General features: G+C 42.9%; 2 protein-coding genes and 3 pseudogenes across 2 annotated transcripts; 1 reads left to right on the top strand and 4 right to left on the bottom strand.

The window, feature by feature from the left end:
• Window positions 1-4,382: 4,382 nt before the first annotated feature.
• On the bottom strand, window positions 4,383-5,332 carry LOC141997080 (olfactory receptor 11A1-like; annotated as a pseudogene).
• Window positions 5,333-13,308: 7,976 nt separating this feature from the next.
• On the bottom strand, window positions 13,309-14,259 carry LOC141997079 (olfactory receptor 11A1-like). Its single transcript, XM_074969397.1, has one exon. It carries the CDS (start codon window positions 14,254-14,256, stop codon window positions 13,309-13,311), a length of 948 nt encoding a protein of 315 aa, XP_074825498.1. The 5' UTR covers window positions 14,257-14,259.
• A 28,324-nt stretch (window positions 14,260-42,583) lies between these two features.
• On the top strand, window positions 42,584-43,548 carry LOC141997768 (olfactory receptor 6N1-like; annotated as a pseudogene).
• A 4,188-nt stretch (window positions 43,549-47,736) lies between these two features.
• LOC141997521 (olfactory receptor 6N1-like) lies at window positions 47,737-48,696 on the bottom strand. Its single transcript, XM_074969896.1, has one exon. It carries the CDS (start codon window positions 48,691-48,693, stop codon window positions 47,737-47,739), a length of 957 nt encoding a protein of 318 aa, XP_074825997.1. The 5' UTR covers window positions 48,694-48,696.
• Window positions 48,697-65,505: 16,809 nt separating this feature from the next.
• On the bottom strand, window positions 65,506-68,799 carry LOC141997767 (olfactory receptor 6C4-like; annotated as a pseudogene).
• Between the last annotated feature and the right edge of the window lie 3,290 nt (window positions 68,800-72,089).

The raw sequence follows: 72,089 nt of genomic DNA, 5'->3' as shown, positions 1-72,089 counted from the left end.
AACTGTTTCTCACTGTGAAACATTTTCTCCAGCCCTGGCATAATTTTTGTGTCTCTTTGATTTACGATCATCTGTGATCTTGGAACATTCTTAAAATGTGGACCCCAGAACTGGATGCAGTATTCCATTGCCTGTCTCACCAGTGCTGTATAGAGAGGTGATTACACTTTCCTGCTCATTATTCCTCTGTTTATCCATCCAAGGATCACATTTGATCTTTTAACCATGGCATCACAGGGGGAGCTTATTCTGAGTTGCTCCTCCACCTATGACTCCTAAATTTATTTGATGGGAGATAGGGCCATACAGACAGACGCTACAGGACATGAATGTAATTGTATCTAGCTAGTGCCTTACATGAGGGTGGGATACTGATCAGCAGCACAGAAGCAAGAGACTGTATAGAGGTTCCTGCCCAATGCACAAAGGAAATCCCCCAATCAGTCACACATGCAGATTCCTCTCATTCTTATTGCCTTAGTGACCGATCAAGGAAAACTAAACCCTCTTATTATTGGTCATGAATTGTGAACTATTGATCAACTATTAAAGGCTACTGATTAATTCCTGGCTATATGTGTTCATGATGATCCCATGGGATTAGGTCCTTCTAGGAGCTGTAAAAACATATAACCAATTAATAGCTCTCAGCAGTTCCTTGACTGTCATGACTCTGTTGGGGTGTAACTACAGATCAGCTCTGAGTAGCAAAAAGAGCAATACTAACTTAGTACACCGGGCCACACTCTCTGTTCAGTAACATCAGGAGCTCTAAAGGGATATAGCAGGGGGAAGAAAGCAAAGTGTACCCTTGTGAGGTTCTTACATAACCCCATTACAGCAGCACACCTTATAATATCTCTGTGAGGTACAGCAATGCTGTTATCCACATTTTATGGGTGGAGAGCTGAAGCAGAGACAGAAAAAGCCAGATTTTTAAAGGCATTTTGTGCCTAGTGCCATTTTCAAAAGCAGTTAGTGCCTAGCTCCCAACTCACTAAGCACCCAAATACCTTTAAAAATCAGGCCCAGAGTGACTTGACTGGACTACACATTGATGCGGTGGCAGAGCAGAAAACATAAGTCAGGTCTCCCAAACATCACCATAGTGCGCCAATCATTGGACTATCCTTGCTCTTGAGTGCAAGGTTGGAGCAGCAAATGGCCAGGCAAAGTTCGTTATGCAGATGTCACTGCTTCCCAAGCTGTAAGGAATGCCAGTGCATTTCTAACGTGCACCCCACAAGAAATGCTGAGGGGCTTCAACTCCCATTGTAATCCATGGAGAAGATTCTCAACAAGAGACATATAGCATCTCCCTGGACTGGGTGGGGCAGGTGAACCCTGAGAAAACAATGGGCTGCCAGCAGAAAGAGAGAGAGACAGACAGAGAGAAGGTAAAAGAAGGCTATATAGATAGAGGGATGTGTAAGGAGAAGGGTGGATAGAGCGAGGTTTTGGTCACAGAGACAGATACTTGTTTAAAGGTTAGATAGATCTGTAAAGAACTCAACAGAGAGATGAACCGATAAATAAGTAGACAGAGAGCGATGAGTAATTTTCCTAGATAGATAGATAGATAGATAGATAGATAGATAGATAGATAGATAGATAGATAAGGGGCTTAACACATAGAGCTTCTTTGTGTTTCATCCATTTCTCTCGCAGTATCATGATGAGATGCTTAAGTCCTTATTCAGGCGAAGCTGCCAGGAAGTGAGGACCCTGTCTAATAGGAGTGTTCTTCTAAGTGAGGTAAAGTCTGAGGAAGAGTTTGATGCTGGTAACACTCGCCTTTAATCCTCAGCATGAAGGAGTGACTTCTCCATCGACGGTGACTGGGTTTGGTCTTAGAGTGAGATTTGTCCTCTGCTCGGGAGATACCTATATGTGGCTGGGGGATGTCTCTCTCTCCTGTAGCCCAGCATGATTGTTTGCATCACACAAATTGTTATATGACTAGATCCTTGCAGGGTTTATCATGTACAGCAGCCTCCCCCTGGCCCTTCCTGCTTCTGGGATATTCCTTGGGCCCTGCTGCCAGTTATCTTTTACAATTACCTTCATAGGGGAATTAACACTGTATTGTTAGTTAAACCAGTGTCACACCAAAGCTGATGCCATGAGTATTCTAATTCCAGAGGAAATCTCCCCTTTCCCCCCATGTGCTGTATCTGTCCCAAGAGCCCCAGAGAATGGCAAATAATTTTCCATATCTTTACTAATAACATATGGCTATCCATAGATCTCAAAGCACTTTATACCACATGGCAGTATCTTAATCCCCATTATACAGATCTGGAAACTGAAGCAAGGGGAAAGGAAGTGATTCCCAAAGGGTTGTGAAACATGACATTGGCATAGCTGGGTGTAGCTTACAGGCTGCCACAGTCAAAGTGTATCACCATGGCTGCTGGACCACACAGACTGGGAGCCTTTGTCTGTTAACATTCGAAGTTTTCTGTATGTGTCACAGGGATTTGTGTTGCTGCCCATTCCTGTAGCATCTGAGCAAATTCAGCATAAAATCAACAGTAATAGCAAAATCCCGTCTTGATTTAATGCAGACTCTGGCTCTTTCCTCTTTTTTGGTGGGGTGGGGATGAAACCCTCTGCTTTGGGGTGGAGTTTTTCGTATTGATTTTTTCTATTATATTCATTCTCTTTTTCTGGGTGGGGATTTGGTTGGGTTTTGGGAGTAGAAGGCGGAGTCATTTTACATTGTTAAATACTATAGAATCATGGAAGATTAGAGCTGGAAGAGAACTCAGGAGGTTATCTAGTCCAACTCCCTGCTCAAAGCAGGAACTACCACAACTAAATCATCCCAGCCAGGTCTTTGTCAAGCCAGGCCTTAAAAACCTCTAAGAATGGAGATTCCACCACCTCCCTAGGTAATGTCCTGGTCAGCCCCTGTAGCAATCACCAAAAGCACAAGGGGTGTTATAATTGACTATGGTGACTCCTTAAGGACTCAAATAGTGTTGGGATCCCCATTGCGCTGCATGCTACACACACACGGGGAGAGAAACTCCCTGATCCAAAACATTTCCAATTGAAATAGACAAAAGTGGTGTTGAGAAAAGAGAGGCCAATGGCTTGGCTGAGACCCCACCTGAGATCAGAATAAATAACAGAAAACAGGTGTTCTTATTTCTAGCCCAGTGCTTTACTCGCTGGAGCCCAGTGTAAGACATGAGGGGTCACATACACTCTCCATAGCTCAAGTATTAGAGCACTGGGGCTTGTAAACCAAGGGTATCTCAACAATATGGGATATTTTGCAAAGATTAATGGAGAATCCAAGGAACACAGACAACAGGCTGTCACAAATGCAATAGGCTTCTGACAAGGTCAAAAGATTTAGAAATATTATTTAAAATACATGGGGGAAAAAGTGAGAAGGGGAAAAACAACCCCAATCTATTATATAATAACTGAATACATAGCTGTATTTTTACTGGGCTGGTTGGTCACTTGTAAGCTGGTTTGATTTTCTTCAGGAAAAGTAGATTCTGAAGAGATTACACACAGTGAATGAGTAGTTTGAACCAGAGCTCACTTAAAGCCAGCATTTTTCAGACTGAAGGTTTTCAGTTTTTTGGAAAAAATCCTGTTTTTTTTTTTAATTTTCTATTAGCAATATATATTGTATATATACTTATGGGGATTGAAGATGATGGATATATATATCATCCATTACTTCTCCTAAACAGACCCCTGCCTTTGTTTAATGTGAGACTTTCAGAACATTTTCAAAAGGTTGGAAGAATTAATGGGGAAATCTAATAAATCCAGAACAGAACGGTTCTTATTATTATATCTCAAATCACCTTACAAGTATTCAGAAAATGTTTGAAGAATTATTTAAAAACACTCAAGGGGAAAACAGAAAGAAACCACCACATTTATTGCCACTTAATACTGAACAGTTCCCGGTCACGCCAGCTGGTAATTCTTTAGTTCGTTTGTTTTGTTGTGGGAAAGGCTGTGATGCCCTGATGCAGAGCCCTTTAAGGTCAATGGGAATCTTTCCCTTGATTTCAGTGGGAGTTGGACTTGTCCCTCAAATCTTCTTTGAAAACTCTGAAACTCAACTGAGGGCTAATGTAAACAAATCCATAAAGACAGAGGCAGGGATTTTCAAAGCAGCATAGGAAAAGTAGGAACCAAATCCCAGTGCAGCTGAACAGCTGTTTCCTGGCAGGCAGGAGGTGCTGGGAGAGAGGGGAGGGAGTTGATAAGTGGGGCCTGCAGACCCCCTGGGGTACCCTCATGGACCCCCAAGGGTCCGTGGATCACAGTTTGAAAAAGCCTGACTTAGATGGTTCCTTTCAGACTAATTAAATGATTTATTCCCATTTCAATCAATTTCTCTGAATTCATAAGAATACCAGACATTTCTGCAGAGCTCTCCTCAGGGCCTCCTTGACCTCTTTGTTTCTCAGGCTGTAGATGAGGGGATTGATCACGGGTGTCAAGACTGTGTAGAAGAATGAAAACACTTTATTTGGGGCTCTCAGGGCCCCAGTGTTTGGTAACATGTAGACAGTTATTAGGGTCCCATAGAAAAATGTAACCACAATAAGATGGGAGGAGCAGGTAGAAAAGGCCTTTTGTTTCCCAGTGGTGGAAGGGATTCTCAGGATGGTGGAGATGACATAAACATAAGATGCCAGGGTCAAAAAATATGGAAAACCAATGTTTATGGAAGAGAAGATGAGGGTCGCCAGGGTAACCAGACAAGTGTCACTGCAGGAGAGATTAGTCACTGGGGTGAGATCACAAAAGAAATGATCGATTTCATTAGGGCCACAGAAGGCTAATTGTGACATAAAAGATATTAATATGGATAGAAGGATGAGTGAATTTAGCCAAGATCCAGCTGCTAGCTGCATACAGAACCTGCCATTCATAAGTGTTGCATACGCAGGGGTTTACATGTAGCTAACTACCAATCATAAGACATAATGGCTAACATATAACATTCAGCAGTTGCTAGGAAACCAAACCAATAAAATTGAACCACGCAGCCCATAACAGAAATGGTTCTGTCCCCAGTCAGGAAAGTGGCCAGCATCCTGGGCAGGATGGTGGAGGTGTAGCAGGTCTCCAACCAGGGCAGGTTCCCCAGGAAGAAGTACATGGGGGTGTGAAGGTGCTGATCAGCCACAACTAGCACTACAATGAGCATGTTCACAGCCATGGTGACTATATAGATCCCTAGAAACAGCAAGAAGAACAGAATTTGCAGTCCAGGGAGATTCCCGAATCCCAGCAGGATGAATTCTGTGATAGATGTTTGATTTCCCCCTTCTCCTTTCTCCATGTGATGCAACTAAGGATTGAGAAAAAGTACTGATTTGTTAAGGAGTTTGCTGTACAATGCTGTGGTTTCCCTCTATCTGATTAACTATAAATTCAGGGTGCCAATGAAGATCAGGGTTTATATTCCCTCCCAGCTGAGGAACGGCTTCTCACCCAGGTGTTGCACAGAGCTAGGAATAGAATTTCCCCACTATCCCAGCCAAAGAGCAGCAACACAGTGAATTTCTCATTTTTTCTACACCAGTTCTCAACTTTTTTCATTCATCAATTCATGGAATTATAGGCCAAAAGGGACTATTAGCTCATCTCATCTGATATCCCCTATAACACACACCAAAGAATGTCCCCGGTTAGTTCTGCATTGAGCTCAATTAATTGTGTTTGGCAAAAAACACATTTTCAGAAAAAGCAGCCAGAGCCATATACCTAAAGGTATTTCAGGATCTAGTGGGATTTACAAAGGCATCCAGGCAACTAAAACTCATTGATCTGAATGGGTGTTAGGCAGGTAGCTACTTTTGAAAATCCAAGTAGGCACCGAAATACCTTTAAAATTCTGGCCCGGGGTAACTTGCTCAAGGCTATACAGGAAGGTGGTGGTAGAGCAGAGAATAGAACCCAAGTCTAGTCTAGAAACCAAAGGACAACATAGTGCCCTAACCATTGGACTACCCTTCCTCTTGAAAGCTAAGATGGAGCATTAAATGGCCAGAGAAAGTTTGTCCCACTGGTGCCACTACTTAATCTGTAAGGATTTCCAGTCTCCATGCATTTCAAATGTAGAGCCCTTTCCTGTGTGGTGCTCAGACCCTTCCAGGAAGTGCTGCAGGCCCTCTGCTCCCTCTGAAATCCATGCCGAAGACACTCAACAGAAGATACGTAGAATCTCACAGGTCTGGGGTGGGCAGGCGCATAGGAATCTGCACTGCAGGAAGGGCTGGGTAGGCAGCTGAGAAACAGTTGAGAAACTGAGGAGAAAGGAGGAGAAAGGTCTTTGAGAAAGTGAAGTGATGTCCAGGATAGGGAAACAGACAGATAGAAGGATGTGTAAGGTGATTGATGGATAGATGGAGGAGTTTGTATGGGAACAGTCAGAAATTTAAGGAGATAGGTAGATAAATGTGTAAGGGACTCAACAGAGATTTAGAGTTGTCTAAATAGAAAGATAGAGGGATGTGAAAGGGGTTTGGTAGAGGGAGAGATAAAAAGACAAAGAGACTGTAGAAGAGGCTTGATATAGGGATAAATATAAGGGCTTAGAAGGATGCATAATGGCTTATTAGAGAGAGAGATGGGGGTGGGGAGGTGGTAGGCAGATCTCCTTTGTCTTTCATCAATTTCTCTAGCAATAAATCACCATCACATTCTAAAGTCCTTATCAGGCAAAGATCCAGTGAGCAAAGACACTGACCAAGAGGAGTGTCCTCTGAGGAAGAGATTGAGGGTTTGCCCTGAGACTGATCTCACTCACCTTTAATCCTCAGCATGAAGCAACAACCTCTCCATTGACGGTGCCTGGGTCTAGCCTCACAGTCAGTCTTGTCCTTTCGGTTCTTGGAGAGATAGCTGCTTGTTGCTGTTGGGATGGGTCTCTCTCCTGCTGCTCAGCGTGGCAGTCTGCATGACACAAATCCTTAATGTCTCCTGCTCTGGATTCTTGCATCCTTTATTGGGGAAAGTAGCCCCCCCATCCACCTCTGCTGCTGGGAGCTCCTTTGGGCCTCCTGCTGGTGATCACTTAGAATTACCTTCATAGGGAAAGTATTAACAATGTGCTGTTTTGTTAAAACAGTGTAACACCAAACCTGACGCCTCCGGCATTCTCATTCCAAAGGAAATTTTCCTTTTCCCCCATGTGCTCTGTGTATGTCAAGAACTCAAGAGAATGGGGAATAAGTTTCCATGCCTTTAATAATAATATCTAGTTCTAACAGGCTGTTTTCCATCCATGGATCTCAAAGCACACAAAACAGTATGGCCAGCATACTTATACCCAATTGACTGATGAGGAAACTGAGGCACAGAGAATGGACACAATTTCCAAAGAGTCATGAAGCAGCCACTGGCATAGATGAAAATAGCTTCCAGGGTTCCTGCACCAATATGTCGGCCCTGGCTGCTGGGCCACAAAGATTGAGAGCTTTTGTCTATTACCATTCAAAGATTTCAGTGTGTATCTGAAGGATTTGTATCACTGCCCATCACTGTAGTTATTCTCCACCCATGAACTTATTCTCTACACCAGTCCTGACTCGTACTCCTAATACATGCCATGAGTGGCGTACCCAAGCCCATTTATCCACTGACACTTTAAAAACTCCCACACCCCAATCTGGATCTATGCTGGAGTTATGTGATATGTATGTACCTCGTGAACCTTGTAACCGATACTTGCAATCCCCCATAACCCAAGCCCGACCCCAGATGTACAGTACCTTCCCTCTTAACTTGTGTAAATTTGATTTTAAACATTAACTTTAATAAAAAAATTAAATCTGGGTAACTTCAACATCAAATCAATAAGCATAGCAAAGTTCCTTGTAGATTTAATGGAGTCTCTGTCTCGTGTTACTTTTTGGTGTGAAAACAAAACCGTCTGCTTTGGTTTGAAATTTTTCATTTTTGATTTTTTAGACCGTATTCATTCCTTTTTCCCTGAGTTGGGATTTGGTTGTGGGTTTCGGGATAGAGAGGGGAGTGATTTTATATTGCCCAGCAGAAATCACCAAAAACACAAGGGCTGTGATTATTTTATGCTGGTGACTCCTTAAGGACTCAAATAGAGATGGGGGGCCCCATTGTAATGGGTGCTACACACACAAAGAGGAAGTGTCTGTCCCTGTCCCAAAAACTTGCACTTGACATAGACCAAGGGGAGTGGGAAGGGACAGATACAATGGTTTGTCCAAGACCCCACTTCAGGTCAGAGCAGCAAACAGAATCCAGATCTCTTGATTCACTGTCCAGTGCCTTACCCAATGGAGCACTGTGTAAGATTCAAGACATTTAAAAAGTCTTCAAAACTCAGGCATTGGAGGCCAGCACTTGTAAATCCCAGGTTATGTGTGCTAATCTCACTGAAGTTTCTTGCCTTTTTTTAGAAGGCCTTGTGCCCTCACCGAGGGTTGAAATGCCCAAGGACTGTGGTTGGGGGAGTGAAAGATGTGAAGGTAATTAAACACTGGAAAAATTTACCAAAGTCATGATGGATTCTCTATCACTGGAAATTTTTAAATCAAGATTGGATTATTTTCTAAAAGACCTGCTCTAGGAACTCTTTGAGGGACTATGTCTACACTACAAACTTTGGTTGATGCAAGTTACTTCGTCATAAATCCTTTACAGATACTATGTCACTTGTGTGCATGCATGCTTGGCTCCTTGCGTACACACCAGGATTGCTTGCGTCAATCCACAATGCAGTACACCATGAGTAGGTATCCTGGTGTTCAACTCACCATCATCCAGCTCACTGTCTTTTGGGAAGTTTTGGCAATGCATTATGGGGCAGAAATGAGTCAGGCAGGGGTGACTGGGAGCAAGAGTCGACTTCCCACCATGCAATTTCTCCATCCCATAATGCCCTCCATATCCCATCATTTTTGCACCTTTCTTAGAAATACAACAATCTCGCATGACCCTTCTCTCTCTCTGACAGAAGCGTGGAAACTGCACAGCTCTGCACTGTTGTCAAGACTGTTGCAAACAGAGGATGCACGTGTGATGGGTTGGATCACAGAAACCCCTTTGGGACTGCCACCTGATGTGCTTAGACTACCTCTGAGCCTGTTTTCCCTGCCAGCTTGGGACTTCAGTGCCCTGCCTGGTTTGAGCCAGACACACTGGCCTGCTACAAACACAGACCCAGGTCTGAACTATGTCCCACAAAAGCTGCAGGCTTAACCGAAAACAGCTTAAGAAGTGTTCCTGTCTCCAGCACTCAGATATCCAACTCCCAATGGGGTCCAAACCCCAAATAAATCCATGTTACCCTGTATGAAGCTTATACAATTTATAAGTTTACCCTATATAAGCTTTATACAGGGTAAACTCATAAATTGTTCGCCCTCTAGAACACTGATAGAGAGATATGTACAGCTGTCCCACCCAGCTGTCCCGCCCACACCCCTGGTATTAATACATAATCTGGGTTAATTAATAAGTAAAAAGTTATTTTATTAAATACGAAAAAGTAGGCTTTAAATGATTCAAAGTGTAAGCAGAGTCAGAATGAGCTCTACCCTGACAGCTGGTGGTGAGCTGTGTAAAAGGACTTCAGGTGCTGATCTCGTTTGCATGGGCACACCCACCCTGCCTAGCATGATGGACTGCTTGCCCAAATGGTCAGTTTGGCTTCTGTGGGATCCCCAGTCTCTTTGTTGTTGGGGAAGGAGTAATAAAGTTGTTATCCTGGTTATGTGAATCAAGGACAGTAGAACTGTACTTGGCATTTTATGACGGAGGGACTCACCCTCAACTAAGTAGCACTTGCTAGGCAAGGACATGGGTTCCAAAGTCTAGGGAATTTAGAGAACCTGGGGGTAGGTATATGTACCTTGTAGTGTGGGCCCCTTCTGAGGGTCCTAAGCACCACTTTGACTCCCTCTTCCTCCATAGTGTAATAACAGAGCTAATTTTGACTCCATTGGGAGTCTTGTTATAATCTGCAGAGCTGAAATCACTGACATCTCGGTCTAAGCATTAGACCTACTTTGGGCTCGTGGTTCTGAGTGCACCAGCACTGAGGCTCCCCTCACCCTCAGAGATGTTCCAATAAACTTCTTTTACAGACTAGCCTTCTTCTAGTCTAGGTCCAGAAATCGCTCACACCCCTGTGATTACTGTCCTTTGTTCCACTTTCTTTCATGTATCCTTTGGGGGTGGAGAGGCTTCCTCTTGAGCCAGCAGAAGACAAAATGGAGGGGTCTCCCAGGGCTTTATATAGTTTTTCTCTTGTGGGTGGAAATCCCTCCCTGTCCCTGTGTAGAATCCCCTCTACAAGATGGAGTTTTGGAATCATCTGGGCAAGTCACATGTCCATGCATGACTTAGTTCTCTACAGGAACATTCCCAGGAATGCTCAGATGTGGACTGGCATCTATCAAAGTCTATTGTCAGCTTAAGTGTTTCTTGATTGGGCACTTACTGAGAATAGTCTTTTTTCAAGAAGCTGACCAAATACTTCACTGAGGCTACTTAAAATCAAACAAGTACACAGCCAATATTCATAATTTTGAATACAAAAATGATACATGCATACAAATGGGATGAATATATCCAGTAGATCATAACCTTTTCAGAGATATGTTACATGGCATATGTAGCATAAAACATATTCCAGTTATGTCATATTTACATTCATAAGCATATTTCGATAAAGCATTATAGGGTGCAACATCACAGCATGATCCTCCAATATTTGGAGAGCTGCAAGAAGAAACGCAGCAGCAGGGAAATGTAACAATTTCATGGAGGACAGATTGCTGTGGGACAGAGTGCAAATCAATTCAACGTTGTTGGTAGCAGTCACAGAGCAGTGGTAGATGGTGGAGCGCAGCTTCTGGACCCAAGAAATGAGCACTGACTGGTGGGATCTGTAGCCTTTTATTTTATTTCAAGTGAATTTGGTTAATTACATTAATTTACTATTAAGTAATTTTGTATTATATTACCATGGTTCCGTCTCTGTTGGCTACAGTTTCAAGCTCACATTGAAAGGTAAAAAGAAAAGGAGTACTTGTGGCACCTTAGAGACTAACCAATTTATTTGAGCATGACCTTTTGTGAGCTACAGCTCACTTCATCGGATGCATCCGATGAAGTGAGCTGTAGCTCACGAAAGCTCATGCTCAAATAAATTGGTTAGTCTCTAAGGAGCCACAAGTACTCCTTTTCTTTTTGCGAATACAGACTAACACGGCTGTTACTCTGAAACCTGTCATTGAAAGGTAACTCTGTCATTTGTCTCAGATCTAGTCTCCAAGAACACACAAAGACCAAGGAAAGTAACATAAGCCATTCACAAGAACAATGTCTAGTCTGCCTTATCCATTTTACTAAAGTTATCAGCAAGGTTATGATTATCTAAGCATATAAAATTCCTAAAAATACCCATGCATACATCATGCTCACATCTGCCTAGAAAATCCTAGGGTCTGAGGGGTTCCTCAATAATTGATCATCAATAGAGAGATGGTTCCTGCTGGAGTTTCCCTGAAGTTAACACATTTTTCCCATTCAGATCACCCTCTTTTAATTCAATCTCTTTGGTCATTCGATTACAGACCTAAAAGTTGCAATTCTTCAACAAGAAAACTTCAAAACCAGACTCCAAGGAGAAACTGCTGAATTGGAATTAATTTGCAAACTGGATACAATTAACTTAGGCTTGAATAGAGACTGGGAGTGGATGGGTCATTACACAGCATAAAACTATTTCCCCATGTTTGTTCCCCCCCTCCACCCCCTACTGTTCCTCAGACATTCTTGTCAACTGCTGGAAATGGCCCACCTTGATTATCACTACAAATGGTTCCCCCCACCCCCGCTCTCCTGATGGTAATAGCTCACCTTAAGTGATCACTCTGGTTACAGTGTGTATGGTAACACCCATTGTTTCATGTTCTCTATGGATATAAATCTCCCCATTGTATTTTCCACTGAATGCATCCAATGAAGTGAGCTGTAGCTCATGAAAGCTTATGTTCAAATAAATTTGTTAGTCTCTAAGGTGCCACAAGTCCTCCTTTTCTTTTTGTGAATACAGACTAACACGGCTGCTACTCTGAAACCATCTTTTGACTGGACCAGCTGGTCGCTTGTTAACTGGCTTGTTTTTCTTAGGAAAAGTAGATTTCTGAAGATATTAAACATAGTGGATGAATAATCGGAACTAGAGCCCATTTAAAATCAACAGTTTTCACACTGAGGGTTTTCAGTCTTTTGAACAAATCCTGAAAGAAAAAGAACATTTTCATAGGGGAAAAAATTATCTACCATCTCTATTAAACAGATCCCACCTTTGTTTCATTGGAGACATTCAAAACATTTGTCTGAGTGAAATAATAAATGGGAAATATAATAAATATAGATTAGGAAGTTCTCATAGTTATAGCTCAAACAACCTAAGAAGTGTTCGGAAAATGTATGAACAAGTACTTAAAAAATTCAAGAGGAAAACAGAAAATAAAATGTATTATCACATAATACTCAACAGTATATGATCAAGCCAACTGGTAAATTTCTACTCTATATTTATTTTGCAGTTGGAAAGGTGATGATGAACTGAAGATGAATAGCCTGATTTAGACCTGTGGAGACAAATGGGAACCATTCTGTTGACTTCAGTAGGTGTTGGCTTTGTTTCTTATATCTTCTTTGAAAGTCCTCAAACTTAACTGATGATTAATGTCTACAAATCTATGAAGATATAGGCTGGAGTTTTCAAGACATCTTAACAAATTTAGGAGCTCAACTCCCACTGACTTTCAACAAAGATTGGATGCTGAGCTGCCAACCCCACCTTTGAACATCTCTCCCATTCACACTAGGGTTATACACTTTCCTCACTCTTCCTGTATCTCCTTGCAAAACAAGAACCCTGGGCAGCCAGAAGTAGAGACTGAAACAATACTGGGAATAAAAAAAGAATGCTTTAATCTCCCATCATGCACTTGAACTGTATTTTTTATTTAGGCAAAGCTAGTTTGAGCTCAGGATGAGATTTTTAAAAATATATTTAGAGGAAGATCATTGTCTGGTTTAAATGGCATCGCACTGTAGAAATGAATGTCCCTCTAGACATTGACACCGGTTGAGGATCTGCTATTGTTTACCTAAATAAATACAACTCTAAAAAAATCCTCTGTATCTTCTTCCTAAAACTCAGGATGATTTAACTGATAAGAACTTGGACCATGTAGATGGTTTCTTTCTGACTAATGATTTGATATAATCCCATTTCAATCAATTTATCTGAATTCATGGGAACATCCTATACTTCTGCAGAAATTTCCTCAGGGACTCCTTGACCTCTTTGTTTCTCAAGCTGTAGATGAGAGGATTGATCAGGGGTGTCAAGATCGTGTAGAAGACAGAAAACACTTTGTTTGGGGCTCTGAGTGCACCAATGTTTGGTGACATGTAGACAATCATTAAGGTCCCATAGAAGATTGTAACCACAATAAGGTGGGAGGAGCAGGTGGAAAAGGCCTTTTGCCTCCCAGAGGTGGAAGGGATTCTCAGGATGGTGCAGATGATATAAACATAGGATGTCAGGGTCAACATAAATGGGGGAACAGTGTCTATGGAGGACAATATGAGGGTCGCCAGGGTCACCAGACTGGTGTCGCTGCAGGAGAGATTGATCACTGGGGTGAGGTCACAAAAGAAATGATCAATTTCATTAGGGCCACAGAAGGCTAATTGTGACACCAAACACATTAATATGTTAAGAACTATGAATGAACTTAGCCACGATCCAGCTGCTAGTTGGATACAGAACCTGCCATTCATACGAGTGACATAGTGCAGAGGTTTACATATCGCTAAGTATCGATCATAAGACATCGCAGCTAGCAGATAACACTCAGTGGTCACTAGGAAACCAAACAAATAAAACTGCACAATGCAGCCTGTAACAGAAAGGGTCCTGTCCCCAGTCAGGAAACTGGCCAGCATCCTGGGAAGGATGGTTGAGTTGCAACAGATCTCCAAGCAGGACAAATTTCCCAGGAAGAAGTACATGGGGGTGTGAAGGTGCTGATCAAACACAACTAGCGCTACAATGAGAGTGTTTGCAGCCATGGTGACTATATAGATTACTAGAAACAGCAGGAAGAAAAGAATTTGCATTCCAGGAAGATTCCCAAATCCCATCAGGATGAATTCTGTGACAGACGTTTTATTTCCCCCTTCTCCTTTCTCCATGAGGTGTGTGTAGGTTTCCACTTTCGCCATTATCTGTGTAATGTAACTGGTGATTGAGAAAAAGCAAGTGATCTAGATATTTGCCTAGCTTTACAACAGGCTAAATAAGAAACTAGTGAAGTCAGTGCAAACTACAATTTCAAACAAACAAAATGAGAAAGTCAGCAATTTTTCAGAAATAGTGTGCTGTGACACTTTTGTATTTTTATGTCTGATTTTGCAAGCAAGTAGTTTTTAGTGAGGTGAAACTTGGGGTATGCAAGACAAATCAGACTCTTGAAAGTGTTACAGTAGTCTGGAAAGATTGAGAACCACTGGCATAGGGTATTAGGATATAGATTCCCCTCCAGCACACCCAAATAGCTGCAAAACTGTTAATTTATCACTTTTCTACTAGGGCTGTCAATTAATCACAGTTAACTCAAAAAAAATTAATCATGATTAATCGCCGTTTTAATCGCAATGTTAAACAATAGAATACCAGTTAAAATGTTTTAAAAGTTTTGGATGTTTTTCTACATTTTCAAATATATTGATTTCAATGACAACACAAAATACAAAGTGTACAGTGCTCACTTTATATTATTAGTTTTATTCCAAATATTTACACTATAAAATGATAAACAAAAGAAACAGTATTTTTCAATTCACCTCGCACAAGTAGCATAGTGCAATCTCTTTACTGTAAATGTGCAACTTACAAATGTAGAATTTTTTTGTTACATAACTGAACTCAAAAACAAAATGATGCAAAACTTTAGAGCCTACAAGTCCACTCAGTCCTACTTATTGTTCAGCCAATTGCTAAGACAAACAAGTTTGTTTACATTTATGGGAGACAATACTCCCCACTTATTTACAATGTCACCAGAAAGTGAGAACAGCCATTTGCATGAGACTTTTGTAGCTGGCGTTGCAAGGTATTTACATGCCAGATATGCTAAACATCTGTATACCCCTTAATGCTTTGGCCACCATTCCAGAGGACATACTTCCATGCTGATGACACTTGTTAAAAAAAATAACGTGTTAATTAAATTTGTGACTGAACTCCCTGGGGGAGAATTGTTTGTCTCCAGTTCTATTTTACCTGCATTCTACCATAGATTTCATGTTATGGCAGTCTCAGAAGATGACCCAGCACATGTTCATTTTAAGAACACTTTCTCGCAGATTTCACAAAATGCAAAGCAGGTACCAGTGTGAGATTTCTAAGGATAGATACAGCACTAGACCCAATGTTTAAGAGTCTGAAGTGCCTTCCAAAATCTGAGAGGGACAAGGTGTGGAACATGCTTTCAGAAGTCTTAAAAGAGCAACATTCCAATGTGGAAACTACAGACCCAAACCATCAAAAAAGAAAATCAACCTTCTGCTGGTGGCATCTGACTCAGATGATGAAAATGAACATGCGTCGGTCCGCACTGCTTTGGATCATAATTGAGCAGAACTTGTCAGCAGAATGGATGAATGTCCTCTCGAATGGTGGTTGAAGCATGAAGGGACATATGAATCTTTAGCGCATCTGGCATGTAAATATCTTGTGATACAGGCTACAACAGTGCCAGGAGAACACTTGTTCTCAGTTTCAGATGACATGATCAAGAAGCAAGCAGCATTATCTCCTGCAAATGTAAACAAACTTGTTTGTCTGAGCAATTAACTAAACAAGAAGTAGGACTGAATGGGCTTGTAGATTCTAAAGTTTTATATTGTTTTATTTTTAATACAGTTATTTTTTGTACATAATTCTACATTTGTAAGTTGATCTTTCATGATAAAGAGATTGCACTACAGTACTTGTATTAGGTGAATTGAAAAATACTATTTATTTTGTTTTTTACAGTGTAAATATTTGTAATAAAAATAAATGTAAGTAAGCACTGTACACTCATAGGATTAAAGGCCAAAAGGGATCATTATATCATCATGTCTGATGTTCATTAGGACACATGGCAAAGAATGTCCCCAGTTAGCCCTGCACTGAGCTCAACTTATTGTGTATGGTTAAAACATATTTTCCAGAAAAGCTTCTGAGGCCAGATTTCAAACATATTTATGTGAGTTGTGGGAGTTTCAAAAGCCTCTGGGAAACTTGATTTAAATTCATTAATTTATTTATATTTATTATTAATTAATAAGTTACATTAAATTAAATGGATTTAAATGGGTTTTAGGCAGCTAAATGTTCTCAAAATCCCATTAGGTGACTAAATACCTTTGAAAATCTGGCCCAGACTGATGTGCTCAAGGCTATACAGGAAGTCCGTGGTAGATCAGAGAAGAGAAACCAAGGGCTAGTCTACACTAAAATCGCTACAGCAACGCTGCTGTACCGATGCAGTTGCACCGCTGTTGCGTTGCTAGAGTGCAGATGCTCTATACCACCTCCCCAGGCAGTGGGAGCTATGTCGGCAGAAGAGCTTCTCCTGCTGACATAGCGTTGTCCACATCGGTGCTTAGGCATGGGTGCCCATGACCCCCCCCTTTTGAGGAGGCTAGCCCCCTGCCCTGCCCCTTCCACCTAGGACCCACCCCCACCACTCTCACTCACAGGGGCCAGAGGAGCCCCAACCCCCGCCCCCCACCCACAGCCAGAGGAGCTCCAGCACACCTGCCCAAGCCACCCCAAGTCCCGGCCCACCCAAGCTGTGCTGAGCCCCAGCCCACCTGCCCACCTCAGCCGTCCCCAGCGCCGGCCCGCCCAAGCCTCCCTGAGCCCCAGCCACCTGGAGGCTATGAACCCTGCTGTGGCTCAGCCCTGGCAGGGAGCATTAGTGGAGGTTTAGGGAGGCTTAGCCTCCCGTAGCTCCCATTATGTGCTGCCCATGCACTTAGGTTGGTGTAACTTACAATGCTCAGGGGGGTAGCTTATTCACATCCCTGAGCGACATAAATTATACCAAAGTAAGCACTAGTGTGTACAAGCCCCAAGTCACCCATTGACAGGCGAGTGCCGTAATCACAGGAGACCCAATGCTTCTTAATCTGTAAGGATTTCCAGTTGCTATTCAATGCAATGCCAATTTCCTTGGTGGTCTATAGAAATTATGCTTGTTTATGTTCTACAAAAATACACTGAAATGTAAGCAGATCCAAAACTCTTTCCTAAAAAAAACAGGCATGACAATAGCCAAGGAAGGCTTCCTAAAATATGAATAAAGTGAAGGGAGACAATTCAGAGGTATGTTAGAAACATCTTAGGGTGGAACCCCTGGTCATGGTGTAAGCAGGTTTTGATCCTAATTGGCTTTTACAAGTCTTTTAAATTAATGCTGGTATTTTTGAAAATGCTATCAATATTGGTAGCTCTTCATATGGCTATTACACAGATGTTAATTAAGGCAATGTTTAACATTAAAAAGCCAATGAGAAACTAGGAAATATTTAATTATGGTAGCAGAAATACAGATATGGCAATAGGCAGACTGAAAGTTAGTTAATCAAGGGGCATGATTATAAGTGATTACATGAAGAGTAGTAGGCTAATTTTAAATTAGACATGCCCATTGTCCATCAAGATACGGTGAAAGAAAGCATCACCTCGGAATGGCGTCATTTCATCTTAGTGGGTGCGTGTAAAATACAGTGTGTGGCTACACTGAAATACCTGCTCGCTTTAGCTAACCCGTTTATTCTAAATAAAGCTTTAAATTTTTTCACTCATTGTGCCATTCCCAGTGCTCCAGTAAACTCAATAATCCATCACCACCCTGGAGGCTCAAACTTTAAAGAATTCAGGCTGGTTTTATTCCTTATTGTTGTATTACTAACTGGGAATAGATAAATCTAAGGTAACAACACCCCATTCCTGTGTGGTGCTCAGTATATCCTAAGAAATGCTGTATGTCCTCAACTGCCTCTGCAATCCAGGCTGAAGATACTCAGTGGCTGACTTGTGTCATCTCCCAAGATTGGTCTGAGGAAGTGCATAGGAATTGGCCCCACAAGAAAGTCGGGAGAGGCCACTGAGAAACTGAGGTGGAAAATTCCCTGAGAACAAGATGAGATGTTAGGGAGAGAGAGAGAGATGGCTAAAGAGCAGGAGAGTGAAGGACAGATAGACAGAGGGATATGTAAGATGATGGGGTGGACAGATGATGATGATGATGGCTAGACAGACAGAGGGGTGTTTATGGGGTAGATAGATGTTTAAGGAGAGAGAGAGAGAGAGAGAGAGAGAGAGAGAGAGAGAGATGTGTAAGGGGTAGATAGATAGAGGGATTATAAGGGATTAGAGACAGGGATATATAGGGGGATTGTTTAAGAGGTTCAATAGAGGGATAGATGGATGTGTAAGGCTAGAGATATAGATGGCTGTGTAAAGGGCTTGATAAAGAGATAGATAGGTAGGTGTGTCTGTGGATAGAGAGATCTCTTTTAAGTTTCATCAGTTTCCCAAGTAGTACATCAAGGTGAAATGCTAAAGTCCTCACTCAGGCAAAGCTCCCAGGGAGTGAGGACACTGCCCAAGAAGAGTGTCTTTCAGATTAAGGACTCTATCCAAGGAAGAGATTGGGGGTTTGCCCTGAGACTGATAACACTCACTTTTAATCCTCAGCATAAAGCAGTGACCTCTTCATCAACGATGCCAGGGTCTGGTCTCGCTGTCAGATTTGCCCTCTCAGTTCCTCCAGAGACTCTTACACGTTGCTGTTGGGTTGGGTCTCTCCTGCGCCCAGCATGATTCTTTGCACCGCACAAACCCTTATACGACTCCTGCTCTGGATTCTTGCAGGGTTTATCAGGTACAGCAGCCTCCGCTGGCCCTTCCTGCTGCTGGGATCTCCCCTGAGCCTTCCTGCTGATGAGCACTTAGAGTTTCCTTCACAAGGGAATTAGCCCTGTGGTGTTTGCTAGAACAGTGTAGCTCCAAAGCCAATGCCAGCAGCATTCAAATCCCAGAAGAAATCTCCCTTTTCCCACATGTGATATGCATGCATCAAGAGACCAAGAAAATGGGAAATAAGTTGCCATGCCTTTAATTATAATGTCTATCTCTAAGAGACCATTTGCCATCCATAGATCTCAAAGCACATTACACCGCGTAGCCAGTATCATTAGCCCCATTATACAAAGGCCCAGCGAAGGGGTGTGTTTCCCATAGTGTCATGAAACAGGAAATTGGCATAGCTGGGAGTAGCCCCCAGGCTTCCTCCGTCAAAATGTAGCACTCTGGCTGTGGGACCACACCGACTGAGAACCTTGTCTCTTGATTTGCAAAGATTTCAGTGTGTATCACAGGGATTTATATTACAGCCCCTCACCGTAGTATCTGGGCAACTTTGACATAAAATGTACAGGAATAGCTAAGTCCCTCATAGATTTAATTGAGTATCTGGCTCTTCTCCCTTTTTGGGTTAAAAACAAAACCAGCTCTTTGTTTTGGGGGAGGGATACTGGTTTTGAATTTTTTAGATTGGATTTATTTCCTTTTTTGGGGTGTAGATTTGGTTGGGGGAGACATAGAGTCATAGACTTTAAGGTCAGAAGGGACCATTATGATTGTCTAGTCTGACCTCCTGCACAATGCAGGCCACAGAATCTCACCCACCCACTCCTGTAATAAACCCCTAACTTATGTCTGAGCTATTGAAGTCCTCAAATCATGGTTTAAAGACTTCAAGATGCAGAGAATCCTCCAGCAAGTGATCTGTACCCCACGCTGCAGAGGAAGGAAAAAAAACCCCAGGGCCTCTGCCAATCTGCCCAGGATGAAAATTCCTTCCCGACCCCGAATATGGCAATCAGCTAAACCCTGAGCGTGTGGGCAAGACTCACCAGCCAGACACCAAGGAAAAAATTCTCTGTAGTAATTCAGATACCACCCCATCTAACATCCCATCACAGGCCAATGGGTATATTTACCGCTAATAGTCAAAGATCAATTAATTGCCAAAAATTAGGCTATCCCATCATACCATCCCCTCCATAAATGTATCAAGCTTAGTCTTGAAGCCAGATATGTCTTTTGCCCCCACAGCTCCCCTTGGAAGGATGTTCCAGAACTTCACTCCTCTGATGGTTAGAAACCTTCATCTAATTTCAAGTCTAAACTTCCTGATGGCCAGTTTATATCCATTTGTTCTTGTGTCCACATTGATACTGAGCTTAAATAATTCCTCTCCCTCCCTGGTATTTATCCCTCTGATATATTTATAGAGCGCAATCATATCTCCCCTCAGCCTTCTTTTGGTTAGGCTAAACAAGCCAGGCTCTTTGAGTCTCCTTTCATAAGACAGGTTTTCCATTCCTCGGATCATCCTAGTTTGCCTTTCTCTGTACCTGTTCCAGTTTGAATTCATCCTTCTTAAACATGGGAGACCAGAACTGCACACAGTATTCCAGATGAGGTCTCACCAGTACCTTGTATAATGGTACTAACACCTCCTTATTTCTACTGGAAATACCTCGCCTAATGCATCCCAAGACCGCATTAGCTTTTTTCACGGCCATATCACATTGGCAGTTCATAGTCATCCTGTGATCAACCAATACCCCAAGGTCCTTCTCCTCCTCTGTTACTTCCAACGGATTAGTCCCCATCTTATAACAAAAATTCTTGTTATTAATCCCTAAATGCATGACCTTGCACTTCTCACTATTAAATTTCAACCTATTACTATTACTCCAGTTTACAAGGTCATCCAGATCTTCCTGTATGATATCCCGGTCCTTCTATGTATTGGCAATACCTCCCAGCTTTGTGTCATCTGCAAACTTTATTAGCACACCCACTTTTTGTGCCGAGGTCAGTAATAAAAAGATTAAATAAGATTGATCCCAAAACCGATCCCGGAGGAACTCCACTAGTAACCTCCCTCCAACCTGACAGTTCACCTTTCAGTATGACCCATTGTAGTCTCCCCTTTAACCAGTTCCTTATCCACATTTCAATTTTCATATTGATCCCCATATTTTCCAATTTAACTAATAATTCCCCATGTGGAACCATATCAAATGCCTTACCGAAATCTAGGTAAATTAGATCCACTGTGTTTCCTTTGTCTAAAAAATCTGTTCCCTTCTCAAAGAAGGAGATCAGGTTGGTTTGGCATGATCTACCTTTTGTAAAACCGTGTTGTATTTTGTCCCAAATTCCATTGACCTCAATGTCCTTAACTACTTTCTCCTTCAATTTTTTTCCAAGACCTTGCATACTACAGGTGTCAAACTAACAGGCCTGTAGTTACCCGGATCACCTTTTTTTCCTTTCTTGAAAATAGGAACTATTTTAGCAATTCTCCAGTCATATGGTACAACCCCTGAGTTTACAGATTCATTAAAAATTCTTGCTAATGGGCTTGCAATTTCATGTGCCAGTTCCTTTAATATTCTTGGATGAAGATTATTTGGGCCCCCTGATTTAGTCCCATTAAGCTATTCGAGTTTGGCTTCTACCTTGGATGTGGTAATATCTACCTCCATATCCTCATTCCCATTTGTCATCCTGCCATTATCCCTAAACTCCTCATTAGCCTCATTAAAGACTGAGGCAAAGTATTTGTTTAGATATTGGGCCATGCCTAGATTATCTTTAACCTCCACTCCATCCTCAGAGTTTAAAGCAGTCCACTTCTTCTTTCTTTGTTTTCTTCTTATTTATATGGCTATAGAACCTTTCAGTATTGTTTTTAATTCCCTTTGCAAGGTCCAACTCCACCCAGCTTTTGGCCTTTCTCACTTTTTCCCTACATGTTCTGAACTCAAAAAGGTAGCTTTCCTTCCTGATCCCTCCCATCTTCCATTCCTTGTATGCTTTCTGCTTTTTCTCAATCACCTCTCTGAGATGCTTGCTCATCCAGCTTGGTCTACAACTCCTGCCTATGAATTTTCCCCCCTTTCTTGGGATGCAGGCTTCTGATAGTCAGGAGAGAAGGGGGAGTCATCTGACACTGTTACATAATATCCAGGTCAGCACCAGAAGAAAGGACAAAAAGCAGAAGGGCTGTTAATAGTTGACTGTGGTGATGCTTTAAGGCCACAAATGACCTAGGAATTATTTTAGGGCAGCTGTCTGGCCTGTGTTCTACAAGAGGTCAAACTAGATAATCAGAATGCTCCTTTCTGGCCTTGCCTTCTATGAATCTGTGAAATAGAGACTGGGGGTGGCACTGTGTGGGGCACTGCACACACACACACACACACACAGGGAGAGATTGTCCCTGCCCCCAAAACTTACAACAGAAATAGAGAAATAGTGGGTGGTAAAAGCCAAGCAACAGAACCCAGGTCTCCTGGTTTTGCATCTAGTACCTCGCCCCTTGAAACATCATGTAAAACTTATGGTGCTATGCAAAGTTTCCATAGCTCAGGCATTAGAGAACTGGCTTGTAAACCCAGGGTGAAATTTCACTCAGCCCTGTTAAATCATTTTTTGTTGGTTCTCTAGAATAGCAGTCTGTCCTTCCACTTGTGGTGTTAGAGGACATGGGTTGAAATGTCCAGAGGGTATAGCTGGGGGAGTGAAATTTTTTTTACCTTTTTGCTAGTGAGGGTAGTTAACTATTGGTACAATTTACAAGGAATCATGGCAGACTCTTCATCCCTGGCCATTTTAAAATCAAGATTGGATGTTTTCCTGAAAGGTATGCTCTAGTTCAAAGAGGAATTATTTCAGGCAAGGCATATATTCTGTGTTATACAGGAAGTCAGACCAGATTATAACAATTGTCCCTTAAGGCCTTAGAATTTACGACTCTATGATTAACACAATCATGTGACAAGTGGGCTTGGCAGGACTCCTAGGAGGAGCTAGAGCTAAAATCACAGTTCTGTTTCTCCTGCTTGCCTCTGACAACTTCCTGGAGCTCAAACAAACTTGCCTGTTCTGCAACTGTCATAAATATAAAGGGAAGGGTAAACCCCTTTAAAATCCCTCCTGGCCAGAGGAAAAATCCTCTCACCTGTAAAGGGTTAAGAAGCTAGGATAACCTCGCTGACACCTGACCAAAATGACCAATGAGGAGATAAGATACTTTCAAAAGCTGAGGGGAGGGAAAAACAAAGGGTCTGTCTGTGTGATGCTTTTGCCGGGGACAGAACAGGAATGGAGTCTTAGAATTTAGTAAGTAATCTAGCTAGAGATGTGTTAGATTATGATTTCTTTAAATGGCTGAGAAATTAAGTTGTGCTGAATAGAATGGATATTCCTGTCTGTGTGTCTTTTTGTAACTTAAGGTTTTGCCTAGAGGGATTCTCTATGTTTTGAATCTAATTACCCTGTAAGGTATTTACCATCCTGATTTTACAGAGGTGATTCTTTTTATTGTTACTTCTTTTTTATTGTTACTTCTATTAAAATTCTTCTTTTCAAGAATGGAATGCTTTTTTCATTGTTCTTAAGCTCCAAGGGTTTGGGTCTGTGTTTACCTATGCAAATTGGTGAGGATTTTTACCAAACCTTCCCCAGGAAGTGGGGTGCAAGGGTTGGGAGGATTCTGGGGGAAAGATTTCCAAACAACGCTTTCCTAATAAAAGAACCCAAATAAACGTTTGGTGGTGGCAGTGGCAGTCCAAGGGCAAAGGGTAAAATAGTTTGTACCTTGGGGAAGTTTTAACCTCAGCTGGTAAAAGTAAGCTTAGGAGGTTTTCATGCAGGTCCCCACATCTGTACCCTAGAGTTCAGAGTGGGGAAGGAACCGTGACAGCAACAGTATCAGCAAACTTCTGCTTTCTGAATTTGGAACTAATTCCTGTCTATCTCTCTGGTAGCATACTCCATAGCACCCACCACTGCAGTGCCAAAGTCATTTCAATGTCTGAAATGCGGTGCATTCATATCATGGACTCTACTTGCATGCCAAAGTGTGGGAGAAGGGGATGGATAGTCTGATAGAGTCATCTTTCCCAATACAAATTATTGTAATCCAATTTTCTTATCTCAGCCTCCCTCAAATGCTCCTCCCAAACATCACCTCTCAGCATAAGATACTAATGTTATCCCAATAGAACAAGCAATGTCTCAGCCCTCTCATCTCAATGCTCCTTAAACAGCTGGCTAAACAAAGTGGCCTTTGAGAGCACCCTAGATGTTGATATATCATGGGGTTATTTCAGACCAGGAGTGGAGGACATTCCATAGTTTCCACGCTTTTGCGGAGAGCCCCCTCCAGCCTCCTCCTCCCTGCTACACTCAGGGATATCTAGCATGAGAATTTCTGTTGTTCACAGCTATTGCAGTTGGTCATGGGGGGAGAGGTGGCCTCTCAGATAGGCTGATCCCACGTCACATAGTGCTAAAGAGGTCAAAAGCAGTATCTTACAATGCAACTAGGTGCCAGGGTCTATCTACAAGACACACAAACTATGGAGTGGGTATCCATCTGTTAGGATATAGATATTCAGGCCTGTCTGTAAAGGCCTATACTCTAAGCATGTAGGTATATTTTTATCATTTAGCTAGTAATAGAGGTATACAGGAAATAATCTGTGTAAGGGCCTTCTCTCACTGTGACAGTCTGAGGCCCTGTTCTTAGGCCAATGCCTTTGGCTAAGCAGCAGAGGCAGCCATAAGATGGGAAGCGACCGGTCACATCCTCACATTCCAAACTAGTCAATATGGGGCTGTTAGGAAGGTGATCCAATCTATCACCACCAGAGAAAGGGAAGAGCCTAGAAGATGTAAAAGGAAATTTAGGTTGATAGTTTTCTGTCTGGTAAGAACTCACTTATCAATAGACACAGCTGGGAAACCCTTATGTCTTTATAGATGTAGTTGTGAAATCCTCACTTCTGTATTGTTTTGTCATTATAGTTCCCACTTTGCTATTGTTTATTGGCATGGTCTCTGTCTGGTTCTGTGATTGTTTCTGTCTGCAGTATAATTCATTTTGCTGGGTGTAAACTAATCCAGGTGGTGGGATATAATTGGTTAGCTAATCATGTTACAATATGTTAGGATTGGTTAGTTAAATTTCAGTAGAATGATTGGTTAAGGTATAGCTAAGAATATTACTATATAAATTAGGGGCAAACAGGAAGTAAGTTGGGATTCGAAAATAAGGAAAAAGGAACTTGGATTTAAGCTTGCTGGAAGTTCACCCCAATAAACATCAAATTGTTTGCACCTTCGGACTTCGGGTATTGTTGCTCTCTGTTCATGCGAGAAGGACCAGGGAAGTGGGAGAATGAAGGAATAAGCTCTCTAACACCATCTTGTACACCAGCTCCAGCTTCCAATGGGCTCTAAGATGAGGCCCCATTGTGGAGAGTCAGCGGGGATTTTCAAAGAGGTCTAAAGGGCCCAAACCCCACTGAATTTCAATGCCTTAAAAATAATCCGGTAAACAAAGGATGATACAGGGAAAAAGGTTTATTGTAAGTGTAAATACCCAGAGGGTAGTGGGAGGAAGGGAGATAGGACCAGGTTTTAAATCCTTGGAAACCAAACACTTTTCATGAACAAAATTTAATTCAGGCAAAAGCCCAATTTTCATTCAACAAACAGTAAAGTAGCAACATTTTCAACCAGCCCTACTTCAGTGACCTTTGGATGAGGCCTCATTTTCCAGGAAGCCTGCCCTCTTGGGCCCCTTGGAAAATCCCAGTGACAGTGACTTGCCAAAGGTCATACAAGAAATTGGTGGCAGAGGAAGGAAATGAAAAGAGGTCCCAGTCTCCCATAGGCTTCTTGGAAATCCCAGTCCTGGCATCCAAATGACAAAGGCTTGGATTCCTAGATTTTGGGTCTGTGTTCACTTTGTAACCAATTGGTTAGGATATTATTCTCAAGCCTCCCCAGGAAAGGGGATGTAAGGGCTTGGGGGAATATTTTGGGGGAACAGGAACTTCAAGTAGTCCTTTCCCTGATTCTTTGTCTAAATCACTTCGTGGTAGCAGCATACTGTTCCAGGACAAGGCGGAATTTGTGCCTTGGGAAAGTTTTTAACCTAATCTGGTAAAAATAAGTTTCGGGGGTCTTGCATGCGGGTCCCCACATCTGTAGCCCAGAGTTCAGAGTGGGGAAGGAACCCTGACAGTCCCCAAAGTCCATTCTTGTACAGCCCATTGTTCAATACAGTCCTTTGAACCACCAGGGCTCACATCTGTCACATCTCCCCTCCACCCCCCAAGAGGTTAGAAACAAGCCCAGCCCACAAGAATATATAATTTATTCATTTCATACAATGGACTCCAAAGATACTTAAACTTAATTCAATATGGTCTCCCAAAGACATGGCAGGAAATAGCCATATCTTTTCACAGGAGTCTTAGATGGAGGATCGCCCAGGCCGGGACAGTGCCAAGGCTTTGTCCAGACCCACGAAGCTTAAAATTCCCAGAGATCCATTGATGGGGTTCCTTCACAGCAATTTTTTTCCCCTCATGTAGTTAATTGTTGGCCTGTTTCATGTAGCAGAGAAGCTGATCTCTCTTGTACATTGGTAACTTCTCTAGTGTAACTGTGTGTATTTATTCATTTTTATATGGCCCTCACAACTGTAGTTCTGACCACCTGCCACAGATATGGTCAGGCACCCTCTGCCAGCTGCCCACCAGCCTGCTTTGAGGGGAATCCAAGCCCCTGGACCTGACTGGAGTTCAGCCACCATCCCAGCTTTGGGGGTCCCTCGGCCAACTCTCAGAGTGCAGATCATGTAACTTGCCTTTCTGAATGGTGGCACCTCCTGTCCAGCCGCTAAGCTCCCTACTGACCCTTCAAGATTCCCTCAGCGCTTGAATAACCCTCTCCCATAAGTCCACACCAGAGCATGAGCCTTCTGGTTTACCATTCAGCGCTCTCAGGGGGCACATGGCCATTGTGAAGCAAATAACACTCATAGGTATCGACATGCTGTGCTGTTCTTTTATACTTAGTACATATAAAGGGTTTGAACAGAGGGATTCCCACCTCTAAGGAGAGTGCCCTAATTGCTTGATTACGGGAAAGAGACAAAGCGTGGCTTCCCTGCTTCCTAATTTTTAAAGTTTTCAACTCATCATTACAGTGCGCTGGTCCTAGGAGTGCCTGGATGCCCACCTGAATGGTGTTCAGAGCCCTCAGCAATCACAGAGGTGAGAACAGGAGACAACCCAGACCTTACGTGGCTGGGCTCAGGAGAGCATGAAAAATCTTAGCTCCTCCATTTGGGACGGTCTGGAGACAGGCCTGAGAAAGAGCTGAGAAAGTGAGGGAAGATGCCTGAGAAATGTCAGAGAGAGAGAGAGAGAGAGAGAGAGAGAGAGAGAGGGCCTTGCTGAGGTGAGGAAAGGGGAAAGAGATAAAATGGGAACACAATCCACCGCCAAACTACAGCCCAGTGAATGCGTGTTACTGTGGGACTGCAGGTGAATTCTGTGCTAGGTCCTTGCTCCAAAGTGAGCTGTTGTAACTCAATATTCCCAGCCAGCCTCTACAAGGCTTCAGCTCAGGGGAGAATGGGCTGTGATACCGAAAGGTGACTGCCCCTGCAAATTGCATTCCTGCGGGGCAGATCAGGTTGCTCTTCTTCCCAATAGGTCAAGTTTTCCTTCATAAAATTTCCAGGGCTTTGCCTAGAAATGATCCAACTTACTTTTAATCCTCAACACGAAGCAACAATCTCTCCATTGATAGAGACTGGGAGTAGAGAATGGGAGCTGATTTCCATCATCACTCTGCTACCTTAGACAATCTCATTCACTCTGCAGAGATAACTACATTGCAGGGATAGGATGGGCTGCTCTTGGCTGATTCATACCCCTGCTCCACTTTTACAGGGTTTATAGGGGAAAGCAGCCTCTGGCTGGCTCTTACTGCTGCCCAGATCTCCCTGGAGGCAGTTGATAATGATCACTTTTCAATTCATGGAAGAATTAACACCATGCTCTTTGTCAAAACAGTGTAAACATCAAGGCCATTGAAAAAAACAAATTAAAAATTACTTAGATAAGTTAGATGTCTTCAAGTTGCCAGGGCCTGATGAAATATATCTTAGAATACTCGAGCTGACTGAGCAGGTATCTGACCCATTAGTGATTACCTTTGAAAAGTCACTGAACATGGGAGAGATTCCAAAGGAGTGGAAAAGGGCAAATATAGTGCCCATCTATAAAAAGGGAAATAAGGACAACCCAGGGAATTACAGATCAGTCTGTTTAACTTCAATACTCAGAAAGATAAAGGGGTGAATAACCAAGAAAACATTTAGACGATAATAAGGTGATGAGTAACAGTCAACATGGATTTCTCAAGAAAAAATTTTATCAAACCAACCTAATAGCTTTCTTTAACAGGGTAACAAGCCTTCTGGATTGTGGGAAGTTGTAGATGTGGTGCATCTTGACTTTAGTAAGGCTTTTGATACAGTCATGCATGACTTTCTCATAAACGAACTAGGGAAATACAACTTAGACAGAACTACTATAAGGTGAGTGCATAACTGATTGGAATACTGTTCCCAGAATCATCAGTGGTTCACAGTCAAGATGGAAGAGCATATCAAGTGGGGTCCCAGAGGGATCGGTCCTGGGTCCGATTCTGTTAAATAGCCTTCATCAATGATTTAGATAATGGCCTAGAGAGTACACTTATAAAGTTTGCGGACGATACCAAGCTGGGAGGGGTTGCAAGTGCTTTGGAGGATAGGATTAAAATTCAAAATGATATGGACAAAATGGAGAAATGGTCTGAAGTAAATAGGATGAAATTCAATAAGGAGAAATGTAAAGTACTCCACTTAGGAAGGAACAATCAGGTGCACACATACAAAATGGAAAATGACTGCCTAGGAAGGAGTACTGTGGAAAGGGATCTGGGGGTCATAGTGGACCACAAGCTAAATATGAGTCAACAGTGTAACGCTATTGCAAAAAAGCAAACATAATTCTGGGATGTATGAGCAGGAGTGGGTCTCTGGGGGGACTCTGGGCAGTGAGGAGTGGCCTCTCCGCTGAAGGTGACTGGGTCTGGGGAGTGGGATCTAACTCCTCCTTTTAGTCTCTTCACATGCCCTCATTCACTCTGCAGGATGTCTCCAGGCTCCCAGTGGAGCTTGACTCTGTGCATTAAGTGAAATGCCTCCAGCTCTGGGTTCTTGTAGGGCTCATAAGAGAAAACAGCCTCCCCCCAGGTCTTTCTGCTTCAGGGTCCCCCTTGATAGTTAACAATTCCTTTGAAATTGCAGGGATTTGGGGAGTTAATTATACATGCCCTGATAAATCAGTGTAAACATCAGGGCTGAAGCCATTGACTGGCATACTGATCTCCAGGGGAATTTCCTTTCGGCACTGGTCTCTATGGGGGAATGAGGCATCATAGAATCATAGAATATCAGGGGTGGAAGGGACCTCAAGAGGTCATCAAGTCCAACCCCCTGCTCAAAGCAGGACCAATCCCCAACTAAATCATCCCAGCCAGGGCTTTGTCAAGCCTGACCTTAAAAATATCTAAGGAAGGAGATTCCACCACCTCCCTAGGTAACGCATTCCAGTGTTTCACCACCCTCCTAGTGAAAAAGTTTTTCCTAATATCCAACCTAAACCTCCCCCACTGCAACTTGAGACCATTACTCCTTCTTCTGTCATCTGCTACCACTGAGAACAGTCTAGATCCATCCTCTTTGGAACCCCCTTTCAGGTAGTTGAAAGCAGCTATCAAATCCCCCCTCATTCTTCTCTTCCGCAGACTAAACAATCCCAGTTCCCTCAGCCTCTCCTCATAAGTCATGTGTTCCAGTCCCCTAATCATTTTTGTTGCCCTCCGCTGGACTCTTTCCAATTTTTCCACATCCTTCTTGTAGTGTGGGGCCCAAAACTGGACACAGTACTCCAGATGAGGCCTCACCAATGTCGAATAGAGGGGAACGATCACGTCCCTCGATCTGCTGGCAATGCCCCTACTTATATAGCCCAAAATGCCATTGGCCTTCTTGGCAACAAGGGCACACTGTTGACTCATATCCAGCTTCTCATCCACTGTAACCCCTAGGTCCTTTTCTGCAGAACTGCTACCGAGTCATTCGGTCCCTAGTCTGTAGCAGTGCATGGGATTCTTCCGTCCTAAGTGCAGAATTCTGCACTTGTCCTTGTTGAACCTCATCAGATTTCTTTTGGCCCAATCCTCTAATTTGTCTAGGGCCTTCTGTATCCTATCCCTACCCTCCAGCGTATCTACCTCTCCTCCCAGTTTAGTGTCATCTGCAGACTTGCTGAGAGTGCAATCCACACCATCCTCCAGATCATTTATGAAGATATTGAACAAAACTGGCCCCAGGACCGACCCTTGGGGCACTCCACTTGATACCAGCTGCCAACTAGACATGGAGCCATTGATCACTACCCATTGAGCCCGACGATCTAGCCAACTTTCTATCCACCTTATAGTCCATTCATCCAGCCCATACTTCTTTAACTTGCTGGCAAGAGTACTGTGGGAGACCATGTCAAAAGCTTTGCTAAAGTCAAGGAACAGCACGTCCACCACTTTCCCCTCATCCACAGAGCCAGTTATCTCATCATAGAAGGCAATTAGATTAGTCTGGCATGACTTACCCTTGGTGAATCCATGCTGACTGTTCCTGATCACTTTCCTCTCCTCTAAGTGCTTCAGAATCGATTCCTTGAGGACCTTCTCCATGATTTTTCCAGGGACTGAGGTGAGGCTGACTGGCCTGAATAAGAGTATCCACACAGGGAGTGGTACCAGTATAAGTATATTGGTTTAACTATACGAGTATAATTATCCCAGTGTAACTGGTAAAACTTTCTTATGCAGACAAGCCCTTATTATTCAAAATAATGTTATTTTTTTCTTTGTTTTTTTCAGTTTTTCTTTCTCCCGGCCCTGTTCCCCAATTCAGTCTTGTGTTTCCTTTTCCTGTTTTGCTACTGAATTCTGTTGAAAATCTATGATTTTGGAAAGTTTGTTTGTTTTGAAGAAGGTACATCACCAACAGGAATTCACTAAGAGTGTCAATAAAGCAGTCAGACATGGGTTAAGGAGAGAGAATACATTTTGGCTTTAAGAACAAAACAAAAGAGATTGAGAAGATTAGGAAGATTTAGGAATCATAGAATCATAGAATATCAGAGTTGCAAGGGACCTCTGGAGGTCATCTAGTCCAACCCCCTGCCCAGAGCAGGACCAATCCCAACTAAATCATCCCAGCTAGGGCTATGTCAAGCCTGACCTTAAAAACTTCTAAGGAAGGAGATTCCACCACCTCCCTAGGTAACGCATTCCAGTGTTTCACCACCCTCCTAGTGAAAGAGTTTTTCCTAATATCCAACCTAAATCTCCCCCACTGCAACTTGAGACCATTATTCCTTGTCCTGTCATCTGCTATCACTGAGAATAGTCTAGATCCAGCCTCTCTGGAACCACCTTTCAGGTAGTTAAAAGCAGCTATCAAATCCCCCCTCATTCTTCTCTTCCGTAGACTAAACAATCCCAGTTCCCTCAGCCTCTCCTCATAAGTCATGTGTTCCAGACCCCTAATCATTTTTGTTGCCCTTCACTGGACTCTCTCCAATTTCTCCACATCCTTCTTGTAGTGTGGGGCCCAAAACTGGACACAGTACTCCAGATGAGGCCCCACCAATGTCGAATAGAGGGGAACGATCATGTCCCTCGATCTGCTGGCAATGCCCCTACTTATACACCCCAAAATACCATTGGCCTTCTTGGCAACAAGGGCACACTGTTGACTCATATCCAGCTTCTCGTCCACTGTAACACCTAGGTCTTTTTCTGCAGAACTGCTGCCTAGCCATTCGGTCCCTAGTCTGTAGCGGTGCATTGGATTCTTCTGTCCTAAGTGCAGGACTCATCAGATTTCTTTTGGCCCAATCCTCCAATTTGTCTAGGGCGCTCTGTATCCTATCCCTACCCTCCAGCGTATCTACCTCTCCTCCCAGTTTAGTGTCATCTGCAAACTTGCTGAGGGTGCAATCCACACCATCCTCCAGATCATTAATGAAGATATTGAACAAAACCGGCCCCAGGACCGACCCTTGGGGCACTCCACTTGATACCAGCTGCCAACTAGACATGGAGCCATTGATCACTACCCATTGAGCCCGACGATCTAGCCAACTTTCTATCCACCTTATAGTCCATTCATCCAGCCCATACTTCTTTAACTTGCTGACAAGAATACCGTGGGAGACCGTGTCAAAAGCTTTGCTAAAGTCGAGGAATAACACGTCCACTGCTTTCCCCTCATCCACAGAGCCAGTTATCTCATCATAGAAGGCAATTAGATTAGTCAGGCATGACTTACCCTTGGTGAATCCATGCTGACTGTTCCTGATCTCTTTCCTCTCCTCTAAGTGCTTCAGAATTGATTCCTTGAGGACATGCTCCATGATTTTTCCAGGGACTGAGTTGAGGCTGACTGGCCTGTAGTTCCCAGGATCCTCCTTCTTCCCTTTTTTAAATATTGGCACTTCATTAGCCTTTTTCCAGTCTTCCGGGACTTCCCCCGATAGCCATGAGTTTTCAAAGATAATGGCCAATGGCTCTGCAATCACATCCGCCAATTCCTTTAGCACTCTCGGAAGCAACGCATCCGGCCCCATGGACTAGTGCACGTCCAGTTTTTCTAAATAGTCCCGAACCACTTCTTCCTTCACAGAGGGCTGGCCACCTCCTCCCCATGCTGTGCTGCCCAGTGCAGTAGTCTGGGAGCTGACCTTGTTCGTGAAGACAGAGGCAAAAAAAGCATTGAGTACATTAGCTTTTTCCACATCCTCTGTCACTAGGTTGCCTCCCTCATTCAGTAAGGGGCCCACACTTTTCTTGGCTTTCTTCTTGTTGCCAACATACCTTGTTACTCTTAACATCCCTCGCTAGCTGCAACTCCAGGTGTGATTTAGCCTTCCTGATTTCATTCCTACATGCCCGAGCAATATTTATATACTCATCCCTGGTCATTTGTCCAATCTTCCACTTCTTGTAAGCCTCTTTTTTGTGAGGAGCCTCATAACATTTTCAAAAGTATTTAGAAGCCAAAGTCCCATTTTCAAAAGTGCCTTAGGGACAAATTTTTAAAAGTATTTAGGTGCCTAAAGCATCTAGGCACCTAAAACTCATTGATTTCATTGGGTGTTTGGCACCCAGATGCCTTTGAAAATCCCACTAGGCACCTAAATACCTTTAAAAATCTGGCCCTAAAACAAGTTTGAACACAGGACTTAGGCTCTTAAATACTTAGACTCTTAAATAGAAATCAGTTTTCTAAGTGTCTTAGGTACTTTGGAAAATAGGATTCAGCATCCCAAATCAAATATAAATTTTACTCTTAATTTAAGAACAATGGTAGGGACGTTCAAAGGAATCTAGGGGAGTTAGGCAACCCTTTGAAATTTAGTGGAATTTGGTTGTATAGCTGCCTTCGGCTCCTCTGACAATCCCTGCCAAAATGACAAAGAGGGAACAAGAAAAGGTAAGTAAAATAAGGGATGGTATCAAATAGATCAGCCGTGAACTTCTATTCACTCTTTTTCGTAAAGCGTTGCCACTGAACTTTGTATTTAGCTCATTTAGGATTTATGAAGGAAATAATTTTTACACAATGTGGATAGAGCCTGTGGAAACTCACTGCCGAAGTAAAGAGACAGTAGGAGACAGAAAAAGATAATCCATTTCCATGGGTACAAAGGTTATCCACAAATACACAAGCTAGGTGAAAATGTACAAAGAATATCAGCTTCCATTCTTCAAGGCATAGGTCATCAAGTAACTGCCAGGGTTTGGGGATAAACTTTCCCTAACATGGGCTGGGATTTTCAAAGTTAGTTAGGCATCCAACTCAATTGAAAATCAATGGGAGTTGGGTACCTATCTCTCGTAATTGTCCTCTTAAGGATCCTACATAAGAACATAAAAATGGCCATACTGGGTCAGACCAAATGTCCATTTAGCCCAGTATCCTGTCTTCTGACAGTGCCAATGCCAGGTGCCCCAGAGGGAATGAACAGAACAGGGAATCATCTAGTGATCCATCCCCTGTAGCCCATTCCCAGCTTCTGACAAACAGAGGCTAGGGACACCATCCCTCCCAATCCTGGCTAAAAGCCATTGATGGACCTATCCTCCATGAATTTATCTAGTTCTTTTTTGAACGCCGTTATAGTCTTGGCCTACACAACATCCTCTGACAAAGAGTTCCTCAGGTTGACTGTCTGTTGTGTGAATAAATACTTCATTTGTTTTTTTTAAACCTGCTGCCTATTAATTTCATTTGGTGACCCCTAGTTCTTGTGTTATGAGAAAGAGTACATAACACTTCCTTATTTACTTTCTCTACACTAGTCATGATTTTATGGACTCCTATCATATCCCCCCCTTAGTCGTCTATTTTCCAAGCTGTAAAGTCCCAGACTTATTAATCTTTCCTCATATGGAAGGTGTTCCATATGCCTAATAATTTTTGATGCCCTTTTCTGAACTTTTTCCAATTCCAATATATCTTTTTTGAGATGAGGCGAACACATCTTTCCACAGTATTCAAGATGTGGGCAAACCATGGATTTATATAGCAGCAAAATGATATTTTCTGTCTTATTATATATCCCTTTCCTAATAATTCCCCACATTCTGTTAGCTTTTTGGACTGCTGCGGCACACTGAATGTATGTTTTCAGAAAACTATCCACAATGATTCCAAGCTCTCTTTCTTGAGTGGCAAAAGCTAATTTAGATCCCATCATTTAATATGTAGAGTGGGAATTATGTTTTCCAATGAGCATTACATTGAATTTCATCTGCCATATTCACAAAAAGAAAAGGAAGACTTGTGGCACCTTAGAGACAAACAAATTTATTTGAGCATAAGCTTTCGTAAGCTACAGCTCACTTCATCGGATGCATTCAGTGGAAAATACAGTGGGGAGATTTATATACACAGAGAACCTGAAACCATGGATGTTACCATACACACTGTAATGAGACTGATCACTTAAGGTGAGCTATTACCAGCAGGAGAGCGGCGTGGGGGGGAACCTTTTGTAGTGATAATCAAGGTGGGCCATTTCCAGCAGTTGACAAGAATGTCTGAGGAACAGTGGGGGGTGGAGGGGGGGAATAAACATGGGGAAATAGTTTTACTTTGTGTAATGACCCATCCACTCCCAGTCTTTATTCAAGCCTAAGTTAATTGTATCCAGTTTGCAAATTAATTCCAATTCGGCACCTGGAAATCCTGGATGCCCCATCATCTCAGGCATTGGCACCCTGACAGCAGGATTGCCAGGCTATGTAGACTCCCTCCTCAGGCCCTACGCTACCAGCACTCCCAGCTATCTTCGAGACACCACTGACTTCCTGAAGAAACTACAATCCATCGGTGATCTTCCTGAAAACACCATCTTGGCCACTATGGATGTAGAAGCCCTCCACACCAACATTCCACCATCCTGGCCACTATGGACTACAAGCCCTCAGGAACAGTATCCCTGATAATGTCATGGCAAACTTGGTGGCTGAACTTTATGACTATGTCCTCATCCATAACTATTTCACATTTAGAAAAGGAGTACTTGTGGCACCTTAGAGACTAACCAATTTATGTGAGCATAAGCTTTCGTGAGCTACAGCTACTCACTTCATCGGATGCTGTAGCTCACGAAAGCTTATGCTCAAATAAATTGGTTAGTCTCTAAGGTGCCACAAGTACTCCTTTTCTTTAACACGGCTGCTACTCTGAAATATTTCACATCTGGGGACAATGTATACCTTCAAATCAGCAGCACTGCTATGGGTACCCGCATGGCCCCACAGTATGCCAACATTTTTATGGCTGACTTAGAACAACGCTTCCTCAGCTCTCATCCCCTAATGCCCCTACTCTACTTGCGCTACATTGATGACATCTTCATCATCTGGACCCATGCAAAAAAAGCCCTTGAGGAATTCCACCATGATTTCAATAATTTCCATCCCACCATCAACCTCAGCCTGGACCAGTCCACACAAGAGATCAATTTGCTGGACACTACGGTGCTAATAAGCAATCTTCACATAAACACCACCCTATACCGGAAACCTACTGACCGCTATTCCTACCTACATGCCTCCAGCTTTCACCCAGATCACACCACACGATCCATTGTCTACAGCCAAGCTCTACGATACAACCGCATTTGCTCCAACCCTTCAGACAGAGACAAACACCTACAAGATCTCTATCAAGCATTCTTACAACTACAGTACCCACCTGCTGAAGTAGAGAAACAGATTGACAGAGCCAGAAGTGTACTCAGAAGTCACCAACTACAGTTCAGGCCCAACAAAGAAAATAACAGAACGCCACTAGCCATCAGCTTCAGCCCCCAACTAAAACCTCTCCAATGCATCATCAAGGATCTACAACCTATCCTGAAGGACGACCCATCACTCTCACAGATCTTGGGAGACAGGCCAGTCCTTGCTTACAGACAGCCCCCCAACCTGAAGCAAATACTCACCAGCAACCACACACCACACAACAGAAACACTACCCAGGAACCTATCCTTGCAACAAAGCCCGTTGCCGACTGTGTCCACATATCTATTCAGGGGACACCATTATAGGCCTAATCACATCAGCCACACTATCAGAGGCTCGCTCACCTGCACATCCACCAATGTGATAGATGCCGTCATGTGCCAGCAATGCCCCTCTGCCATGTACATTGGTCAAATTGGACCGTCTCTACGTAAAAGAATAAATGGACACAAATCAGATGTCAAGAATTATAACATTCAAAAACCAGTCGGAGAACACTTCAATCTCTTTGGTCACTCGATTACAGATCTAAAAGTTGCAATTCTTCAACAAAAAAACTTCAAAAACAGACTCCAAGGAGAGACTGCTGAATTGGAATTAATTTGCAAATTGGATACAATTAACTTCGGCTTGAATAGAGACTGGGAGTGGATGGGTCATTACACAAAGTAAAACTATTTCCCCATGTTTATTCCCCCCCTCCACCCCCTCTACTGTTCCTCAGACGTTCTTGTCAACTGCTGGAAATGGCCCACCTTGATTATCACTACAAAAGGTTCCCCCCCACGCTCTCCTGCTGTTAATAGCTCACCTTAAGTGATCACTCTCATTACAGTGTGTATGGTAACACACATTGTTTCATGTTCTCTATGTATATAAATCTCCCCACTGTATTTTCCACTGAATGCATCCAATGAAGTGAGCTGTAGCTCACGAAAACTTATGCTCAAATAAATTTGTTAGTCTCTAAAGTGCCACAAGTACTCCTTTTCTTTTTGCGAATACAGACTAACACGGCTGCTACTCTGAAATCTGCCATATTGTTTCTCAGTCACCCAGTTTTGTGAGATCCCTTTGTAACACTTCACAGTCTGCTTTGGACTTAAATATCTTGAGTAGTTTTGTATCATCTGCAAAGTTTTCACCTCACTATTTACCCCTTTTCCAGATGATTTATGAATATGTTGAATAAGATTGGTCCCAGAACAAACCCCTGAGGGACATCATTATTTACATCTCTCCACTCTGAAAACTGGCCATTTATACCTACCCTTTGTTTCCTATCTTTTAACCAGTTATCAGTCTGTGAGAGGACCTTCTTTCTTATCCCATGACACCTTACTTTGTTTAAGAGCTTTTGGTGAGGGATCGTGTCAAAGACTTTCTGAAAATCTAAGTACATTGTCATAAATATAAAGGGAAGGGTAAACACCTTTAAAATCCCTCCTGGCCAGAGGAAAAACCCTTTCACCAGTAAAGGGTTAAGAAGCTAGGATAACCTTGCTGGCACCTGACCAAAATGACCAATGAGGAAACAAGATACTTTCAAAAGCTGGAAGGAGGGAGAAACAAAGTCTCTCTCTGTGTGTGTGATGCATTTGCCGGGAACAGAAAGGAATGGAGTCTTAGAATTTAGTAAGTAATCTAGCTCGAGATGCGTTAGATTCTGTTTGTTTAAATGGCTGAGAAAATAAGCTGTGCTGAATGGAATGAATATTCCTGTTTTTGTGTCTTTTTGTAACTTAAGGTTTTGCCTAGAGGGATTCTCTATGTTTTGAATCTAATTACCCTGTAAGGTATTTACCATCCTGATTTTACAGAGGTGATTCTTTTACTTTTTCTTCTATTAAAATTCTTCTTTTAAGAACCTGATTGCCTCTTTCATTGTTCTTAAGATCCAAGGGTTTAGGTCTGTGTTCACCTATGTAAATTGGTGAGGATTTTTATCAAGGCTTCCCCAGGAAAAGGGGGTGTAGGGTTTGGAGAGGATTTTGGGGGAAAAGACTTTTCCAAGCGGGCTCTTTCCCGGTTATATATCTGTTAGATTCTTGGTGGTGGCAGCAATAAAGTCCAAGGGAAAAAGGAAAATAGTTTGTACCTTGGGGAAGTTTTAACCTAAGCTGGTAAAAATAAGCTTGGGGGGGGGGGTTTCATGCAGGTCCCCACATCTGTACCCTAGAGTTCAGAGTGGGGAAGGAACCTTGACATACACTATATCCACTGTATCCCCCTTGTCCACAAGCTTGTTGACCCCCTTCAAATAATTCTAGTAGATTGGAGAGGCATGATTTCCCTTTACAAAAACCATGTTGACTCTTCCCCAACAAGTTATGTTCATCTATGTGTCTGACAATTCTGTTTTTTGTTTACTATACTTTCAACCAATTGGAAAGTCAGGCTTACTGGCCTGTAATTGCCGGGATCACCTCTTGAGCCCTTTTTAAAAATTGGGATCACATTCGCTATCCTCCAGTCATTTGGTACAGAAATGATTTAAATCATAGGTTACAAACCACAGTTCGTAGTTCTGCAAGTTCACATTTGAATTCCTTCAGAACTCCTGGGTGAATACCATCTGATCCTGATGACTTTTACTCTTTATTTTATCAATTTGTTCCAAAACCTCCTCTAATGACACCTCAGTCTGGGACAGTTCCTGAGATTTGTCACCTAAAAAGAATGGTTCAAGTTTGGAAATCTCCCTCACATCCTGAGCCATAAAGACCGATGCAAAGAAGTGATTTATTTTCTCCGCAATGGCCTTAATGTCCTTTAGTGCTCCTTTACCATCTTGGTTGCTCAGTGGCCCCACTGGTTGTTTAGCAGGCTTTCTAATTCTGATATACTTAAACATATTTTTGCTATTACTTTTTGAGACTTTCGCTAGCTGTTCTTCAAATTCTTTTTTGGCCTTCCTAATTATATTTTTCCACTTCCCTTGTCAGAGTTTAATCATAGAATCATAGAAACATAGAATATCAGGGTTGGAAGGGACCTCAGGAGGTCATCTAGTCCAACCCCCTGCTCAAAGCAGGAACAATCCCCAATTAAATCATCCCAGCCAGGGCTTTGTCAAGCCTGACCTTAAAAACTTCTAAGGAAGGAGATTCTACCAGCTCCCTAGGTAACGCATTCCAGTGTTTCACCACCCTCCTAGTGAAAAAGTTTTTCCTAATATCCAACCTAAACCTCCCCCACTGCAACTTAAGACCATTACTCCTTGTCCTGTCATCTTCTACCACTGAGAATAGTCTAGAACCATCCTCTTTGGAACCACCTCTCAGGTAGTTGAAAGCAGCTATCAAATCCCCCCTCATTCTTCTCTTCTGCAGACTAAACAATCCCAGTTCCCTCAGCCTCTCCTCATAAGTCATGTGTTCCAGACCCCTAATCATTTTTGTTGCCCTTCGCTAGACTCTCTCCAATTTTTCCACATCCTTCTTGTAGTGTGGGGCCCAAAGCTGGACACAGTACTCCAGATGAGGCCTCACCAATGTCAAATAGAGGGGAACGATCACGTCCCTCGATCTGCTGGCAATGCCCCTACTTATATAGCCCAAAATGCCATTGGCCTTCTTGGCAACAAGGGCACACTGTTGACTCATGTCCAGCTTCTTGTCCACTGTCACCCCTAGGTCCTTTTCTGCAGAACTGCTGCCTAGCCATTCGGTCCCTAGTCTGTAGAGGTGCATTGGATTCTTCCGTCCTAAGTGCAGGACCCTGCACTTATCCTTGTTGAACCTCATCAGATTTCTTTTGGCCCAATCCTCCAATTTGTCTAGGTCCCTCTGTATCCTATCCCTACCTGCCACCGTATCTACCACTCCTCCTAGTTTAGTATCATCCGTAAATTTGCTGAGAGTGCAATCCACACCATCCCCCAGATCATTAATGAAGATATTGAACAAAACCGGCCCCAGGACCGACCCTTGGGGCACTCCACTTGATACCGCCTGCCATCTAGACATGGAGCCATTGATCACTACCCGTTGAGCCTGACAATCTAGCCAACTTTCTACCCACCTTATAGTGCATTCATCCAGCCCATACTTCTTTAACTTGCTGACAAGAATACTGTGGAAGACCATGTCAAAAACTTTGCTAAAGTCAAGAAACAATACATCCACTGCTTTCCCTTTATCCACAGAACCAGTAATCTCATCATAGAAGGCGATTAGATTAGTCAGGTGTGACCTTCCCTTGGTGAATCCATGCTGACTGTTCCTGATCACTTTCCTCTCCTCTAAGTGTTTCAGGATTGATTCCTTGAGGACCTGCTCCATGATTTTTCTGGGGACTGAGGTGAGGCTGACTGGCCTGTAGTTCCCAGGATCCTCCTCCTTCCCTTTTTTAAAGATGGGCACTACATTAGCCTTTTTCCAGTCATCCGGGACTTCCCCCGATCGCCATGAGGTTTCAAAGATAATGGCCAATGGCTCTGCAATCACAGTCACCAACTCCTTTAGCACTCTCGGATGCAACACATCCGTTCCCATGGACTTGTGCACGTCCAGCTTTTCTAAATAGTCCCTAACCAGTTCTTTCTCCACAGAGGGCTGGCCACCTACCCCCCATGCTGTGTTGCCCAGCGCAGCAGTCTGGAAGCTGACCTTGTTCGTGAAGACAGAGGCAAAAAAAGCATTGAGTACATTAGCTTTTTCCACATCCTCTGTCACTAGGTTGCCTCCCTCATTCAGTAAGGGGCCCACACTTTCCTTGGCTTTCTTCTTGTTGCCAACATACCTGAAGAAACCCTTCTTGTTACGCTTAACATCTCTTGCTAGCTGCAGCTCCAGGTGTGATTTGGCCCTCCTGATTTCATTCCTACATGCCCGAGCAGCATTTTTATACTCTTCCCTGGTCATTTGTCCAATCTTCCACTTCTTGTAAGCTTCTTTTTTATGTTTAAGATCCGCAAGGATTTCACTGTTAAGCCAAACTGGTCGCCTGCCATATTTACTATTCTTTCTACACATCGGGATGGTTTGTCCCAGTAACCTCAATAGGGATTCTTTTGAAATACAGCCAGCTCTCCTGGACTCCTTTCCCCTTCATGTTAGTCCCCCACCGGATCCTACCATCAGTTCCCTGAGGGAGTTGAAGTCTGCTTTTCTGAAGTCCAGGGTCCGTATTCTGCTGCTTACCTTTCTTCCCTGTGTCAGGATCCTGAACTCGACCAGCTCATGGTCACTGCCTCCCAGATTCCCATCCACTTTTGTTTCCCCTACGAATTCTTCCCGGTTTGTGAGCAGCAGGTCAAGAAAAGCTCTCCCCCTAGTTGGCTCCTCCAGCACTTGCACCAGGAAATTGTCCCCTACATTTTCCAAAAACTTCCTGGATTGTTTGTGCACCGCTGTAGTGCTCTCCCAGCAGATATCAGGATGATTAAAGTCACCCATGAGAACCAGGACGTGCGATCTAGTAGCTTCTGTGAGTTGCCGGAAGAAAGCCTCATCCACCTCATCCCCCTGCTCCGGTGGTCTATAGCAGACTCCCACCACTACATCACTCTTGTTGCTCACACTTCTAAACTTAATCCAGAGACACTCAGGTTTTTCTGCAGTTTCATACCGGAGCTCTGAGCAGTCATACTGCTCCCTTACATACCGTGCAACTCCCCGACCTTTTCTGCCCTCCTGTCCTTCCTGAACAGTTTATAACCATCCATGACAGTACTCCAGTCATGTGAGTTATCCCACCAAGTCTCTGTTATAATTCCTTGCCTTCCTCTCTTATAATCCCAATCACGTCATAATTCCTTGCCTTCACCAGGACCTCCATTATGCTCTGTCCTTTTTATTTTCTTCACTAAGATTTAACTTTCACTTTTTAAAGGATGCCTTTTTGCCTCTCACTGCTTCTTTTACACACTCACCTATAGCATCAGCTTCTGGCTACGGATGGAGACAACGTACAAGATAATAAGAAACTATCTTCTGATGTGGTGTGGCAATTGTTATAGTCCTGTTTCCTTACAATGTTTTAAAATGATCATTAACTTAGTCCTGGAAGAGTGGGGCAGGGGACTGAGTTTGCTTCTTGGACATTTTAAGGTGAACTGGCTGAATACTGATTCCAGTTATTCTGGTATATTTGTATATTGTTATTACTTTTCTTTATTGAGATAGCTGCATTGAATGGAGGAAAGGAAGTGGGGAAATCACATGTTCATCAGAGAATTCATCCTCCTGGGATTGGAGTATCTCCCTGAACTGCAAGTTCTTCTCTTCCTCCTGTTCCTAGTGATCTACATTGTGACCATGGTTGGGAACATTCTCATCATTGCCCTAGTTGTGGCTAATCGACACCTTCATACCCCCATGTACTTCTTCCTGGGGAACTTGTCCTGACAGAGACCTACTACAGTTCCATCATCCTGCCCAGGATGCTGGCCAGTCTGCTGACCGGGGACAGAAACATTTCTGTTAGTGGCTGCATCACGCAACTTCCTTTTTTTGGTTTCCTGGCAGCTAAAGAATGTTACCTCCTAGCAGCGATGTCTTATGATCGGTATCTGGCGATATGCAAACCACTGCATTATGCCATCCACATGAATGGTAGGAACTGCCTCTGGCTGGCATCTGGGTCTTGGATCAGTGGATTTGTGGGCAGTACAATAATGACATTTTTGGTATCACAATTAACTTTCTGTGGCCCAAACGAAATTGACCATTTCTTTTGCGATTTCACCTCAATGATTGAACTCTCCTGCAGTGACATCAGTCTGACCACCCTGGTGACTCTGATACTTTCTTCCACTGAAACCCTGATCTCGTTTCTGTTAACCATGACATCCTGTGTTTGCATCATGATCACCATTCTGAGGATCCCTTCCACCAGCAGGAGGCAAAAGGCCTTTTCCACCTGCTCCTCTCACCTTGCCGTGGTCACAATTTTTTATGGCACCATAATTATCGTCTATGTGATGCCAAAAAACAGTACACTGAGAGAGCTGAGCAAAGCGTTCTCCATCTTCTACACCATCCTTGCTCCCCTGGCCAACCCCCACATCTACAGCCTGAGAAACAGAGAGGTCAAGGAGGCCCTGAGAAAAGTTTGCTCTAAGTATCTTGCATTCACAAGTTTTAATGCATTGGAATAAATCAGTCTGGATTTATTAGCCAGGAAGCACTATTTAGGACACCTCTAGCTCTCGCCAACCCCCTCATCTACAGCCTGAAAAACAATGAGGTCAAGGAGGCCTTCAGAAAAGCTCTCAGTAAACTCATTGCACAAAATTCTCAGCACCGTCTCTGTAGAAGTAAATGGAGCTATGCTGGTTCAACCAGCTGATTGGCTGCTCCATGGTGATCACAAGACATCAGCTGGGATTCATTAAATGAGAATTAATCCCTATGGTTTAAAAAGTCTGGTTGGGCTGCAACTAGGTTGACAAACACTCAAACCATCCGGCACCATCATAAGAGAATGTTGGGATGTATTGAGTTCTCAGACAGCTGCATCGACTTTAGGACAGGTGTTTGCTTCACTTCTCACTTGTGGGATCCATGGGGTGGTTTGTGGGGGGTAGTGGGTGTCTCAGGGGTGCAGAGCAGGCTAAATAATGAATCCCACCATGTGGAGGATCTGAAATGGAGTAGATAAATCTGACCAAGATTGCAACAGACAAGATCCATTCTAGGGTTGAAGGTGCTAAAATATATAACTCAGTAAAAACATCATTTACCGATGGCTGTCTGTCAGGGTTTCCTCCCCACTCTGAATTCTAGGGTACAGATGTGGGGACCCACATGAAAGACCCCCTAAGCTTATTTTTACCAGCTTAGGTGAAAAACTTTCCCAAGGTACAAACTTTGCCTTGTCCTTGAACAGTATGCTGCCACCACCAAGTGATTTAGACAAAGAACAGGGAAAGGACCACTTGGAGTTCCTCTTCCACCAAAATATCCCCCCAAGTGCTTACACCCCCTTTCCTGGGGAGGCTTGAGAATAAACAAGATGAGCACAAACCAGCCTTGGATTTTTAAGACTCAAAAAACTCAATCGGATTCTTAAAAAACAGAACCTTATTAGAAGAACAAAACAAAAACAAAAATAAGAGGACAACTCTGTAAGATCAGAATGGAAGATAATCTTACAGGCAGTCAGATTCAAAATATAGAGAACCCCTCTAGGCAAAACCTTAAGTTACAAAAAGACACAAAAACAGGTATATACATTTCCTCCAGCACAGCGAATTTCACAAGCCAAAACAAAGAAAACCTAATGCATTTTCTAGCTAGATTACTTACTAACTTTGCAGGAGTTGGAGGGCTTGTATCCTTGAACTGTTCCCAGCAAAGGTATCACACAGACAGACAAAAGCCTTTCCCCCCCCCTCCAGATTTGAAAGTATCTTGTCCCCTCATTGGTTATTTTGGGTCAGGTGCCAGCCAGGTTACCGAGTTTCTTAACAGTTTACAGGTAAAAGGACTTAGCCTCTGGCCAGGAGGGATTTTATAGCATTGTATACAGAAAGGTGGTTACCCTTCCCTTTATTTTTATGAAAATGTCAATGGTGGTTGTCTATGTAGCATTTTAATATTTTGACTAATATTTCCATTATAATGAAACAAAAACAAAGCAAAGTATCAGTCTTATTTATTGTGTCTGTCTTTCCTTTCAGTTAATGCACTTCTCATAATATCTGCAGTTATGTGCATTCATTTTCAGACATCGGTTTTGGCAGCAGAGAAATCAAGACTGATCAAAGGTCAACAAGCAAAACAAAATGACACACACAACACAAACATAAAATCTTCCCTCTTTTCTTCACATTACAATCCACCAGCTCAAGCCAGCTTAGACTTCAGTAAGCATTTAGCAAGTGGCATGATGGTCTAAATCAATGGTTTTCAACCAGTAGTTTGTGGACCTCTCGGGGTCTGCAGACTATGTCTAAGATTTTCAAAAGGGGTCACACCTCCATTTGAATTTTTTTAGTGGTCTGCAAATGAAAAAAAATTGAAAACCACTGATCTATATACAAGGCTCTTGTTCTGAGGTCGGGAAACACCAGCTTCAAATCCTTAGCCAAATCTAGCTGTTAGTAGGAAAGTTATTGCATGATGAGAGATCTCTTCATGGATATACTCTGTGTTTGACATAGGAATCATTTAGTGAAATTCTACAGCCTCGTAAGGGTCCTTTCTTCTGCTAAAATTGACAGGTGAAGTTGTGTCTTGGCTTTTACTTCAATAGGACCAAGATCTCATGTACTGCCCACTGAACAGAGCCTGGCCCATTGACCAAATCATGGGAGTGAAAGTTAGGAGAGTTGGGAACACATGCTGGGTGTGACAGATATGGAATAATTTATTAATCCCATATCATGTTGGCCTTGTTGTACAATGGGGTTTTCTGCCCAAATGTTTTTGATTCAGGTGCTTCTCAGTGGAGGTGAGGGGGAGTGATTCAGGATGGTTCAGGCAAGACATAAAAACAAACCCCTGACATGCTTGGCTTTTGGAGAGAGGTATCAGCATACATTGAGTGGTATGATTCCTGGACCCATCTCAATGTTGACTGACGTGGGGAGAGGAAAAATTGCTGCCCGAAGGCCTGCCTGTACCTCCCTACACATGGTTGGGGTGGGACTGATGCCATGACCTTAGCACTGATTGACCAGGGTGCATGCCAAGAGGGGTGTGAAATATTTGGTGGGGGTATGGAAAAGTTTGCCTGAGTGCCTGAAAAAGTTTGACAACTTGGGATCACCTAAATTATTATCCTGGAATGGTTGATAGGGAGCAACAGAGCGTAATGATGGGGAAGGGGTGGCTATACTGTATAATGGAAACTAGGGGCAGCAGAGATTAGGGGCAGGGAAGGGGCAGTTATACTGTATAATGGGCACGAGAGACAGTTGGGGGTGAGGGATGGGAAAGGATCAACCATCTCACCAATTTAAGTGCATTTAGGATCAGATTCTGATCTCAATTCCAGCTGAATATGGAACTCTGAAGTCAAAGCCTTTCCTTCCTGTTTCCAAAAGTCTAACTAAGGTCAGAATCTGGCCTGTTATCACTGACATTGTACATACTGTTACATTTTCATTCCATCCAACCATTATAACATAGACAAATATCCTTCCAAGCATTAAAATCATGATTCATCATTATATTTCATGTTCTCCCCACGTAGTCTTTCATGAAATAGGGATGAGTGGGAATTGTTGCTAGCAAAGTTTTGATGCACAACATTATTCCAAATGGAGGTAGACTGGGTTCATGTTAAAGTATTTTAGATTAGGTATTTCTGTTTGGTTAGTTGGGAAGAACAATTGTCTACTTTGTTTTGTAGTGAGAAATATAAAGATAACCTTATTCATCCCCAAGAGCTGGAGAAAACAAACCAATTCTCTTCAGGGAAAGAGATGACAACAAGAAGATGCTTTCAAAGAAGCATCCCACAGCAAATGGTAGCTTCTACATAGCTGGGGTATGTAGTATTCCAATGTGCAAAGGCAATAATGATATAGACTATGGATAAAATGTTCAAAATACCTAAGTGATGTATGTGCTTAAGTCCTATTGTAAATCAATGGGATCTAGGATATATGCAGTTGTGTCTTTTCTAAAGCCCCACCAGGCCTGATGTTGACCTAGGAATACCTAGCTTCTTTAGATGCCCTCACTGTGGTGTTGTGTATATTACTCTGATTCCCCTTAAATTACTACCCACAATTGATAGAGGAATCCTTAGGGCCTGCTGCAGTTCTTTCGATCTTCTGTGTTCACAGGACTTTGAGCCATATCAAAGCAGACCTGTAGGCTCAATAGGAAAGCAAGCCAAAATCATCAAAGTTAATAACTTTGGCACTGTCCCTGAAGGGTTTGTGGAAAGGTGCCTTACCTTTTCCATCCTGCCTGTTTTTTTTTTAAACAGTCGACTGTTGAGTTAGCCCCATATTGTCATACAGAAAACAGTGTCAGTAACCAGGCCAACATACAACATTCGTAAATTATTACACAGCAGCTCCAGATCCATGCTCTAGTTTCACACCAAGTTCTTGGGATGCAGGGATCATTGACTGAGACTCTCTGCCCTTGTTTGTATGGGAGGTCAGATTAGATGCACATAATGGTTCCTTCTGGCTTTTAAATATAAGGATCTATGAACAAATGAAAGCTGCAGATGGAGATGGTGCTTATTTCAGTGGTGTCTTAAGAGTGACCCAAAATTGCCAAGACTATGATAGGGAACAAGACATTGACTGATTGCCTTTCAGATTCAAAAACACAGCTCAGGGTATCATGTTTTAGTGTAACCTAAATGAGTTAGCTCAGTGTCACCAAATTCTCACAAAAGCCACAAATCTATTGAGAGATTTCCTCAAAGCCTCCTTGACCTCTTTGTTTCTCAGGCTGTAGATGAGGGGGTTGAGCATTGGAGTCAGGACTGTGTAGAAGACAGAGAACACTTTGTTCAGGTTTCTCAGTGTATGTGTTTTTGGTACGACATACACCATGATTAGGGTCCCGTAGAAGGTTGTAACTACAATCAGGTGAGAGGAGCAGGTGGAAAATGCCCTTTGCTTCCCAGTAGTGGATGGAATTCTTACGACAGTGGCTATGATACAGATATAGGATGTCAGGGTTAATAGAAATGGGGGAAAGATATCTATGGAAGCAAAACAGAAAGCAACAAGTTCTATCAAGTGGGTATCACTGCAGGACAGTTGGACCACTGGGGTAAAGTCACAAAAGAAATGGTCAATTTTACTGGGGCCACAAAAAGTTAATTGTGACATCAAACATATTAATATGGTGACAACCACAAAGGCAATGATGCAAGACCCTGCTGCTAACTGGAGGCAAAACTTGCCATTCATAACAGTTCCATAATGCAGTGGTTTACATATAGCTAAATACCGATCATAAGACATCACAGATAAGAGGTAACATTCTGCAGCTGCCAGGCCACCAAAGAAATAATACTGTACAAAACAACCACTAACAGAAATGGTTCTGTCCCCAGTCAGGAGACTGGCCAGCACCCTGGGCAGGATGGTGGAGATGTAGCAGGTCTCCAAGCAGGACAAAATCCCCAGGAAGAAGTACATGGGGGTATGAAGGCACTCATCAGCCACAACTAATGCTGCAATGAGGATGTTTCCAGCCAGGGTCACAATGTAGATCAGTAGAAAGAGCAGGAAGAGAAAGCTCGTCGGTTCAGAGAGGTCTCCAAATCCCAGGAGGATGAATTGCTTGACGGCCGTTTCATTTCCTAGTTCCGTGTCTGCCATGGGTTCTAGCTTTGGAAGAGAAAACTGAACTGGCAGCTGAAAAACACCAGGGTACTTTTCAATGTACTGCTTCTATTTCATTGCACAAAGGCTTAGTCCCCCATATCCCCTTGTGGTGATGTGTCCAAATGGCTGATGCATCATCTGACTTTCTGCTTTGGATCATGTATATTCCTGTTTCCCACCTTCTCCAAGAAAAGATCAAAGAAATTCTCTACTGATCCATACCCCTGACAGAACTCTGAAAGTTTCATTTTTTTATCCTCAGTGGTACCCTAAACTCCTATTATTTTACAGAAGAAACAATATCCTAGGCTGGGATTTCACTTCTGATCATGTTTGCTTTTTCCCCCTTGTTTCAGGAAATAGACATTAGTAAGAACATAAGAACATAAGAATGGCCCTACTGGGTCAGACAAAAGGTCCATCTAGCCCATTATCCTGTCTTCCAAGAGTGGCTAGTGCCAGGTTCCCCAAAGGGAATGAACAGAAAAGGTAATCATCAAGTGATCCATCCCCTGTTGCTCATTCCCAGCTTCTGGCAAACAGAGGCTAGGGAAACCATTCCTGCCCATCCTGGCTAATAGCCATTGATGGACCTATCCTCCATGAATTTATATAGTTCTTTTTTGACCCCTGTTATGGTCTTGGCCTTCACAACATTCTCTGGCAAGGAGTTCCACAGGTTGACTGTGCACTGTGTGAAGAAATACTTCATTTTCTTTGTTTTATACCTGCTGCCTATTAATTTCATTAGACAAGGCCATCCCTAGCCATTTTGGTGCCGTACACAGCCCCCCTGCGGGGTGTGGGGGGGCCCCAGGCCTCCTGGGGGGGCAGGAGCAGGCTTGGGGGGCAGGGGGGAAACTGCGCCCCTCAACACACCGGCAGCGTGGAGTGGGCTGGGGCTGGGTTGCTCCACTTACTGTCTCCGGTGAGTGCAGGTCCAACCCCTGCTGCAGTCCTCAGGGGAGTGGGGGCTAGGCTGGGGCAGCGCAGGGGTGGGAAGAGGTGGGGCTGGGGTGTAGCAGGGGCGGAGGCCATGGGGAAGAGGCAGAGCAGGGGGCTGGAGCAATACCCAGCTGCATAGGGCACCAGGAAATTTGGTGCCCCAAATTTCCTGGTGCACTACTCAGCGGCGTACTTTGAGTATGGGTAGGGACTGCCCTGTCATTAGTTGACCTCTAGTTCTTGTATTATGAGAAGTAGTAAACAACATTATCTACTTTCTCTACACCAGTCATGATTTTATAGACCTTAATCATATTTCCCCTTAGCCATCTCTTTTCCAACCTGAAAAGTCCCAGTCTTATTAATCTCTCCTCATATGGAAGCCATTCCATACCCCTAATAATTTTTCTTGCCCTTTTCTGAACTTTTTCCAAGTCCAATATATCTTTTTTGAGATGGAACGACCACATCTGCACACAGTATTCAAGATGTGGGCATCACAAGGTTTTATATAGAGGTAACATTATTTTCTGTCCTATTATCTATCCTTTTCTTAATTATTCCCAGCATTCTGTTCCCTTTTTTGACTACCACTGCACACTGAGTGGATGTTTTCAGAGAATTATCCACAATGACTCCAAGATCTCTTTCTTGAGTGGTAACAGCTAATTTAGACCCCCATCATTTTGTATGTATAGTTGGGATTATACTTTCCAATGTGCATTACTTTCCATTTATCAACATTAAATTTCATCTGCCATTTTGTTGCCCAAGTCACCCAGTTTTGAGAGATCCTTTTGTAGCTCTTCACAGTCTGCCTTTGTCTTAACTATCTTTAGTAATTTCGTAACATCTGCAAATTTGGGCACCTCACTTTTTACCTCTTTTTCCAGATGATTTATGAATATGTTGAATAGGACTCATCCCAGAACAGACCCCTGGAGGACACCACTATTTACCTCTCTCCATTCTGAAAACTGACCATTAATTCCTACCCTTTGTTTCCTATCTTTTAACCAGTTACCAATAAATTTACCATTTACTATTATATACTAATAACCCTTAATGTCATCCATTTTTAAAAGAAGTATCAGACACAACTCTTCTAAGCTATAGAGTTGACTTCTCAATCCTGATCTCTTTCTTTATCTCCCTATCTCTCCCTTTTAATACACTGATTTCTCTCTTCACCATTTTTGAAGTGTTGATCATCTTTATACTTAGGCATTATTAAATGGAACATGGGAACTGTCATACTAAAGAAGATCAGAGGAGTGTTTTGTTCAGTGTCCTGTCTCTCACAATTGACTGATCCTTTCTCCCAAGGAAATGCTGGTTTTTAGTTGAAAAAAAAGTTAAAACATCAAAACATTTAAAAAAATATATTCATTTGTCAGTTATTTTTGCTTTGGCCACTGAACTGGCTGAGAATTACTGAACATCTTTTAACCCCAAACCAAAATATTTTCTGTTTTTGCCTCAAAAATTTCTCTCTTATTTTGTGTTCTTGGTGTTCCAAGTAAAAGTGAAAGACTTTTGCAGGAAAGCAGACCCTTTTGGAGAAAGCTGTTTTTTATCAAAACCTCAGTTTTCCAGTCTAGAAAACTTTGGATCGAAAATTTTGGACCAGTCTTAATGTCAACACAAAACTTGGATTTTGATTTGAATCATCTGAATATGCCCAAGTACATTAGATAATCTATAGTTTCATAAGAGAAATAAATACCTTTTTTTCGGGTCTTAAAGCAATGTATATCTCTCTGGGACAATGAAAAAATGTGTTATATAATTCTGTTGCTTCGTCAGGAGCATTTGATACTGGTCACCATCAAACAGAAGCTACTGATTATATGGACCACTGAACTGCTCCGTTCTGGATCCATTCCTATGTTCCTGGTCACCTATAGGATCTTCCTCTTATTATGGTAGGAGAATTTTAGGACTTAAGTGTTAATGGAGACATTTGACCTCCTGCCTGTGACATCTTCATGTCCAGAGTGTGTCTGGACCCCTTTTAGCTACCAACAATGTTGCTTGGTGTTACTATGAAGCTGCCCACAGCTTCTCTTCTCACATAAGAGTTATAAACAAACTCATGTCTGCTCCTTCTAATTCTTCAGTCTCTGCAGATTTATATTTGTCAGACTTGGGTTCATTGACTCATAGATTATATGACTAGAAAGGATCACGGTGATGATCTAGTCTGACCTTGCATCTCATAAGATATGTCTACAGTGCATTGTAAACCCAGGTCTCAGTGTTTCCATGCCTGCACTTGAGCATCCAGACTGCACTGCTAACAATGCCTGGACCTGAAATTATGTGCAGTCTGGACATACAGGCATAGGACTTTCCTGAATTCATTCCTCTTTGAACTAGAGGAGATCTTTTAGAAAACCCAGACAAATATATGTTAGCCCTTTTCTACTTTTTCCCTTTACAGTAACTCCTCGCTTAACATTGTAGTTTTGTTCTTGAAAAATTCTACTTTAAGCGAAACAATGTTAAGTGAATCCAATTTCCCCATAAGAATTAATGTAAATAGGGGCGATTAGGTTCCCGGATTTTTTGTGGGCATATATATGTACATATTTTTGTGCATATATATATGTACACACGCACACACATATATACAGTATAAGTTTTAAACAAACAATTTAATACTGTACACAGCAGTGCTGATTGTGAAGCTTGCTTGAGGTGGTGAAGTAAGAGGGTGGAAGAGGGTGGGATATTTCCCAGGGGATGTCTTACTGCTAAATGATGAACTAGCACTCGGCTGAGCCCTCAAGGGTTAACACATTGTTGTTAATGTGGCCTCACACTCTACAAGGCAGCAGGAATGGAAGGAGGGGAGACAGCATGGCAGAGAAAGACAGAGACACACACCCTGTGTGTGAGAGAGAGAGACGCATTTCCCCTTAAAGTACGCTGACCCCACTCGAAGTACATTGCCTTTTTAAGTAGATAAGCAAATTGAAACAGCAAGCTCCCTCCATCCTGAGTCCTCCCTTCTCCCCCCGCCCCCCGCTGTGTGGAGATAAGGTACAGGAGCCGGGGGGAGCAGAAGTGAAGGGAGGGGGACACCCTGACATTAGCACCCCTCTTCCCCTCCACCCTCTGCACGGCAGCAGGAGGCTCCGGGGAGCAGCTCCAAGGCAGAGGGCAGGAGCAGCACAGGACAGTGGGGGGAGGGACACCTGAACTGCCGGCAATTGGTAGCCTGCTGGGCGGCTGCCGCACAGGGAACTTAGGGGAGCTGATGGGGGGCTGCCGGCCCACCCTGGCTCCGAGCCCCCACCAGCTCCACCGTCTGCTCTCCCTGCAAGCAGTGGACAATGGAGGCAGCTGCCAAACAATGTTATAAGGGAGCATTGCGCAACTTTAAACCAGCATGTTCCCTAATAGATCATCAATGTAACAACGAAACAATGTTAACCAGGAAGACAATAAGTGAGGAGTTACTGTATCTCTTTTTCTTTTTTCTGTAGAAATTCAGGGTTGTGTCTCCATACCATGGTCAAGATATCCAGAAGGGACCAGAGAATTTGGGTGTTCTGCCTGAAATATGTTAAGGGCACCTGGTTTTCAGAATGTGCATCTTCAAGTTGTCTCAGTTCAATCTCCTTAAAACTTAGGTACCACAAAATGGTTAGAAAATTTTGAAATTCTTGGCCACTGCCCTGAGAACAACGTGATTACTTCCAGTGTGAATGCAAGCAGAAATGAGTCACTCCTGATTCATACTGATTTAAATGAGAGAACCTCACATATTGATTTATATGGGATTACACCAAGTCTGCTATTATAGCTAGAGTTTTCAGCTCAATGTTCTGGATTTAAAGAGAGAGAGAGAGAGAGAGAGAGAGAGAGAGAGAGAGAGAGAGAGACTTTGCAGGGAGTCTATAGTGATGAGAGAAATAAAGACAGACAGACAGACAGAGAAAAATGGGGGAGGAGAGAGGTGTATGAAAATTGTTAGATAGATAGATAGATAGATAGATAGATAGATAGAGCGGGTGTATGGGGAAAGAAAGAAAGAAAGAAAGAAAGAAAGAAAGAAAGAAAGAAAGAAAGAAAGAAAGAAAGAAAGAAAGAAAGAAAGAAAGAAAGAAAGAAAGAATCTAGCCCCATACACATCTATCTATCTTTATATCTGTCTATCTATCTATCTCTGAACCCTTCTGTATTTTTTTCTGACCTTCGTGATATGTGTATCTTCTTTTTATTCAATTTCATATAATAATAGAATTATTCCTCATTTTAGTCTGGTCTATGGAATTATTCAGATCAGTCAATTATTCACATTCATCAACATTCCCAGTGATTCTGGAAAAGAAGAAGCATGGTAAGACATAGTTTTGACACAGCACATTGAATATACCTAGCCTGTTTAAGATCATTTTCCCCACCAACCCAGTGAAGTGGCTGGAGTACCGTGTAGGGAAGTCTTAGCTCACATTTGCTACTTCAAAATCCCATGATTTAAATAGAACAGAAATGGTGGAAATGTTTTACCTTTAAATCTGTTTCACGCAAGGCTGATTTTCGGATGCTGCCCCTTTCCCTAGTGATTCAGAGACCAGGAAACTGGTTCTGCAATTTATCTTCTACCATCATCTGCTTCACATTTTTTAACAGTGCCAGGAAAGAGATCTACTCCAAGTGTTCTGTATGGTGCTGTTTTCCTCGTGCCCAGTTCCTACAAGAGAGACCCTCTCAAGATTTCGCTTTTATCCTTTCTGTGGGAAGGCAACATCTCCCTTGATGCTTACATTGATTAATGAGAAGGAAAACTCAATAACATGCTAGTGCTGTAGACGGTACAAACACCAGAGTAAATGGAGACAAACTGCTACCCTCCAAGGAAATGGCCTTCCTTACTACATGCAGGTGATGAGGTCACTGGTCACCTCCAATTATGGTGCCACAGTCCAAGAAGAGATGCTTACAAGAAACCTATTGCACATTTTCCCACCCAATAGCTATTTAGGAAACTTTTTTTTAAAAAAAGAGTGGATTCCCTGACCCATGTCTTCAGGATGGACAGAGAAAGGGAGGTTGTGACACCTGGTTATGTACTCAGTGTAAGATACCAGTGAATGGTTGGGATTTTCCAAGATGCCGCTGACTTTCAAATGGACCTGTGCTCTTAAATCACGTAGAAACTCATGAAAATCCCACACATTGTATCTTCTGTTCCACCCTGGGAAGGATGAGAGAGGACATTCAGGCTGGAAGTTTTTAGTAAAACCATAGTGTATTTGATTCCATTTACAATTTACCTCTATGACTTTAATTACCCTCTCTTTCAATATTTGTTCTAAGAGCTTACAAACAATTGAGATCAAACTAACAGGCCTGTAGTTTCCTGAATTATTTCCCCCCCTTTTCTTAAATATAGGTTCTATATTTACAGTTCTCCAGTCATAGGGTAAGATGCCTGAGTATCTCAAGTCTCACTGTCTTGATTTAAACTGAGAACCATCCACTCTTCATTTTGGCTGAGGGTTTCTGCACTCCAGTTTGATCTGAGTTCACAGTATGGTGGTGTGCGGGAGGAATGGAGGGCATCTAGCTGGTTTCGTGTGTGATTTTAAGGTCCCTAAAGAACTGCATTGACCAAGGTGGGTCTCACTATCTGCACCCAGTGGGAAAGTTGTAAGTTGACTTCTCAACTTTGTCACGTCTCTCTTACCTCCAGACTGGCCAAGTGCAGTATGTTCTTGGGGTGCTAAGAGCCCCTCAGTGCCAACTTGCAGAGGACCCACCGTGCAGTGACTCATATTAGTCCTGACATACTCACTACACCTAACACATTGCTGTCATTATTACCTCTTCGCATAACACAAGACCCAAGGGTCACCCCATGAAAATAGTAGGCAGCCAGTTTAAAACAAACATAAGGAAGTAGTTCCTGGCACAACGCAGTCAACCTGTGGAACTCATTGCCAGGGGATGTTGTGAAGGCCAAAAATATAACTGGGATTAGATAAGCTGATGGAAGATAGGTCATCAATGGCTATTAGCCAGGATGGTCTGGAACACAACCCCATGCTCTTTGTGTCTCTAGCCTCCAATTGCCAGAAACTGGGATGGATCACTCGATAATTATCCTGTTCTGTTCATTCCCTCTGAAGCATCTGGCACCAGTCACTGTTGGAAGACAGAATACTGGGCTAGATAGACCATTGTTCTCCCCCAGTATGGCTGTTTTTATGTTCTTATGTGATAATATTTATGTATAAAGAATGTCATGTGAAGTATCAAATGAAAGATGGTGACACGTTGGCCATTAATATCATTGCATTATGGATGGATGGATGGTGTGTAAAGAATAATCAATGTGTGCTGGAAATATGTTCCTGAAATGTGTTTTGGAGGAAGAGTTGGTAAACATGCTTGTCCTGGACAAAGGAATGTTGATTTGCCTGCATCTCGACCGTAAATCAAGCAGGATGCGCCAGAGACAATGGGCATTTCATCTGTAAACCCCAGTTATCAGGAGGTTGAGGAAACCGCATGGCACTAAAACACCAGAGGACACACCAGAGTAAGAACCCAGGGGGTCATCCTAACTCTTGAGACAAAGAAAATTAACTTTGGTAAATATAAGGAGAAACAAAAGGGCATCTTGTTATCCGTCACTGAGGGGGAAAAGAGGTCAGCGCTCTTTGCGTCTAGGAAAAGCCGTTCCTCAGCCATGTGGGTTGGTGACGCTATGAAGCAGCTGTAGGTGAGAAAAATGTCTTTGACAAGCATTATAACCTGTTGAGTTACATTTTAGTCCTGAGAAGGCATGATTATATGTTTTGTTTTGTTTTATTTGTAACCATTTTCTGTGTCTCTGATCTCAGTATCCCTGAAATGTCTATTTTTTGTTAATACACTTAATCTGGTTTTATTATACATTCATCTCAGTGCTGTTCTACTAAAGTGAGGTGGGCATGGTTGAGATACCCTCTGGGCCATAGATGCCAACTTCCTCTCTACCTCGGGGGAGCTCAATCTCTCCCCAAGCCCCCATCCCCTCCCCACCTCTTCTCCTCCTCTTTCCGCCCCCTTCCCCAAGCATGCCCCATCCCTGCTCCTCCTCCTACCTCCCAGCACCTCCTGCATGCCATGGAACAGATTGTCATGGTGGACGTCTCCCATTCCCAGCTTCTGCTAAATCTCATTGCATTTATTATAAATTGCATTACACATTTTTGGATTGGCTTGGTTACTTTGCAGGAAAGAATCCCTGTGCAACATATATGAGTAACCCATAGATCAGTGTCTGGAGCACTCTGCAATACTGTGAGCCATCAAAGTTCAAATCCTTTCTCCCCAGGCATAGGGGGTATTGAACCTTGGTCTCCCACATGCCAGGTGAGTCCCTCACCACTGGGCTAAAAGCTCTAAAGAGTGCAGTGTCACCACTGCCAACTGTATTGTGAAAGGCATCCTTCGTTTCCTTTCCTTTGTGTTAAAAAGATCCCAGAAATGAAATGAAACGAAAGACACATTATGTTTGACTCAAAACTAAATTACTATTGACATTTTCAATGCAACATTTTCTGGCATTTTTTGATGCCCTTTGACCAAAACTGATTTTTTAAAATTATTTCTGAGAAATGAAAAATCAGTTATTCGCCCAGATCTAGTTTTAGCAACATTTCAGAATATCTTTTTGTCACAGTGGCATTCATTCACTCGAGAGGTGATTTTTGCTGTGGGGCCCTATGATGGTTTCTATCATCTTTCATATTATCATTGACCATATGGCCCGTACGATTCTGTGGTCATGCCTGCAAGTTCCCGGTCTCATTTCAGAGGGGTCAAGGGATTAGATAAGTATATGGAAAAGAAGAAGTTTGAAGTGCTGGAGAAAATGCCTAGGAGTGAGAGACTTAAGGAGAATAGTCTGTTTAGCTAATAAAATAGAAGACTGCGAGATGACTTGAATACCATGTATAAGTACATTTCTGGGGAGACAACAAGAGTTACTAAGGGGCTCATTAATATAGTGGAGACAGACAGAACAAGACTAATGGTTAGAAGCTGAAGCCAGACAAATTCAAATGAAAAATAAGGCACAATTTCTAGCAATGAAGGACATTAACCATTGCAAAAAGAAAAAAAACACAAGGAAAGTGCTGGATTTTCCATCCCTTAACGTCTTGGATGCATTTTTGGAAGATATGACTTAGTTAAACACAAGTTATGCTTTAGTCAAATGCAAAAAATTAAAGAAAGGCAATGTAACTAATGCTAATCAACATGGGTTTATGGAAAACAGATCCTGTTGCACTAACTATCTTTCTTTGATGATATTACAAGTTTGGTTGATAAAGGTAAGTGTTTTGACCAAATATACTTAGAGTGAGGTAAGGCGTTTGACTAAACAATATTTTGATTAAAAAAACTTGAATGATATAAAGTTAACATGGCACACATTAAATGTTTTAAAAAGCGGGTGAGTGGTAGGTCTCAAAATGTATAAACAGGGATTGATCATCGAGCATGTGTGTTCTCAGTGTGGTCCTGCAGGGATAGTTTCTTGGCCCTACACTATTTAACATTTTTATCAAAGAGCTGGAAGAAAACATAAGCCATCACTGATCAAATGTGAGGATGACACAAAAACTGGGAAAGTGGTAAATAATGAAGAGGACAGGTCATATGTTCAGAGCCATCTGGATCATTGGTAAACTGGGTGCCAGCAAAGAATCTGTGTTGTAATGCAGCTAAATGAAAACATATACAACTAGGAACAAAGAATGTGGGCCTTATTTACAGGATGGGGGACATGAGCTCCCAGTGTGCTGCTGTGGTCAAGAAAGCTAATGTGATCATGGGATGCATAAACAGGGGAATCCTGAGTCAGGGTAGAGAGGTTATTTTTCCTCTGTATTTGGCACTTGTGCAACCGCTGCTGGAATCCTGTGTCCAGTTCTGGTGCCCACAATTCCAGAAGGATATTGATCAATTGGAAAGGGTTCAGAGAAAATCCATGAGAATGATTAAACATTTTGAAAACCTGCCTTGTTGTGGTAGACTCAAGGAGTTCAATCCATTTAGATGAACAAAGAGAAGGTTAAGGAGACACTTGGTTATAGTCTATAAGTATCTACATAGGGAACAAATATGTAATAGTTAGCTCTTCAATCTAGCAGAGAAAGTTCTAACACGATCCAATGGCTGGAAGTTGAAGCTAGACAAATTCAGACAGGAAATAAGTTACACATTTTTAACAGTGAGATTAACTAACCATTGGATAAATTTGCCATTCGTGGTTTTGGATTCCCCATCACAATTTTAAATCAAGATTGCATGTTTGTTTGTTTTTCTAAAAGATCTGCTCTAGAAATTATTTTGAGGATGTTCTCTGACCTGGGCTGTGTAAGAAGTCAGACTAGATGATCGCAATAGTCCTTTCTGGCCTTAGAATCTATAAATTATAAATTATTGGGCTCAACACAGGGGTAACTGGGTGAAATTTAAAGGCCTGTTATTTCCCGGTTCTTTAGAAAGTCTTCCTATTTGCTTTGGAAATCTCAGTCACAGTGGATTGTGGAGCCATTGTCATTCCAGTGAACACACTGCCCGGGAGGTGCACATCACCTAGGGTAAAGGAGTCAGTAATCTGCATGCACATGGAAGCGTTTGCCTGGCACTGTAGGGGTCCGTATATATATTTGGGTGCAGCAGTGCTAAAACACCACTGAGTGGTGGATACTTGCACAGCAGCTTCAGCATCTATAAGAGGAAGGATGATAGAAGTGGATGACGTTAAAGGACGGAGAGTAGAACAGGAACACACGATATAATTATCCGTCTCTATGCAGCAGTCCGATGTTGTCATTAGTGTGGTATTATGGGGAGATGGTGCCAGGTATCCAGACAGTCCTACTCCGTACACTGTATTGTTAGTTACATATCCAATACACTTGAAACAGAAAGAAGAAGGAAACACATGAGTAGGAATAACAGAGGGGTACACAAGGAGGAAATTAAAGGGGAAGGGTGAGTCTGGAGGAAGTAAAGAGGCCACGATGAGTTGAGTGGAAATGCTTGCAATGTGGGCAAGGGTAGGGGAAGAAAGGGTATGGGAAGGGGGGAAACCCAGGCATACATCTAGCATGTCTTCTTTTGCAATATTAAATAGGTCATGAGCTAACATATCACAAGCACGGCCTTTAGCTTGTGACTTGGCCAGGATGACTATAGAGTCTGAGGTCTTTTCAATGATTTGGTAAAAATCCTTTATTGCTACATCAATTTCAGTAAGAGCATAGGATAAACCTGTGTTTGTATATCTAAGGGCTTGGGTGGTTTGGCTTTTGAACCAAGAATTGTATGACCTTTCAGAGTTTAGGTTAAGTGTATTTAGTATAGAATTGGTGCTTCTAAAGAATCCTCCAATATCACCTAAGATGCTACATTTTTGTCTTTTGGCTGTGTGGGCCCGAATAACATACTGGTGCATTAGAAACTGTAGCTGATCCTGCAGCCATTGCAAGGAGCTGGGGTGCTCTGAGCATACATTTTGCAAGGGTGCCAAAAAATTGGACAAAACATATTTAAACTGAACAGAGACCATAAGGGCATCATGCAAAAGTGTTTTGTTGTGGTGTAAAGGTTCGGACTCACCCAGCGGTGCCTCCTGCTGGTCGTCGTCGGGAATTAGCTCGTCCAGCCACCGGAGCGCCCTCTGTACGTCCATCCAGGAGGAGGTCTCTGGAGGGTCCTGGGCTTCTTGTCGGTCTTGGACAGTTAGTTTTAGGGGGTGCAAGACTTCATTTATGCCTTTGATATATTCCTGTGCAGCGTCAGAGATCAGGAGAGGGGAGCCGGGACTACACATCCTTCCCCCAGTGATATAGTCATTACAGTAATGAGTTCAAAGTGAAACTCCTGTACTAGCTGGTTTCAGAGTAACAGCCGTGTTAGTCTGTATTCGCAAAAAGAAAAGGAGTACTTGTGGCACCTTAGAGACTAACCAATTTATTTGAGCATAAGCTTTCGTGAGCTACAGCTCACTTCATCGGATGCATACTGTGGAAAGTACACAAGATCTTTTTATATACACACAAAGCATGAAAAAATACCTCCTCCCACCCCACTCTCCTGCTGGTAATAGCTTATCTAAAGTGATCACTCTCCTTACAATGTGTATGATAATCAAGGTGGGCCATAAGAATGAGCTCTCAAAAATGGATACTCTCATAAAAAACCAACCTTCCACACAAACTTCCTTGTGGCTGGACTTTACTAAAACTAGACAGGCCATTTACAACACACACTTTGCTTCTCTACAAAAGAAAAAGGACACTAAACTTTCTAAACTACTACATGCCACAAGGGGCCACAGCAATGGTTCCCTCAACCCACCCAGCAATATTGTTAACCTATCCAACTATACTCTCAGCCCAGCAGAAGCAGCTGTCCTATCTCGGGGCCTCTCCTTCTGCCCCTTCACCCCTACGAACATGATACAGTTCTGTGGTGACCTAGAATCCTATTTTCGACATCTCCGACTCAAGGAATATTTCCAACATACCTCTGAACAACATACTAATCCACAGAAACCTCCCTACGAACATTACAAAAAGAAGGATTCTAGGTGGACTCCTCCTGAAGGTCGAAACAGCAGACTGGACTTCTACATAGAGTGCTTCAGCCGACGTGCACGGGCTGAAATTGTGGAAAAGCAGCATCACTTGCCCCATAACCTCAGCCGTGCAGAACACAATGCCATCCACAGCCTCAGAAACAACTCTGACATCATAATCAAAAAGGCTGACAAAGGAGGTGCTGTTGTCATCATGAATAGGTCGGAATATGAACAAGAGGCTGCTCGGCAGCTCTCCAACACCACTTTCTACAAGCCATTACCCTATGATCCCACTGAGAGTTACCAAATGAAACTACAGCATTTGCTCAAGAAACTCCCTGAAAAAGCACAAGATCAAATCCGCACAGACACACCCCTGGAACCCCGACCTGGGATATTCTATCTACTATCCAAGATCCATAAACCTGGAAATCCTGGGCGCCCCATCATCTCAGGCATTGGCACCCTGACAGCAGGATTGTTGGCTATGTAGACTCCCTCCTCAGGCCCTGCGCTACCAGCACTCCCAGCTACCTTCGAGACACCACTGACTTCCTGAGGAAACTACAATCCATCGGTGATCTTCCTGAAAACACCATCCTGGCCACTATGGATGTAGAAGCCCTCTACACCAACATTCCACACAAAGATGGACTACAAGCCGTCAGGAACAGTATCCCCGATAATGTCACGGCTAACCTGGTGGCTGAACTTTGTGACTTTGTCCTTACCCATAACTATTTTACATTTGGGGACAATGTATACCTTCAAATCAGCGGCACTGCTATGGGTACCCGCATGGCTCCACAGTATGCCAACATTTTTATGGCTGACTTAGAACAACGCTTCCTCAGCTCTCGTCCCCTAACGCCCCTACTCTACTTGCGCTATATTGATGACATCTTCATCATCTGGACCCATGGAAAAGAAGCCCTTGAGGAATTCCACCATGATTTCAATAATTTCCATCCCACCATCAACCTCAGCCTGATCCAGTCCACACAAGAGATCCACTTCCTGGACACTACAGTGCTAATAAACGATGGTCACATAAACACCACCCTATACCGGAAACCTACTGACCGCTATTCCTACCTACATGCCTCCAGCTTTCACCCTGACCACACCACACGATCCATTGTCTACAGCCAAGCTCTGCGATACAACCGCATTTGCTCCAACCCCTCAGACAGAGACAAACACCTACAAGATCTCTATCAAGCATTCTTACAACTACAATACCCACCTGCTGAAGTGAAGAAACAGATTGATAGAGCCAGAAGAGTTCCCAGAAGTCACCTACTACAGGACAGGCCTAACAAAGAAAATAACAGAACGCCACTAGCCGTCACCTTCAGCCCCCAACTAAACCCCCTCCAATGCATTATTAAGGATCTACAACCTATCCTGAAGGATGACCCAACACTCCCACAAATCTTGGGAGACAGGCCAGTCCTTGCTTACAGACAGCCTCCCAACCTGAAGCAAATACTCACCAGCAACCACATACCACACAACAGAACCACTAACCCAGGAACCTATCCTTGCAACAAAGCCCGTTGCCAACTGTGCCCACATATCTATTCAGGGGACACCATCACAGGGCCTAATAACATCAGCCACACTATCAGAGGCTCGTTCACCTGCACATCCACCAATGTGATAGATGCCATCATGTGCCAGCAATGCCCCTCTGCCATGTACATTGGTCAAACTGGACAGTCTCTACGTAAAAGAATAAATGGACACAAATCAGATGTCAAGAATTATAACATTCATAAACCAGTCGGAGAACACTTCAATCTCTCTGGTCACACAATTACAGACATGAAAGTTGCAATTCTTCAACAAAAAAACTTCAAATCCAGACTCCAGCGAGAAACTGTTGAATTGGAATTAATTTGCAAATTGGATACAATTAACTTAGGCTTGAATAGAGACTGGGAGTGGCTAAGTCATTATGCAAAGTAACCTATTTCCCCTTGTTTTTTCCTACCCCCCCCCCCCCGTCCTTAGACATTCTTGTTAAACCCTGGATTTGTGCTGGAAATGGCCCACCTTGATTATCATACACATTTTAAGGAGAGTGATCATTTTAGATAAGCTATTACCAGCAGGAGAGTGGGGTGGGAGGAGGTATTTGTTCATGTTTTGTGTGTATATAAAAAGATCTTCTACACTTTCCACAGTATGCATCCGATGAAGTGAGCTATAGCTCACGAAAGCTTATGCTCAAATAAATTGGTTAATCTCTTAGGTGCCACAACTCCTCCTTTTCTTCCTGTACTAGAGAGAGGGGTTGCCCTCATGGAAAGAAGGGCAGCAGGTGGTTGTGCTACCCAGTTGGTTCCTTAACAATAGTATCCTCAGAAAGAGGGCACTGATGAGGTTCCCGTTAGTCGGCATCAAAGTAGCAGGATTAAGAAGATTAAAGTGTGCAATTGTAATGTGCGGGCTTAAGAGGGTGCACTCCCACAAGGAACCAATATACCTTGCTGAAGTAAAGAGTGAACAATGTCACCTACCATGTCCACAGCCTCAGGTTTGAGAGGGTATTGCTTGGTAGGTGGAGGGAGTTGACTGGTAACCTGTATGGGTGGGCAGAGATGAGCTGGCACCAAAATGCAAGACAGCTTATTCTCTGCCCAAACAGAGGGGAACCTGGAACATAATTCTTGAAAAGGGTTAGAGGTGTCCCAAGTGAGAGCCATGGATTTGGCAGCTGCAACAGAAGTGAGAGAGTTATCATTATGGAGAGGAACCGTATGAGTATGCAGAAGTTTATCAGCAAAGGCACCTGTACTCTGAGAAAGGTTAAGAGTCGCTGCATTGCAGAGGGCGTCCGTGCCCAAAATAGTCCCCTCTGCATTTGGAGCTACATAAAAAGACTGAGTCCAGAAGATTAGATTCTACAAGAACAGGGTAGCTTTTATAAGACATGAGTTGTGCACCTCCCACCCCTGAAATAGTAAAATACTGTTTAGTAGTGGGGAGGGGGAGGTCAGTAATGGAAACAGATGCTCCCGTATCCACAAGAATTGTGCATGACTGGCCCCTTATCCAGGCTTGTAAGTGTGGCCTCAAGAGATTTATATCTGCATCAGCAGTACTGATGAGCAAGGGGGGCTGCTGGATCCTAGCAGGTCATGGAATTTAAAACCCTGGCCATTTGCTCTTTGCTTAGGTGTTAGTAAGGGTTAGCAGCTGGTTGAGATACCTGTTGGGGCTGGTTGCCCAGGGCTACTCGGCTTGGGCATCCAGCTGCCCAGTGTCTGGTCTCCCCACATACAAAACACTGTAAGGTAGGGGAGGCGGTGGGGGCAGGATCAGGACCAGATTGAAAGGGCAGTGAGGTACTGCGGGGATTCAACTGGCCATGATTCTGTCCCTGACTAGACTTTTGGATCTTGCACCTGCAGTTCTGTTGGGTATATCCGAGAAACCCACAATTATAACAGGATAGTTTACTTTTTGCTGTTACCACAGGAATGCGAGTAGCCTTGCTGTTTATATATTTAGCTTGACTGGCTTCACATTCAGAGGCCCACATACAGATGGATTCATAATCAGAGCCTGGATTCACTCCCAAGTTAAGGGCTATTTGCAGGTGGGAGTTAAAACCTTCCTTTAACATTTTTAGAAATGCCTGATCAGTTTTCTTTGGATTGCCAGTGCCTGCATTACTTAAATATATTTCCCATTTCCGCTCACAATATTGAGCAGCAGGTTCGTACTTGCCTTGTACGCATCCCACTATTAGTCCCCAATTACCGGCTCCATTCCCCAAGGCATTTTGGACGGCTTCCTTAAAATCAGTGCAGGCACGAGTCATGTCACTTTCTGATACAAATTTGACAGAGGCCCAAGTACCATTCCAGTGCTCTTCTGAGGGGATCTTGACCCATGAAAGGTGAGGGCATTTAGCCTTAGTTAGGATATGAAGATCCCAGGGATGTAATGTATACGTGGTAACCATCTAACTTATTTTTTTTCCAAAATACCAAATTTGGATCTATGGGCTTTAAATCAGGGAGATCTTTCAGTAAGCCCCTCATTTTCTCTGTGCTGAGAGGAGTGTACTTATAAGTATTATGAGCCACTCTGTTATCTTCTGGCCCTGACCACCGCGTGGTTACTTGAAGAGGGGCCAGGGGAGTGCTGGCACTTAAGTCTGGGTTAAAAGGAGGCCAATTATCCCAGTTTTTCCCCGTGTGTGCCAGGTTCCAATACTGGATTTGTTTTTCAAGGTGTTTCCAATTGATTTAGTTTTGGTCTTTATCAGTCTCACTGCTTGAACCAGGGTCAGTAAAATTACCCTTCTGTTGTATGCTAGCAGCAATCCGGCATGCAGAGGAGCTGCTTTCTTTTATTTTTGCTTTTAGAGTGTTGTTCTCTGCTTGAAGCTCACTTAATCTGTGGTTTAAATCTGTCTTTTTGTTCAGCTCTGATGTAAGAGTCTTTTGGAGCGTTTCCAATTCCTGAAACTTTCTTTCATATTCACAGTACAGTATCACAATTCCTTTCTCTAACTTTCCTTTCATCTGACCAGACCACCACAACATGCTATCCTTCACACTCAGACCCTCATTCCATCCATCCTTTGCCATAGTCTTTTGAACCGTCCCATGTTTTCCTTTTATAAAATCAAAGATTCTCCCTCCTTTAGAGGGTATCATTGATACACCCTGGGGCCAGTCATACAACATTATTACCCAGCTTTCTGAAACCCACTCAAGCGGCATTTCAGGGGAACTGACTGAGCACACTCTTGTACGCAGCACTACTGAAGAACGCTCTGGTGCTCAGTACTTGTATTGCAGCCTTCACTTACAGTGATCCCTGCAACCCGAAAACCCTGGCCACAAACAAAATCCTGTTCCATCCTCTTCTCTGTGCATCCTATATGTGGTTCATATTAAAAAAAAAGGTGCTAAGGGGTGTCTCGAGGAGTCCCAAACCAAGGTGTGCACTAGAGGTGGTAAGTAAAAGGATACTCACCTCTATCCCTGGTTGTGAGAAACTCTCTGAGGATTCCCGACCACACCCTGCTTGCTATGCCAAACTGTGAAGCAAGGAGATTCTTTTCCCCAAGAATCAGGCAGGCACAGACAATACTGAAGGGGTTTATTCATGGTACCAGGAAGACTGACAGAACAGCTTCAAAAGTGTAGTACCACAGTGACCAATTATATACCTTTTCTTATCACTCCGTTTGCACATATCTTATACTTACAGAGACAAACATCGTTTCAGAGAGAAAGAAAACATTTAACATGACATTGACAGGAGCAGAACATACGCATAAAACTATTTTGATTACATCAATTATCTATGACTACCTTAAAGTGAAGGGATGGGGGGGGTGAGTGTTTACAGATATCCGGAGGGCTGTGAAGGGAGGGTTTGTTCTGTTCTAAGAGCCAAATTACTGGGCAGACATTTGACCATACAAGTTTATCAAGTGTTTACAGCTGCCAGTGTCCTTGGGCTTCCAGTGTTCCTGCTTGTTAGTTACGTGGGTTTCTGTCTCAGCTTCTAACTGAATTTGAACTCTTGCCTAACAGGGTCTATCTATAAGCTGCTGGAAAGAATTTCCCCTACCAGAAGTCTTTGATTCTAATGTAAAATAGCATATATAGAGACTAAGTAACCCAGTGTTGAATCAGGCCCACAATGTTGAAATATGCCTTAAAAGAAAGAGTCCAGAGCCCCAGTTTCTGTGAATCAGTGTATCTCCATTGGCCAGCTCAGTAAATCTAGGGTAATCAGAGACACTGAAAAATCCAGATAGAAGGGAGTGGGAAACATAGATGGCGGGTCAAGTTCTTTGGCCTGTGTCATGCAGACTAGATGAGAGTCCCTTCTGACCTTAAAATATGACTCAAAGACCAAAAAAATATTGACCCAAACTTTTATGCAGTTGCTCTATTTTATTATTATTTATTATTAGATTTGCAAAGGAAAAAAAATATGTAATCTCACAGGCATATACAACAGTTAACATTGCATTTGAATTCAGAGTTATTTTTCTCACTTATGCAATCATTGTTTCCCCCTGCCTGCTCCCCTCTCCCCAAATTATCCTCCATCACCTGGAAAAGAAAAATATCAGCCAAAACATATCATACAAACACTGCTCCCTAAAGGAAGCAGCAGCAAGTATCAGTCCTAAAATTCAGTGAAATCCGTGTCTGCCAAAGTTTTAGGCCAGGATTTTCAAAGAAATGTGAAGAAATTAGGTGACACAACTTCCAGTGAAGTTTAGGTGTTTAACTCACTTCAACTGCTTTGAAATATCACCCTAAGTAACCCTCCAAAGTTTCTGGAAAATTCAAGAATGGAATACAGTGCTCCTAACCCCTAAAGTCCCTTTTAAAAATCTCAACCTTATTTTACAACTGCAAAGATCAAAATTAGCTGATTGGGGAGAGGTGCCAGTCTTCCAGAATCTCCTGCTGTAGGTCACTGATAGAGATCTGTTAATTTTACAGTCTGAAGTCTTGCAAAAGCCAGAAACTTACTGAGAGCCTTTCTCGGGGCCTCATTGACCTCTTTGTTCCTCAGACTGTAGATGAGGGGGTTGACCGTGGGGGCAGGACAGAGTAGAAGACAAAGAATACCTTGTGTAAGTCCTTTGAACGGTGGGCAGTTGGAACCATGTAGCCAATAATCAGAGTCCCATAAAATGTTGTGACAGTGACAATGTGGGAGGAGCAGGTAGAAAATGCCTTTTGCCTCCCGGTGGTGGAAGGAATTCTCAGGATGGTGTTGATGATGCAAACGTAGGACACCAATGTGAATAAAAATGGGACCAGTGACCCGACGGAGGAGAGTGTGAAAATCGTGAGTTCTAGAAGCTGGGTATCACTAAAGGACAGTTTTATGGTGGGTGAGGAAATGGTCAATTTCATTGGAGTCACAAAACTTTATTTTAGTCATTAAAATGATTACTATGATGCTGCCCAGAAAGCCACTTGTCCAGGAACAACCCGCTAGCTGGAAACAAACACTGCCGTTCATCAGAGTGGCATAACAGAGTTGTCTTCTGTAGTTTCCACAGGATGCATCCGATGAAGTGAGCTGTAGCTCACGAAAGCTCATGCTCAAATAAATTGGTTAGTCTCTAAGGTGCCACAAGTACTCCTTTTCTTATAACAGAGTTGATTGCAGATCATTAGATACCGATCATAAGACATCACTGCTAGCAGATAGTATTCTGTGGCTGCTAGGATACGAAAACAATAAAATTGTGTCATGCAGCCACTAACAGAAATGGTTCTGTCCCCAGTGAGGAGACTGGCCAGCACCCTGGGCAGGATGCTGGAGGTATAACTGGTCTCCAAGCAGGACAAGTTCCCCAGGAAGAAGTACATGGGGGTGTGAAGGTGCTGATCAGCCACATCTAGCACAACAATGAGGATGTTCCCGGCCATGGTCACCATGTAGATTGCTAGAAACAGCAGACAGAGAAGAATCTGAAGTTCAGGGAGATTCCCAAATCCCAGGAGGACAAATTTCTCCATGGACATTTGATTTCTACAGTCAGCATTTGCCATGGGATGTATCTAGGGGAAATGAAGCAAATTTGTTAATATATTTTAAAGATAAACTCAACTATATGCTTTTCACCAAATTTCATCTGAAATCTATAAATCCAAAACTTTTTTTAAAATCAGAACACGTTTCGGTTTTGAGCAGCTTTTGGCTGAAAATATTTAGTGCTTTGAGAAATATGTTTGCATTCAGTTCCTGAAAAAACAAAACACCCACCTCCACCAAAAAACAATTTTCAAGTTTTGACTTTTTCAGTGAAAAGTCAACATTTTCCATGGGGTTATACCAGTCAGCTCTGTGTTTTTGGGGAACCAGGATGTAGAATGTAGCCTGTCTGACTCATGAAAGACACCCCCCCACCACCACCAGTCTCTTGTTGAACCAAAATTGATCAGAGAAAAGGTTTGCAGAGAGCAATGAAGGGTGGATGGGAGACACACCTAGACCCCTCCTGACAAGGGTGAAAAGATTAAGACATCTCCATTTGCATACAGAATGGAAAACAGAGACAACTCCCCTAGCCTCATCTGCATGAAAGATGGGACAGGGAGACATCTCAATTTGCATACAGAATGGAAAACAGAGAACCCCACTGTTCTCTGGGCTCAGAAAAATTGGGATGCACTGCATCATGGGACTCTCTGCTCCAGATGTTAATGAACCGACACCTGCACACACCCAGCTCAGCAATTATCAGACCAATTCTAGTAATAAATCCTTGATTGATATCCAAAATACTGAAGCAGCCTAATTGCATTGTAAGCTCCCTGGAAGAAAACACCACCCATAGCCAAGACTGATCAGCTTCTATTATCTAGCCTAAAGAAAACCCTTAAGTCATCAGTTTACCCATAAACAAATCTAGTGTTCTCCCTTGAACCATTGTATTTTCTCTACTAAAACCCCTACCTATGCCCAAGTAAGTGTTCTGATGCTTAGATCCAAACTATGCATCAGTTCCACAGGACTCCATCTTCTCCTGACTGATCGTACTGGGGGCTCTGCCTGTCTCGAGTACTCAGGACCCAGAGCTACCACCATCACCTGGGAACCCTGACCAGGTCAAACCTCATGGAATGGGTGAGATCACCCTCTTTCTATCTGGTTTCAGAGTAGCAGCCATGCTAGTCTATATTCGCAAAAAGAAAAGGAGTACTTGTGGCACCTTAGAGACTAACAAATTTATTTGAGCATAAGCTTTCGTGAGTTACAGCTCACTTCACTGGATGCATTCAGTGGAAAATACAGTGGGGAGATTTATATACATAGAGAATATGAAACAATGGGTGTTACCATACACACTGTAACGAGGATGATCACTTAAGGTGAGCTACTACCAGCAGGAGAGGGAGGGGGGGAAACCCTTTTGTAGTGATAATCAAGGTGGGCCATTTCCAGCAGTTGACAAGAACGTCTGAGGAACAGTGTGTGTGTGTGGCGGGGGGGGGGGGGAATAAACATGGGGAAATAGTTTTACTTTGTGTAATGACCCATCCACTCCCAGTCTCTATTCAAGCCGAAGTTAATTGTATCCAGTTTGCAAATTAATTCCAATTCAGCAGTCTCTCCTTGGAGTCTGTTTTTGAAGTTTTTTTCTTGAAGAATTGCAACTTTTAGGTCTGTAATCGAGTGACCAAAGAGATTGAAGTGTTCTCCGACTGGTTTTTGAATGTTATAATTCTTGACATCTGATTTGTGTCCATTTATTCTTTTACGTAGATACTGTCCAGTTTGACCACTGTACATGGCAGAGGGGCATTGCTGGCATATGATGGCATCTATCACATTGGTGGATGTGCAGGTGAACGAGCCTCTGATAGTGTGGCTGATGTTATTAGGCCCTGTGATGGTGTCCCCTGAATAGATATGTGGGCACAGTTGGCAACGGGCTTTGTTGCAAGGATAGGTTCCTGGGTTAGTGGTTCTGTGTGGTATGTGGTTGCTGGTGAGTATTTGCTTCAGGTTGGGAGGCTGTCTGTAAGCAAGGACTGACCTGTCTCCCAAGATCTGTGAGAGTGATGGGTCGTCCTTCAGGATAGGTTGTAGATCCTTGCTGATGCGTTGGAGGGGTTTTAGTTGGGGGCTGAAGGTGATGGCTAGTGGCGTTCTGTTCTTTTGTTTGTTGGGCCTGTCCTGTAGTAGGTGACTTCTGGGTACTCTTCTGGCTCTGTCAATCTGTTTCTTCACTTCAGCAGGTGGGTATTGTAGTTGTAAGAATGCTTCATAGAGATCATGTAGGTGTTTGCCTCTGTCTGAGGGGTTGGGGCAAATGCGGTTGTATCGTAGAGCTTGGCTGTAGACAATGGATCGTGTGGTGTGATCTGGGTGAAAGCTGGAGGCATGTAGGTAGGAATAGCAGTCAGTAGGTTTCCGGTATAGGGTGGTGTTTATGTGACCATCGCTTATTAGCACTGTAGTATCCAGGAAGTGGATCTCTTGTGTGGACTGGTCCAGGCTGAGGTTGATGGTGGGATGGAAATTATTGAAATCATGGTGGAATTCCTCAAGGGCTTCTTTTGCATGGGTCCAGATGATGAAGATGTCATCAATGTAGTGCAAGTAGAGCAGGGGCGTTAGGGGACGAGAGCTGAGGAAGCATTGTTCTAAGTCAGCCATAAAAATGTTGGCATACTGTGGGGCCATGCGGGTACCCATAGCAGTGCCGCTGATTTGAAGGTATACATTGTCCCCAAATGTGAAATAGTTATGGGTGAGGACAAAGTCACAAAATTCAGCCACCAAGTTTGTTGTGACATTATTGGGGATACTGTTCCTGACGGCTTGTAGTCCATCTTTGTGTGGAATGTAGGTGTGGAGGGCTTCTACATCCATAGTGGCTAGGATGATGTTTTCAGGAAGATCACCGATCGATTGTAGTTTCCTCAGGAAGTCAGTGATGTCTCGAAGATAGCTGGGAGTGCTGGTAGCGTAGGGCCTGAGGAGGGAGTCTACATAGCCAGACAATCCTGCTGTCAGGGTGCCAATGCCTGAGATGATGGGGCGTCTTAGGTGATCACTCTCATTACAGTGTGTATGGTAACACCCATTGTTTCATATTCTCTATGTATATAAATCTCCCCACTGTATTTTCCATTGAATGCATCAGATGAAGTGAGCTATAGATCATGAAAGCTTATGCTCAAATAAATTTGTTAGTCTCTAAGGTGCCACAAGTACTCTTTCTCTCTGTTTTCTTTTCTATCTCAGGTATTAACCTTTAATAATGTATGTTATGTTGGTTTAGCCATCCTCGTGTAGTTATCACTATTGTTCAATAAATAACTTTTATGGT

Source organism: Natator depressus, chromosome 13 (assembly GCF_965152275.1).
Source record: "Natator depressus isolate rNatDep1 chromosome 13, rNatDep2.hap1, whole genome shotgun sequence".
Classification (NCBI taxonomy): domain Eukaryota; kingdom Metazoa; phylum Chordata; order Testudines; family Cheloniidae; genus Natator; species Natator depressus.
The sequence above is the reverse complement of the archived record's forward strand: the minus strand, read 5'-3'. Positions and strand labels throughout refer to the sequence as shown.

Bases quoted from the DNA above. Each gene is read 5' to 3' on its own strand.
- LOC141997079 (XM_074969397.1), bottom strand. From the start codon at position 14,256: ATGGAGAAAGGAGAAGGGGGAAATAAAACGTCTGTCACAGAATTCATC.
- LOC141997521 (XM_074969896.1), bottom strand. From the start codon at position 48,693: ATGGCAGACACGGAACTAGGAAATGAAACGGCCGTCAAGCAATTCATC.